Below are 50,789 nucleotides of genomic sequence, written 5' to 3'. Positions count from 1 at the left end.
CCTTACATTTGCTCAAATTTTCAATTGTACCACGTTTGAGTTTGAAAAACTATTAGAAACATGACTCAGTGTACAACTATTTTTATGAGAAGTTCAACGGTTTCCATCATTCCACGCAACAATTATTACTTAAACCCATTCCATCATTAATTATTACTAAAACATGACAAGGGCAAAATTGGAAAGTTGTACATTTTTTAACATAACTTCAATGTAATCAATTCATTTTCTTAATTGGTGTGTTTTTTTTTTCCCTACATTTGAGACCAGAGGGAGTAGGCTAAAATATGATTTTTGGTCCCTGCAAATATGCCTTATTTTGGTTTTAGTCCTTTGTAAAAAAAAATTGTTGTTTTTAGTCCATACAAAATATTTTATTTCTAAAAATAGTCCCCCTCCAGGGACTATTTTCAAAAGTAAAATATTCTACAGGACCTTTTTAAAAATCAAAAGATTTTGCAGGGATTATTTTTCTAATAAATGGGTTCAGTCATCTTGTGTCACGTGTGCAAATCATCACAAAAGTGGGGTCAGGGACCAAAACCAAAACGAGCCATATTTGCAGCAACCAAAAACAAAAACAAAAAATTACAGGAACTAAAACCAAAACTAGGCATATTTGAAGAGACCAAAACCATATTTTAGCCTAGATAATATATTTGATTAATTAAAGAAACGTAACATAAGGTTTAACTAATACAATTAAAATTAAACAACATAAGTAGTAGAAGATATATGTGTCATTGAACGATTATGCATTTTTAGGGTGTGTTTGGATTGGAAGAGAAATAGTAAAGAAAGAAATAGGTAAGAGAGAGTTTGAGAAGAGAGAAATATGTGAGAAATAAAGTAGATTTGAGAGGTTGTTTGGTATAAGAGAATAAGAGAAAAGAAATAGGGAAGAGAGAAGTGTATTTTTATAGAAAAGTAAGAAAAGAGATATTATATTTTCTTTGAAAAAGACAAATATACCCTTGATTAAATTTAGTTAATTTTTAAATTAAAGTGAACCCATACACTATTTAGTTTTTATTTTTGTTTGTTTAATTTAAAATAAATACAATTTAAACGTCAGATTTTAATACATTTTTAAAATGTCAGGTTCTTTATTTTCTTTTATAAAAAAACAACACTTTTTTAGCTAATATGGAAATTAAAAAAACGGACTCACACTCGGTCACTCACAAGGCAAGCATAATTATCACTTTATCAGGCATATGATGAGTGGCAAAAGTGACTTTTTATCTGTGTCTCATTTTTTTATATTAATTAGTGACAAGTATTTATTCCATTTTTTTTTATGTATCAATGACAGATAATTGTTATAAAATTACCCCAATTTTTTTACACTTATTTTTTCTAAGATAATAAAGGAATATTTATTACTTCTAAGATTATTTTATTTTATTTTATATTTTTTATGGATTCTTTAAACAATATCTTTAAGAAACTTAATAACATATGTCCCTTTATAGAATACTTAGATAATATAGATGTTGTTGAGAGAGAAGAAAAATCACAAAATCACTTTTTATAAGACGTTTTGTGATGACAAACTTCTCCTCAAAAGCATGTTGTTTAAGATTAATGTCTATGAATCTTGGTTGTCTGGGGTTGCATCGGTTATGAACTGTAAGCATGGTCGTCTACCTTTTTTCTTTTTAGGGTTGTTTATTGGTGGTGACTCTAGGAAGCTTAATTTTTGGTATCCTCTGATTGATTGTATCTAAAGGTTTTCGCGGTGGAAGAGTCATAATCTCTCTATGGGGGGTCGTCTAATTCTTCTTAAGTTTGTCTTATCCTCTATTTCGGTCAACTTTCTTTCCTTCTTCAAGACTCCCTCAAGTATTATATTTTTTCTTGAATCTATTCTTAATGCCTTTTATGGGGAAGGATTTTAGGAAAATAGCTTGAATTAAATGGAAATTATCTTGTTTGAAAGAGAGAAAACGACGGTTTAGGGATTAGGAGGTTGAAGAAGTTTAACGTAGCATTACTTGGTAAATGGTGTTGGAGGAGACAGTGAGTTTATGGTATAGGGTTTTGTGTGCTCGGTATGGGGAGGAAGTGGGGAGATTGAGTCTTGGGGTTGGACGTGGATATGTTTTGTGGCAGACTGTGAATAACATTAGAGGGGGTTGGATTGGTAGATGGAGGTTGGTTGCTCCAAAATATTGGTTGCATGGTAGGTGATTGGTCATAAGGTATGTTATGGGTCTTCTACTCAATTTTGGAGAGATCATTGTCTTGATGGAATTTCTTTTAACGTTATATTTATTAGGTTGTATGAATTAGTGGAGAAAGAAATGGCAATTGTAGCAGAGATGGATGCTTCGGGCTGGGGAGAAAATGGTGAGGTGTGGAAGTGACGTATGAGGTTGTTTGCTTGGGGAGGAGGAGTTGGTGCGGGAGTGTTGTGAGCAGTTAACCTCAAGTGTTTTTCAGGTGGCAACAGGGGATCGATGGGTTTGGAAATTACAGACATTTCACTGTTATATGGTCAGTAGTGCCTATAACAACTTGACTGAAGTGGAAGACAACATTTATCCCACTAACTCTCATCTTTTATGGTTAAATGTTGTTCCGCTTAAAATTTCTATTTTTGGTTGGCGTTTGATTCTTAACCGTGTTCTGATAAAGGATAATTTAGCCATGTGGTGGATTCTTGCTCTTAACGATAAAAATTGTTCGAAAAATTATGGTTTGGATGAAGACGGATATCATGTGTTTGTTAAATGTGATTTTTTGGTAGACTTTGGCCTATCATTTCTAGCTGGCTAGGGGGTTAAGGGGTTAGGGGGATTTTTTGTTTGTCCCTTAATATTATTTGACTTTATGTTGTTTGGGTCATTTGGAAATAGCAAAACAAATGCATTTTTCAGCATAAAGAGGAGCATCCGCAGACGTTAACCGAAAGAGTTAAACTTCAATCTTTTTGGTGGTTGAAGTTGAAATATGTTGCTTTCGATTTCGATTAGCGCTTTTGGAGGCTTAATCATATTCCTTGCTCATCTGCAGTACTTTAGTCTGTTTTTTCTTTCGCTTTGCTATCAGACTTGTCGTATTGTAACTCTGCTTTTTTAATAAGTCGTTTCCAATACATCTTGTACTCGAATGACTTGTTATAATTGATTAATATATCATTTTGGCCACTTTAAAAAAACCACTAATCAAAATAATAAATATATATCATTTTGTATCCAATTGCTATCTAAAACTTTGAAACAAATGTGCTAGGCGCATTTGTTATCTTTTTCTTAATTTGTCAAAAATTTACCTTGCATGCAGATTGTATCTCAAATTTATTTCACTTTTTTTTTTTAAAAAATATACTTTAAAAAGAGTCATTCTATTCCTTACACATATTGGGGGTATCTTTTTTAAGATAACATAATATTTTTATTTTAATAAATATTAATCGTTAGATTGAAACATTGGACTTTAATTCCATAAAATAAAATAAAAAATGGAATCTAAAATTTCGGCTCGTACATTGGGAAAAATCTCTCCCTAGTAGAAATTATGTAGGAACCATAGTGAAAGGGATATGGGAAAAAGCTTAGATGTTTGGGGTAGCGTGAGTTTTCAATTTACTGGCAGGGATGGTAATAGATCGGTGCTTGTGAATAATAAGAGTATGGATTGAAGAGGTGCCTATAGAAATTATGTGAATAATAATAGAGTATGTATTGAAGAGGTGCCTATAGAAATTAGGATAAATTACATCAGAGGTCATTTAAGTTTGAGGTTTGTAATAAATTGGTCCTTTAAGTTGTTTTGGTCACTCATAAGTCCTTTTAAGTTTGAGTTTTGTAACAGATTGATCCTTTAAATTATTTTGGTCACAAACAAGTCCTTTAAGTTTGTAAACGTTTTCGATTTAGTCCTTCCATTAACCAAATAATGATGTGGTAGAAGGACTAAATCTAAACCGTTTACAAACTTAAAGGACTAAATGTGACCAAAATAACTTAAAGACCAATCTGTTACAAAACTCAAACTTAAAAGACTTATGTGTGACCAAAATAACTTAGAAAATTGCTTTTTTGACATGAGAAACTTCATATTGACACAAGTAAATTACGTTAGGGCCCCTGGCGGTAGTTAACTACCGTTGAGAAAACCGCCGGTAGTTAACTGCCGCTGGTCCCAGCGGCAGTTAACTACCGCTGCATTCTGTATCTTAAGAACGCATAAAACTTCCATGGTTACAAGTTCAAAACAACACAAAACCAACTTCACCCCAACTTCATCCCAACTTCAATTGCTCGGATTTGAGCCAAATTTCTTCAAGTAATTAACAAGTAAGTTATTTTCTTCCTATTTACATGCAATGTAGGTTGTTTAGGGTGTTAGTTTTCATAATTTTAGCAAAACTTTAGTGTTTAGGTTAGGTTTTTGAAATTGCAAATTATGTTAGAATTTGATGTTATAATGTAGAGTTTTTGCTGGCATTGTTGTTTAGAGTAGGTTTAGGTACAATGTAGTTCAATTTGACGTTGAATTAACACTAATTGTGCAAGTATTTTGAAATGCACATAAGGTGTTTGATGAAATGCCTAAGTGATAAAATCTTGCTTTTTTTGTGTAATATTTTTGCAAATATATTCAATTTTATAATGTATATGTTATAATGATTATAAGTTTGCATTTTTGTTTTTTTTTTTTTGGCAAGTTTGATTAGTTTGGACATAATGATATAATAATCGTATATTTGTGTAATGCATATATGTTATGATGTTTATAAGTTTGTTTTTTTGGCATTTTTTGGCAAGTTTGAGGAATGACGTAATGTGGTATGTTACATAAAGTTTGATGAATGTGTTATATTAAATTTTATGAATGCCTAAGTTTAATTTATCATATATGCTTAAGTTTAATTTGTGATAATGTAAGGGTTAGAACATTACTCCATAATTTTGGCATAATGATAACCATAATGTGATAATATAGTTAGATTAGATTTGATGAATGCATAAGTTAGATTAGGATAATGTAGTTAGATTAGGTTTGATGAATGCATAAGTTAGATGTCCCTCAGGTGCCTACGCAATTGCTGACCACTGTGTTGATGGACACTCAGGCGTGGTTATTCACTGCTTGGGGAGATGGGTGTGAAAGACCATGACATCATGCGCCTGGCTACATGGCTTGGTATGCCAAAGTCTCTCACCCTCGTATTCTCCCACCTGATGAAGGATCTCCTCCCAGGCCGGCGAACGTGGAGCACAGATCATACAGGAGGAGCATGCTAGGGAGATGCCTGACACACTGACGATCATCCGGGATGTGGTGCATATAGCTGATGATATTGTGGTCAGGCAAGCCGAGATGACTAAAGAGGAGATTGTCCAGGAGGTGATGCGGATAGCCGGTACTGGTCGCCCTGCCCTTACGTATCAGATTGCCAGGCGGCGCAGGGGGCCGAGGCATGCTAGGCAGTAGGGTTGATTGTGATTAGGCTTTTTTTTATGTACTTTTTGACTGTGATGTATAATTATGACATGTTCCGTACATTTTGGTATTTCTATGACATTTTCCGACATACCTTTATATTATTTCTTGCGTTTTAATTTTATCTGTTAAATATTATTTTGTACGTACATTTTAATTTCCCGACATATCTTGACTGTTTACTTTAATTTGCAATTAGATGCAAAAACAGGAAAAATTCTCCTGGATAACCTGGTCTAGTTTACTGGTATGAACGACAGTTAACTGCCGCTGATGCCAGCGGTTGTTAACTGCCGCTGGATCCAGCGGTTGTTGACTGCCGGCGCTTTACCCAACGATTGTTCACTTCCACTAGGGGCATTTTAGTATTTTACTTGTGTCAATATGAAGTTTTCATTGTCATAAAAGCAATTTTCAATAACTTAAAGGACTGTTACAAACTTCAAACTTAAAGGACTCATGGTGTAATTTAGCCTAGAAATTATGGCCCATTATGTGATTAACCTTTTTCTTTTGGTGGCCGTGCATATATTATACGTTGTCCTGGCAACTGAGCTAAGCTCCCGAGGACGATTAACCTTGTTCTTTACTAATTAATGAATTTCCTTTGGTTTAAGAAAAATGAAAATTTAGGTAGGACCTTAGAATTTAAACTCGTATAATTCTTGAAGTTATTCTTTTCCGACTCCCGTGTGCCTTCTAAAAATCCAAAAATGCCCCGCAATTCATTTTTTATACAGTTGAATTATGGCTTACTATATTTTTTTTTTATTTGGGCTTTTACATGTTTACATTATAGGATCCAAACAGCAAAACACATTCGAATTTTAGAATCCAAACACTTTCTTTACATGTTTTAAACTCATTTTGTGCCAAATATTTATGAAATTGCATCTCGACACAAGAGGAGTTCGAAACATGTAAATGAGTGTTCATATTCTAAAATACAAATGTGTTTTATCATTTGGATTCTAGAATTAAAACATCTAAAATCATGAGATTTTGAATTTTCCCCCTTTTGAAATGGCAAGGAATGTGATTTGAATTGTAGAATCCAAAAATTGCGGAGCATTTCATGTTTCCAAGGCCTCACATGAGAGAAATGGGTGTACGAAAAGAATTTCAGTAATTCTCGGACCTTTGGGCCCGATTTGAAAAAATATCATTTGAATTAGGTCTAGCAAAAAATATTTTGGGAATTTCTTTTCCCACCCTCCTCACTTCTCACGCACCCGCAAATATTTCAAAAATACCTCTATTCTGTTTTATAATCTGACTCTTTTTTCAAGGTTTTTGGATTATAGAACCCGAAACATTCCTATATATATGCTAAACTCGGAACCTTCCCTCATTTCAATGGTTTCTCTTTTTTGCCTTAAAACTTCTCTCTCACCATCCAAAATATGAAACTCCAGCATTTTGTGATTCTTGAAGTTTTTTTCTCCAAATTATTGTATGATTAAAGTTTTTTCTGGTCTTATAATCTCAAATCCTTCAAAAAGGAGTCATGATTATAAAATCACAATGAGGGTATTTTCGAAATACTGAAAGGTGCGCAAGAAGAGAGAAGGATGAGAGAAGAAATAGTCAAATATGTTTTGAATTTTCTCATCTCAAGGTCTCAAGTTCGATTATCTCTAGTGCCAATTTCGATGGGCAAGTCCTTACAGAGCTTTGCTCTGGCCCCCATATGTGGGCGGTGGGATTGATCCCTTCAAATTAGTTGGTCATTGGATCAGATATTAAATTTTCAAAAAAAAAAAAAAAAAAAAAAAAATTGGGTTGAATTGTATGGCTACAACTTGCAGGTAACCTAAATAACTTGCTCAAATTTTTGTTTGCGCAAAATATCCTTCAATGTAAAACTTATGTTAGTACTACAATTTTGTTTTAAAAGTGGGTTTTAAAATTCACATGTAAAAATGAAACATTTTATAGAAGTAGTCTTTTAACTTTTTTTTTATTTTTTATCTTGTTTACTAATTAATTAAAAATATTATATGTTGGGTTGCCCTATCAAGCTCGAATCTTGATAAGTGTCAAATTTCAGTTATTTCCATTAGTACTTATTGACTTGTTTTACAAAGTTATTTATCAAGAAACCCCTAATTTATTGTAAATGTACATATTATTATGATTATAGGCCAGATTGTTACTATTATCTATTTTCCATTATTTTTTTTTGTAGGTTTTTGACAAGATTACATCAAAGCAAATAATTTCAGCACAAGTACATTTTTTGGGAAAGCACTAGTAGAGTGAAGGCGAGCAATTCCAAAGAGTTTCAAGGAGAAAAGTGATAGAACGTTTGTAAGGAGAGCAACACTTCGTCCAACGAACTAAGGCGATTTAATGACTATTTGAAGATCAACTGACTTTTCCCTCCAAATGAAGAAACCTTGAATTCTTTGTTCTGTCCATTTCGTTGGCCAACTATAGCTCGTTAAGCGAAATTAACAAGACTTGTAAATTTTTATCTTAGTTTCTTTTGTTTATTTATGTATTTAAAACGGATTTCCATGTTGAATGTTGGTATAGTTTGTTTGAATCCTTTGTATGCGAGGTAAAACAACGGTCGATTCTACGATCAAGGAAAAGGGAAGAAGCAAGTTGATCTTTAACATTTGCCAAAGCATTCTTCTTCATAAGCAAACACCAACATGAGGATCACTAAGATAATCCGACTCCAGCAACAGTTACTAAAAGCATCAGTCCGAGGCATGACAATGGGGCGGGGTGGGGACGGTTTTTACCTCCCCATCCCCATATCCTATTATCATATACTTACCCGTTACCATACTCATACCCAACGAGGATGAGAAATCGAACCCCATCCCCGTCCCCAATAGGTTCGAGGATCCCATCCCCGTACCCGTAGTGAATTATTTTTTAATATTTTTTTTTTTCAACGCCAGTGACAATTTTGTAAAGCATTATGTTCCCTTTAACATTTCTTTAACATAATGATTTGGTTGCTCCTTTAAAAATCAAAGGCAATTTTTATAACATGGGGATTATTAAACTAAATAACATAACATGATCTAAGGTTGTGTTTCTATTTATATAAAAAGGGGTAAAGAAATATTTTTTATTTTTATTTTTATATTTGGGACGGGTATGGGTTCGGGGTGGGTACATATAACCCCGTTACCCGTCCTATACCCGTGTTTTGAAATCGGAGAAAACCCAAATCCAGTCAAAATGGGGAAAACCCGTCAAATCGAGGTGGGTTTGGGCGGGTACCCATGGGGACAGGTATTGTTGCCATGTCTAAGTCCGAGGAGGTTGGCTAGGTCAGCAAAGCAAGGAATAATCAACACTAGATAGGAGATCAAGACATGAGTTATTCTGCTTCTGCACGCGAATCCATTCATCGGAATGTATCATGAAGATTCTCTGACAATGTACATTATTCACAAAACTTACTTTGACCTTATTTTTTAACTAATGTATTGATGCAAATGTTAACATATAAGATGTTGTTCAATTTATTGATTTAACTAAATACTATAACTAACTTTTATATCTAATAATTATGGACATGTCTCCGTCAAAATAAACATAAATACAATTTTAAGGATTCAGGTTCACCATAACTAATATACTACTACTACCAACAAAAGATACATAAATGACATTGCACTGCTACGAACCACTGATACAGCCACAAGTATAGAACACGACACTGACACGTTAATAACAACACTTGCAATAACTTGAGAATACGTAATAATTGAATGTAAACACATGTATCGGACACACCTTCAATTCGAAGTGTTGATGCTACATATGCATTGTACTAAAGCTGTAGATAAGAAGCAGTCATGGGCTGAAAAATTGGATCATCCTTCAAAGCATCTACTAATTCAGGCCACAATATAGCTGAAACAGTCCATGAACCATCACCCTTGCCACTTTGCCTTTGATTCATATAACCAACACCAACCCTTTCAATTGAGGTATACACTGTCCCTAACAATGGACTTCCAAATCCCAAATCAACTTCACTAACAGGAAACCTTTGTCCTGAAGAAACCACCAAGACAGGTCCATCATCCTGTCCTAACACCGCCTTTGCAAGCATCAAACCTGGCCTATGAAACTCAATCCAATCAATCAAATCCAAATAATGTTCCTCATTACTAACCTTTGAAATTGCATCATGAACTATTTCACCAATGTCTGATAATGAACCTTCCTTCAATTCTTGAATCCTTGCCTCACCGAAAGCCAAAGACAATACATTACCGATGTAATTCGACATTGAATTTTTGCTTACACTCATTCTTTCTCTTCCATCTACTAACCAACCCATCTTGCATTTTTTATAAAGTTTTTGATCAACTGTGTTTATCATTTTCTTCCATACATAGGCAGAGAAAGCTTCAATCTTTGTTCTCTTGATACCATTAACAGAAGCAAGCCTCTGCAGCATATTAATACTCGAAGCATCGATATGATAAAGACGTTTAAGTGAAATATTTTTACTCATTTTCATATTTTGTATCTCTTCCATGGTGCATTTGATAAAAATTTGATCCAAATAAGGTTGGTATATGAGGGGCGAACGCGCGCAAAGGTTTCTTTTATGGTTCGGTATGCATGATAACGGTTTATTTTGCGCTATTTCACACCAAGATGAAATGAATTTACCAAATGAAGTTGCATCACCTAATGCATGATCAAAAGTAAATGCTATTGAAATTCCACCACAAGTAAATTCTGTTACCTGAATTTGTAAAGGGAAATCTAGTTCAATTGAGACTATCTTTTCTTCAAGAGTTTCATTGAGATTATAAAAATCTAAATTTCTTAGTGGAACATTTACTTGAGCTTCAATGACTAATGAACCATTGTTGTCACAAATGATTTGAGGTTCGTCGGTTTTATGATTTTGAACAATGTGGCCAGCAAAGGGATAGTAATGATTAAGTATTTGTGCTAGAGAAGTTTTAAGATTGTTAACAAAAGATTTGAAGTTACCTAGTTTTGGTTTTTTGTAGAAATACAAGTATGTAACTGGAAAACGACCAGAAAGTAGATCAAGATTTGAGAGATTAATCACTGAAAATGGCTTTGGAAAATGATTGAGAGCTTTTACAACACTTTTCTTAATGAACTTTACTTCAAATTTTTCATATTCTTGGGATGCAATATCATTGAGAATATGTGACATTTTTCAAAGGAAGATTGTGTTTGTCTTGAGGCTTATGTTTAAAATGTTCATGAGCATATGCTTATATAATGTGTTTTTAGTGCATGATGATGAAAACTTACACCATTGCTTGAGATATTTTCTGTTTACACTTTATGAAGAGTAATGATGTCAGGTCTCATGATTAAAAGCTGATCTCATGACAGCACTCTTTTGTTCGAAAGCTGGTGCTTATTTCCACTAATTCACTTCCAAAGATTCGAATCATAACATACAAGAAAACTAAATCTTTGGTCAAGTTTGGTAGGCAAAGGAATTTTGGAATCCAAATAATCAATGTTATGCAGTAAAGTGGATCAAGCAAACAAGAAACTCTTGCTACCATCAATCATACTATGCACTTATGCAGTACGTGTTCAATATGTTTAGACACCTAAAATAAAAAAACTTAGTGTGACCTTTTTTGGTGTGAATCAGGTATCTTTTGTATGCAACTACAAAGGTTAATCTATCGAACCGGGTAGAACCACAAATAAATTTTATTGTGAGACCTTTAAAAATAAATTACACAAAATAAAATTAAAAATCAATTCTTATAAATCATATAGCCTCACCACTATGACCTCATGATTCCTCTCATTGCCATGTGAATTTTGTTCATCCATTTGTCATTTTGCATATACACACTCATACAAAGAAAACTAGAAATCGTTCATTGATCATGTCTCGTGCACTAGCAGTGCTAGTCCAACATATTTAGAAATCAAAAGTAAATTTTTATAGTGTGACTTTTTAATATAAATAAAAGTACATAAGACTTGTAAAAATAAAATAAAGAATGGTTAATAGTGTTTTACTCTCTGTAATATAGGTCATTTCCTTTTTTACTTCTTGTAAAATATTTTTTTTTTGGATTTCGTCCTTGTAATTTGAAGTTTTTTGGTTTGGACCTTCATGAATTTTTACCGTACAAAATCGAAGATATGGCAGGGGGTAAATCGAAATTTTCTCAAATTACAAGGGGGTAAATCTAAATTTGCTCAAAATACAGGGGGTGAAATTTTCCATGAAGGTCTAAAATCAAAAAATCTTCAAATTACAAAGATGAAATTCAAAAAAAAAAATTTACAGGAGAAAAACCAGAAATGATCTATATTACATGGGTTAAAACAATGTTAATATCAAATTTTGTTGAGTCAAAGTTTTGAACTTTGGCTAGGGAGGATATGTGGCTCCTATCTTGATCAACTAAGTTAACCGAAGATCTATAACTAATTTATCGTATTATATATTTGTAACCAAAATGATATTTAGGCCCTTTTTTACTTACAATTTTGAGGTCTTTAAGTCCTAGCTTGGGTCATTTGGCTCTTAGGTTTGCCTTGTGATCAACCATCACTTTCACTTCTATTGGTCTTAATTGTCACAACAATAAAAAAAAATTATTTAGTGAAATGCATGTGATTTTTTTTTTTTTAATTCGATATCATCTGCACGCAACTATATAGATTAATACTCTAGTTGATAGGACAATAATAGGTGGTAAAATTATTTCTTTAGAAATTTAACATGGTGTATTACAAGATTGGATTCAAACCCAAAACATCTAATTAAAACCAAAATATATCATTTTGGAAGCTTGCTTTTTTGACATCCATTGTTTTCTAAAAACACATGGAAATGACCAAAAACCTAACTACCGCCGGTTTTCTACGGCTAAAGTGTTTTTGGTAATTTTAATGTGTTTCTAGAAAACAATGATGTTAAAAAAGCAATTCTCTCACTTTTGAGCCAACGTTGATTCATGACACGGACTATATGTTTATGTTGGCTTCAACGTTTCCCATGTGTTTGGGGAACAAAGATTCCATAATGCACCACCTACTCCTAGTGGGTGTCCAAGTTCAAAGCATTAGCCATTAGTAGCATCTTGTCAAGCTAAGGAAGGAACACTTTTTCATCAACGGTTCCACTTTCTTTCTTTCTTTACACATACTTTTTAGCTTTACGCATGCCAATATATAGCACTATCAACGGTCGTTCCAATTTACTTCATTAGGCTCAAGAACAGAAAATGATTAGTAACTAACGATGCCAAATTAAATTGGATTTTGTTATGAGTAAATAGGCAATTATCTCTTAAAATTAAAATTGTAAGTTTCGTCAATTATCCTTTTAAAATTAACAAAACTTCGATTACCCTCTGAAATTGCACAATGTAAATCAATTTACCCCTTCCGCTAAATTTTTCTGTTAGTCAACATGACATTTTGCAAATACCCCACTGAAATTTTACACTTATGTGCAAAATATGTAACGCCCTATTTATTTATTACATTATTTTATTAAGTTTAAGAGTCTATTTTTAGTGATTATGTGATTTAAAAGATTATGTGGTGTGTCGTTATTTTATTAAGTAGTGTTATTTTATTATTTAATAGAATAAGATTTGAAAATAAAATAAGATTAAGTTGTGGGGGCTGTTTTGAGAATTTAGAGAGTTTAGTGGAATAAGTGGAAATAAGATAAAGAGGACTGAGGGAATAAATAGGAGAAAACCTAAGTCAGAATAGTTTTCACGTGAAACAAAATGTTTTGGAGAAAAGGGGAGAAAACAAGCCTTTGGGAGAAAAACCAAGAGAAAGCTAGGAGAAGAGCCAAGTGAAGAACCGGAGAGATCGTAGAGCTTCGTTCATCTGAATTAAGGTAAGGGTGAGACTAACATTCAGTAATCATAGTGTATAAATTCTGAATTTGTGATTTAACATGTTGTTGTTCTTAGGTTGGATAATTGGGAATTAGGTTTTGAGAATTGTAACTAGTTGTTAATTAATTAGAAAATTCATAGAATTTGTGTACAGATGGTGTTCTGATTATAGGTTAATCATAGACTAAGTTTCCAATCAGTATTGGGGTTTGGGTTTATGGAAATTTGGATTTTTCGTTTGAAAAATCGGCGTCTAAACGTTTTGCAAATAAGTAATTATATGAGGTTCTGGAAATCGATTTTTGGGTGGTTGAAACTTGAATTTTTCTATAGATTATGATAGAGCTAAGTGTCAGGAGCGTGTAGGCGAAAAGGGCATCGAAAATGGGTTAACGGTTTGGATTTTACGCGTGAAAACGTGAAGATTAGAAAATCTGATGTTGTCTGTCGGGCAGAAATCGGGCTACGATTTTGACCAGGTTTTGGGGTGTTTCAACACGAAAAGAATCGTACTACGATGGGGAAAAATCGGGCTACGATCTTGCCTGGTCAGGAACTTTTAAAATGCATTTTTCTTCGCTCCAATTGCTTCCAAACTTCTTCCTAAGTGTAGGGACTTTATCCTAACCATCTAGAGATGTTTTTAGGTAAGAAATAACCTTGTATAAAGGGGCTAATGAGTTCATGAGTTGGCCTTTGGGGTAGAAATGAATGAACTTGATTGTGTGAGCATGATCGTGATCAATTGTATATTTTCTGAAATTGTTGGATTGACTATAATGATTTGTTGATGACTGTGATGTATGTTTACATTTAATTAAATCATACATGTTGTTGAATTGTGGAGTTGAAAGTCATATCATATATATGCATTGTTGAGTTGTATGAATATATACACAAGTGGAGTCCATTGCATAATCATAAAAGTGGGAGAGCTTCGGCTCTGGAACGCCTTGTCGTTCAAATTGGTGGAGCACTAGTTGCTCAAAGTGGTGTTTAGTGGTGAGGACTTATGTCCTGAAAATGAATGCTTTAACCATTCTACAGCGGTGAGGGCTACGACACTGAATATGGTACCACATGCATGCGCATTGTTGAGGAGTCTTAGTGGAGTCGTTGAGTAGTTGCATGAGTCGTTGTTGTTGGTTGAAATTGTCAGTGTTGATGATGTTGTTAATTATGAAATATATATGTATATTGAAGCATTGTTGATGTTTAGGGTGTTAGATTTAATTGATGAATTATATATCTATTATTGATGAAATTAAGATGATTAATGATGTTGTTAATGATGTGGTATATTTGCAAATGCATTATGTGGAGTTATATATGATGTTTAAGTTGTGTTGATTATCATTTGATATTGTTATATCTTGAGATGTCTATGTGCTACCTATGATGCTGTTGAATCTTAACTAAGATGTAAATGTTGGACTAAGTTGTAAGCGTTGTTGAGTTGTACGTTGTCGAATAAGTCATAAGTATGTTATGCAAATTGCCGATGTTGTCATCATCGTCCGTGTTGTTGTTGAAGTCGTAGTTGTAGCTGTTGTTGGTGAATGATTATGTCAGGTGTTGTGTAAGAGGTGGTGTACTCTTACTTTGTTGTTGTTTTATAAGAGGTGGTGTACTCTTACGTTGTTGTGTTATGAGAGGTGGTGTACTCTCACGTTGTTGATTAAGCTGTTGTTGTTGTTGTTGTTGGGGGAGTTGTTGTCGTTGTTGTAGAATCTTGTCGTTGTCGTCGTTGTTGGTTGAATTAGTAAGTGTTACTAAAGTTAAAGAAGTAAGAATATTATTATGATGATTTGTTGCTGTTTACATTATTATAAGATGATGATTATGTTGTGTTAACTATGTTATTATGAGGTGATGATTATGTGGTTATATGATGAATGTACATGATGTGATGAATATGATATTAATGTTGACTAGAAGTTGATTGATGATTTAATGAAGTACTATACGAAGAATTATTATTATAAATTGGTGAAGTTTAAGTTGTTAAATACGGTTGATGATTTATATATCTATTATTATTGTTTGTGAATCTCACCCCTTCTGCTTGGAAATGTTGCCCTTCGTATGGGTAACTTGCAGGTGATGCAGAGTAGTTGCTGTTAGTTGTGGTACACATGAGTCTTAGACTGTTTAGACTGGATTTTTATTAAGTTGTTTAAGTTGAGGCCGTCGTGCCAACATGATGTTTTATTAAGATATTTTCCGCTGCATTGAGATTTAATTTTGATATTATGAAATGATTGAAATAATAGTAAAATTGCTATATTTATGTTTGAAAGAAGTGTAGCATTCCGTTTAAGGTGTTTTACTCTGATTTATGCTATAAAAAAAAAAAAAAAAAAAAAAATCAAGTTGGAAAAACAGAGTGTTACAAAATACCCCAAACTTGAAAACAAACATCATACATCCTTTTTACAACATACAAAAGACTAGTTATTTTTTGTGTGGTGTACGGCAGGTTAGTTATAGCAAAATATAAAGCATTTCCTTAAAAAAAATACATATATATATATATATATAAAATGGAGCGGTTATAAAGATGAACATGCGTAGTTGTTTAATTAAAAAAAAATTAATTTAAATTAATAGGGTTAAAGTTGGAAGAAAATATAAAAAGCTACCAGCTATAAGCTAAAAAGCTACTTGAAATAGCTTTTCAAAAAATGCTATAAGCTCATGAAAAAAGCTTGTTACTAAACACGTCATATTTTCATCTAACGAGCTTATAAGCTAATCCAACAAACTATAAGCTAGCTTTTTTGTGTTACCAAACACAGCCTTAGACAAAATGCAAATATACCTTATTTTACATTTTGAACCCCGTGAATTTGTTTTCACCACTGGCTTAAAAAGTTCAAGAACTCAAAAGTTTGAACCACCTAAATCACGGTCCTAAATCCACCAGTGCCTCTAATATGATCATGATACAATGACACACCTCATAAACTAATATGCTACATCAAATTTCATTTGTGTGGTTATTAGTTGCAATGATGTAGGTTTTCTTAATAACATTAAGCAAAATGTTGATAAATTTACCAGCTACTATCTTTGAACCATTTTTTAAAAGGTCCATATCAATTTGTAGACAAATTCTTTGGTGCCATATACCATTGCTCTTATCATATATTGATATATATTTTTCCTTCAAAAAAAATATATATCATATGAAAGAAAATTTGTGATTCAGATTTAGAGAAACGTACCGCAAATAAAATTGAACCACTTAATTTCCAATCCTACTATTGAAAGTTCAATTTCAGAAAGAAACCTTCCACAAGCAAGTTGCGAGCTATTATGCTTCCTTACCATGCAATTACCAACTTGCATGTCACTGAAATTAAAATGAAAATGACAATGCTACCCTGCATGTCCTAATAGGTCCTACCCTTCACGTGCCCAGTACTCATTCTTAATTTAGGGGACCCCATTTTCATATTCATGATATTTTGCAGCCATGGTAGTAACCAATAGCATTAACTCTTGCTAGATCAAAATTCCGTCCTTTCTAGACTCATTGATTCCTTGTTGTTAGAGTATTCACACAATTCTGCCAATTTCAGCCATTCGATCTCAATCGAACGGTACATACTTGATTCAATATTGCAGAATGAATCTAAAACACGAAATTAGATCATCATGGAACATCCAATCTTTTGTAAAAAAAAATAAAAAATAGATCATCCAATCTTAATCACATTGTGGGAATTTACTATAACATTATTGTGTCGCTAAGCAAGCACAATCATCAAATCTCAATCAAATGATTCATATTCTAAATTTCTAACTATAAACCTATTTGGGGTTGGCTTAGTGGTTAACTTAGAATTTTGGAGTGTGCTCATCTCAAGTTTGATCCCCTCTGGTGTCAATTTTTTTGGGCTAAGTCCATACGGAGCTTTGCTCTGGCTTTAAACAGGGCCCCACAAGTAGGTGGTGGGATTTGTCCCCTTGGATTAGTCAGTTCTTGAACCGAATACCGAGTTTTTAAAAAAATATATATTCTGACTATGTATTGATGTGTCAAATGTGAGTTAGAAATCAATTTTACCACTTTTTTATTCGATTTTCTGGACAGGTTATCAAATCATCAACAACTACTTGCCGTTATGCTACTCTGGAGTCTTTGGAAGAGTCGAAACACAAAACTTTGGGAGTCTTCCAATACACCAGCCACAGTTATTATTACTCGAGCAAAGGATACACTCCACGAATGGACTTGTATGCAAAGAGCTAAACCACAGGTACAAAATTCGAACCACATCATCTCTTGGGTTAAACCGCCTCCCGGTGTGATAAAATGCAACGTTGACGCAGCAATTTTCCACCATAATACAATTGTTGGATATGGAATCTGTTTTCGAAATTCGGAGGGGCAACTCTTAATGGCAAAATCTGCATTTTTTCCATCCTCGATGACTGTTTTTGAAGCTGAAGCTACTGCATTGTCGGAGGCGATAAAATTGGCATTCTCTTTGGGATTTCAAACTGTCCGCTTTGAAACAGATTGTATGGCCCTTGCTGATGCCATTCACACTACCTCCACTCACCTCAATGAAGTTGGAGACATTATTTCTCAATGTAGAGGTCTCTTGTTTACAAATACCGACTTTAAAGTGTCATATATTCGGAGGCAAGCTAATAGGGTTGCTCATAGTATAGCTAGAGCTTCCTTATCTCATCCTAGCCCCCATCTTTTTTATAGTGTACCTTCAACTTTGTACTCTTTGTTCTTGAATGAAATGCATTAATTTTGCCTTTGCTCAAAAAAAAAAAAAAAAAAAAAAAATGTGAGTTAGAAATCTCACATTTGATAGAAATAGTAGAAATATCACATGTATTGGGATCAATATATTAGCCAAAGTGAGTTACTCATTCAAAACTCACATCGAGTTTATTGTATAGAAAAATAAAGTTTAGACTTTTATAAATATGAATAGTTAGTTTGAATTTTAAATTCACCACAATAACTGAATTTTGAAAGTTATTAGCGACTTGTGTAGTTGTGTATCTTTAAGAGAGTTTAAAACAATACAATATTTTGTTGTGAGATTGTTGATGTAGGTATTGAGGGCCGAACTCCATTAAATTTGTGAGTTCTCTTTTTTTTTAGTATACTCCGAGTTATCCTAAAATTTTCTCTTAATTTCACATTTCCCAACACTTTGCAAGATAATTTTAAAACAAAAAAATATGATCATGATTTATCCGATCTTGATCCAACCGTCCAAATTTACATCAATATGAAAGTGCAACTCTAGATCCTTTCCCTCTATATTGGCATTCTCTATATAAAGCCACCAATAGTTGCAAAAATCAAGTAGAATTTAAGAGACAAAGAGTGAGTAAGAGAGGGCACACCTTATTCTCCACATATCACACACTCCCTCTCTCCTTCTAAGCACTAACAACCAAACAACATGGCTTCACAACTTGTTAGTGATGTCAAATGCCAAACACTAATGCATTGTGCAGCCTCTTATGGTGAAAGAGGAAGCAAACCAACACCATCTCGTCGCAAAAGCTATGGTTACCGTCGAATAGAGAAGAATAGCATCATCTACCCTGAAGAAAGCAACTTCAAAGAACACAAAAATAAGGGATCATCGCTTGAAAAGGGTACAAAACGTAGCACAAATCTAGCTCAAGCACAAAAGCTTCACAGGTTGGGATTCTCTTACATTGCAACATCTTTTCTTTACATAGTAATTAAGGTTAAAGAATTTTACAATGGTTTCCTTGGAGATGTTGCTAGTGAATCAAGGATGATGGGAATTGATGCACCAATGGCAGAACCATATTTCTCTGTTCCAGTTATTCCAAATTAAATAATAGGAGCAATATCATGCATGATTATAATGTCTAGTATTAGTCCAAAAGTATATATCATATTGTATGTTATAGCTATAATGTTCATATATATTAGTATCAAATTTGAGGTGAACTTTTGTAGTAATTAATTAGCACAGATTTGCTTAAATGTTCCCTACTTTTGAAGTAAAATTACATATTTATGTAATGAAGTAATGAATGTAATATTTAAACAAAATATTAGTAATATTTTGGTGCTATATTATATACATTGATAACTTTTTTATTTTGTTGCCAAAAGCTGGTTCACCTCAATATTGTGGCTGTTTGTGTTTAGCAAATTGCACAACTCAATAAATTGAGGTGTTCAACAATGTGTACAAAGGGAAATTTCCATTTTATATGTTCTACCACTATGAAAACTTGGACATCTAAATTGGTATATTTTCATAAATCCCATTACTAAAGCTTCTCTTTCTGATGCTCAAAGACAATCTATTATGATTGAGAAATGTGTTCCAGAACATGCATAAACGCATTCACATATTCTCAGAGTCAAAATAAAATATTAGCTCATTCAAACTAATGTTTTAAGAACGTATAAAAATGGTTAGTTCGTCGGTTGGTTTAATTTGGTAATATTATAGTTTGGTTTTTTTGAACTAGTTGAACCACGGTTTAACTATAGTCGTTTCAACAGATTTTTTTTTTTTTTTTTATTGTTTGCATTTTTTACTTTTTAATAATTTTATTTACTTATTTATCATACGATTCAATTATGTTGAACTAATTGAGCAAAACCTAAATGTCTCTATGGTTAGATTTTTAGATATTGGTTTCAACTGAAGTTATTGTCATGTTCAATGTGAGATTGTAGCCCACACTTATTCCATTTCTTTGTCAAAATGGAATTTTTGAGATGAAAAAACTCGCAACTTAAATCAACATATGTGTCAAACAGCCTATTCTTGGATGAGTTGTTATCAATTGTCTACAGTCACCATGATTGATTTGTTGGTGAAATAGGCATAATCACTGTAAACCACTTTAATTTTCGAAAAAATTACACTTTCGAGCTTCACAAAATCACAATGCCATCGTGATTTTGCTAAACTCACCGTTAATCTAAACATACGTTAAGGTGCATAGCTTTCAAAGACATGGGAGGTTCTTTACATAACTTACTTACATGAGAATGAAACTGAAAAAAAATAAAATTGAAACTAATGAAACTGCCAAATTAAGGAGAAAGATTAAAAGATACACAATATAACGGTTAAAGACAAAAAAAAAATGTAACTTTTCCTTCAAAAAATTTATCCTCAAATTTACCAATTTCATTATTTATTGAACATTTATTATGGCCACACAAAGAATTTAATTCAAGCACCACTATTGATTCTACTTCATAAAAAAAAAATTAGTTGAAATGTCAAATATTTGATGGTCCTCACAAGGCACCTCATTTAAGGTTTCTGATAACGGCCCTTGGAATAAGGTCATGGTACCTGTAACCCTTAAACCTTTCCCAGGGTATGAGGGAAAAATAATACTCACCTTCTATCTAAGGACTAATTAATATGCAAGGATCTTACCTTTATCCTCTCTATTTTTTCACTGTATTACAATAATTTTAGTGTATAAAAGATATATAAAGCTCATTTGATGTTACATTAACGTGTTTATACTTCAAAATCAAAACCATAATACTCCTAAACCTTTACGTAATACAATGACAAAAGGAAGGATCGATTTAGGTGTTACTCTAAGCCTTTACGTAATGCCTTTTAAAGCAATATGATAGCTTAACGTTTCAATATCAAATACCATTTTAAGATCCAAACATTGTCTAGAGAATTTTGTTCTTGAGCGCATTTATTCATAAGATGGGTTTTGTAAGATATGTCTAGAGAATTCCAACACTGTCTACACACTTCTTCGGAGACTTACTAGTTTTAAGTGTTAACGTTATCACGTAAACCAAATATAAAATATACATAGTACAGTAACTGGCCCGTTGCAACATGCAACTTGCAGTTTTTCGTGGTCCCAAACTTGAAACAAAAGGCTCCAATAACAGTACCTGAATTTGCAAGGGTCCCCACTTCAATGTAATGAAATGATATGATAGTAACAGGACCTAAGAATGATTTAAATAGATATTGACGAGAGCCGTCCAACTTTGAGATAATGCAGTGCAAAATAAGCTATAGAACAGCAACTGCGATCACAGTCAGATACTAGTAAAACATGTAAATATTTCTAGTCTATTTGGTTTACTGTAGGCGCGTGTTCTAAAGCACGTTTTGCGCCAACGCAATAAATTGTTGTTGTGGACTAGCAGGCATTTGCTCTCTCCCGACGTTAATCTAAACACACTAGAAGTTCATGTTTGGATTGCAGCGAAATCGTCCGAATCACAATGAACCACTATGATTTTGACAAGAGCTACGATTTGAAGCTTCAACAAAATCACGGTGTCCCTGTGATTTTGCCAAACCCACCGCCAATCTAAACATACACGAAATCAGTTTTGCACTAACACTACACAGAATAGCAATTCCAGACTGGATTATGTTATTTACAATTCTACAATGTAATAAAGTAGTACTTGGAATTTGATAGCATAGAGAATAAAGATACATATAATATAGCATAGAGGATAAAGATACATATAATCTGACAAGAATTAGCAATGAACATTGATTTTCTGAATCAGATGGATGCTGTTAAACAGCTAGTCGTTATCTTAAAATATTACTAATATCATCAATCTCTGGCTGAGCAGGTAAGTTTACCAGCAAGGACCACATAACATCAAAATATTACTAATAACAAAGAGGATTTATTTACCGTAGACTCGTAAGCATGATAACGACCTGGTAGAACATGTCTGATAAGCGCAATTAATAACTTGGAATATTTTATTTTCTCTATTTTCCTTTGAAATTAGAAAGAGCATTTATTGAATCCAATAATGTGTTTGCTCCCAAAATAATACACAGCAGAGTTTATAGTCTAAAATCAATGAGATATAAGTTACATGAATCAGAGGATAACAAAAATTTTAAACTGTCAAATTTGACAATATAACCATTTTCATTCTTCAAAAAGATTCAGCTGCAAATTTATCAGAGGTAAGAACTAAGAAATGAATCCTAAGAAATTTTCAACAAGGAACAAAATAACCTACACCATTTGCTTTTTGGTGACATTTTGCCTTCTACTCGTCAATATCATGAACATGATAATACTCATAGTGCACTTGATCCCATATTCTTGCTCCTGTGCATCTTATTTCAAGATTGACGAAGGGTTTCATGAAAAACTGAGCTCAAATAGCACTTGCGATGCAATATTTATTCCTTGATGATTTCAAATTCAGCACCAATTGGTAAATGATCACTTGGATGACTCAAGTTTGGAAGTCCACCAACAATATCAGCTGCTTCAGAATCTGGAAGCTCGAGATAGCTAATTGGTTTCATGTGGTCAGAGGGGCAAAATAATATATAATCAAGCGTTCCGGTGAAGCCAGGTGTGTAGTTTGTAAATGGCGGTTCTCCTCTTGTAGAAGCATAGACACTACTTAGAGGAATTGGATGTTCCTCTATACAATCAGTAATCAGTTCTGATGAAGGGTTGCCTGATATGAGATACCGATAAACCTGTAAAACATGAGATCGAGCAGATTAGTAAAACATTGTATGAAATAAGTATGACTCAGCAATATTAATGAACCAATTTAAACAACAAAAGAGCAAGTGTAATGCATATTCCTCATAATATTGTATTATTTATTCTTGTTCTAATTACAAATCTACAAAAGCTGCTCTATGTTATACTCTACAATGTCTATTGATGGGTTAAATTGGTTTAGCCGATGGTAGAAAGATTTATTAGAGTACATGGTGATTTCAAATAATTTAAACTAACGATTCTTGGTTCAGTTTGGCTATCAATTAAAATAAGCATACTATATAGGCATGTCCGCCATTTTTACAAGAAAGGGGTTAAAGTGTACAACATTCAATTATGAGATTTGTGGCCACTATGTATTTTCCCTTTCCCAGCCACTATGTACGCGCTAATCTTCAACCTTTTTTAGATTGAGGATCAACTCATTAGTTGATAATAGGTTCATGCAGCATGAAAGATTTCAGGGCAATAAACTAAGTTCGGAGATAGGAATACCTTAATCTAGAACCAAACATCAAGACAAGAGAATCTAGACAAAATAAGAAATGGGAAACTTAAGATTTTAGAAATGCAACGTACCGGATCTCCTGGCTGAGAGTTGAAGTCACCGGCCACAATCACTTCAGGCTTGCATTCGTATCTATCTGATACCAGTGTTTTAAATTGTGACAAGCGAGATAGAAGATATTTAACTTGTGCAATTTTGACATCAGCCCACTCAGGATCCCTGGTACATAAATTTGTATGTAATTTATATAAATTCTACCACTAAAGTTACACAAACACGTATTCACATGACTCAATCAACATTTAGCCAAAAATTCATTTAAAAGTCAACAAATGAGAAAAACAAACATACACACAAAAGTCACTTCCTTACCAATAAATATGTGTGTTGGCTACAATAAGAAATTGTTGAGAAGGACCATTGAATTTAAATGCAGCCAGAATTCCAACACAATCACGCTTTAGTCTCACATGAGGATCATTAGGATCTCCACGATCTACTGTACCCGATGTAGGTCCTGCATCAGAAAACCAATTAATGAAGAAGCAAAATGCTCAGAAGTCTGTACAAGTAACAGAAAATTCTCATTTTCTGTTCTAAAACAATCAATGCAGGAACATCAATGAAGCAACAGAAAGTATAATCTCAAGAGTACAATCTCAAGAGTCAAGATATGAAAATACTTTTTATTAAGAATAGAATTACACACACACACACACACACACACACACATACACATATACAGAGAGACAGACGGACACAGAATAATTTTATTTCAATTTGCATTTACCAGCTTTGGTCGCATCATCCTTTTGTTTATCTGGCTGGGTTGTCTGGACATTGTTTTGTTCATCACCATTTGAAGAGTTCTCATCTTGAATTGTCTTTACAAGATCATTGTATTCAATTTTTTCCTCCAAGAGCAACTCTGCACTAAACAGCACAAGGTATGGATAAATTTTATAAAGATTATAGGTATCAAACGAAAAAAAGACCACAAATAACCTCAAAAAGATGAGAAGGCAAAGAGAGAGGACGGATAAAGAGAACCATAGTTGCCGGAATACCAAATAACTGATAACAAGCAAGAGTATCATTATTGCTTAATTCAATTACCCCATAATTACTTCCGGGTTTTTGTTATTCATGAATCAGTGTATCTATTAAACAAATTTTTCAAAGGAACAATATCATATAAGTGCTTCTATGATCACAAGAGTAATATTCAAATCCTTCCAAGCTTAAAACTTACACTCTACTAATATGCTGACACAAGAGAAAGGGATTTCAATTTTTAAAATCAATAATTGGGCCCTTGGATTAGCAAAGTAATCGTAGTTAATCTAATTCAAAAAGCATATATTCCGGTACAATATCCAAGCTAAGGTGTGCTTCAACCCCACAAAAGTCAAAACCGACTTGTAAGGTGATCATTGTCCAAGCGAGAAAAGAACTAATTAGATCGTATCTTTAGTCAGTGTGGCACTCTTAACATATTACCCTTCAGATTGGACATCCATAGCGTGGATCAATGAGGGTGGAATGACACAGATTTGAACACATCCCTTCAAGACCACGACAGAACATCTAAAGTGTGGACAAATGCGGATGGAATAACAGAGAACTTGACCGAATAATAAATCTAGGATAGACTAAGATACCATTTTAGATTTTGGATCTGAGGGATAACTTAACTTCATCAAAATCGACTTGTAAGACAAGGACTGCTCAATAGTTTTAGATCACAATCGCGGATGCATTGTGATCCTTGATATAGTGAAAAAATTCCAGTAAAATATAACCGATAGAACCACAAATGGAGATATCATAACACTGATGTCCACGTCATTTTCAAAACATTGATCGTAGGCTCCTATCTAGCACCAATTATAGCTCCAATAACTATAGGCATAATCTCTACTAGTACATCATAAACATGTCAATGTAAAACTAAAAGCTAGCTAGTTGAGTTTTGCAAAAATGTTGTACATACCGGTCATGCTTGTAAAATATGCCACACCCATCACGCTTTTTCTCTCCACTTCTCTTCATATAAATAGAAGAATATCCCAGCTCCTGCATCTTTCCTTTGTAAAAGCTATCAAACTCGTCAACTTCCTGAAAAAAATCACCATAACAAAGAACATTATTCAAAAGAAAGTACTCAAATAATCAAAACTCAAGGCAAAAGTTTGAAATTAAATAAAAGAAAAAACCTGTAGGCAGAAAAAATCAGCTCCCAAGTTCTTGAGAACATCTAAAATCGAGTTTGAACGATATTTCCATCTACAGAAAGCAAAATCAATTATTACAGTTAAAATTCAATCTACATATGCAAAAAATTGTTACGCTATCAGTATTCAAATTCAAAATTAAGATGAAAAGTATGTTACTTGAGAGACGAAGGAGGTGAGTATGGGAAAAAAGAGCTCTTCACATAAACCTACAATACATAGGAAAGTATTAGAAAATAATGTTATAGCAAATACATGGTAACGGTATCTATATACATACTAGATTTGAAACCTTTTGTCCAATATAGCACTGACACTTCATATTGAAGGTGTATTAAGTTTCTGACTTGTATCAATGTCAGACACCAACACGACACTAACATATATAATTAACTATTACTAGTGTGCATGCGTGTGAGTCTCACTTCCTAAAAATGTCTTCGTAGGTTACTCCCTCCACTGTTTTTTTTTATAAGAGACAAACGAGTTAACAAAAGTTGATATATCTGAATCATAATAAACACAAAATACATTAAGTTTTGTTGATGTACCGGAGGGAGTATTTTAGTTGGTAAATGATAATCGTAGCATAAAACAAGATTTGAGAAATTAGCATACCTGAGCCAAAATGTTATAGGAGACAAGGCTGAATCTCAAGCCTGAATTAAATATAAAAAAAAAAAAATGAAGAAATTCGGCAATGATAAAATTCTTAGAAATCTGAATGACATAGAAAATTCTTTATCGCATCAAAAAGTATCCATGCTTCATTATAAACACGAAAAAAGTATGAGAGGAATGTGTTACTTACCATCAGGTTTAGTTCGGGAATGTATATCGACGCCTTCAACTGAAATGAATTTGGGATATGACATTGGTGTTGGTGATGTGCTCATTTTCCTCGCAACACTAAAGTAATTGAGTTGAATAAACAAAACACCTTGAATATTATATACTAGTTGATTGCATTTTAATGAATAAATACCTAGTTGCAGAGAGTGAATGAGGAAGCGAAGCAAGAGCTTTTAGCATAGCCGAAACTGACAGCGCCGTTTTTCTACCATTTGCTCATTTCGTTGACATTGTGTCAGATCTAGAAGGATTCATCCTCAGGCTCAGACTTCAATTGGACCAGGCCAAATTATACCCAACTTAAACATCAATTAATTTTGCTTCGGAATTGCTCTCTAGACACCTAGTGATTCTCACATACACCTCAAACTGACAAAAAATACAATTAAATTATTTCACTTTTAGGCTTTTAGCAATGAGTTCAAGAGAAAATCTCCGAGAGCATAGCTTAGTTGGTATGGATATTGCCTTTTATATGTAGGGACCGATGTTCGAACTCCAAACACTCAACTTATTCACAGTTAAATTGTGTGAGCTCTAGCCACTAGGCTACTTAACCAAAAACAAAAGAGAGAAAAGACGCATAAACTCAAGTTTATGTGTAAATTTTGGGCACTACTTGCACAAATACTCATTCGTCCCATAAAATTAACATTCATGTATTCCTTCATACGTTAATTTTTTCCTTCGTTCATTCCATCATTCATACACTCATTCATAAAATTAGACACAAACAGTCATTCGTTCAAGCATTCATACCATAAGATTAACATTCTAAATTGACCAAGTATCTAAGTCATTCATTCATTCTAAACCGAAAAATAATTGTTTATGTAATAACATACCAACATTCATCATTTATATGAAACAAAACTAAAAACAAAATGCAACAAAAATCATCGGAAAGTCCTCCTTTCCTTCTTGGACTTGATACAGAGTGGTCGACATTGTTTCATTTGCAACACGCTGAAGACAGACATATAGGTCGTCATATAAAGTACCGTTTTTCATACCATCCACAACAATGGTCCTAACAATCTTTAATCAATTCAATGTGTCCAGGGCATCCCTGGCATGCTCCTCCTCAATCACAACCACATTTTCCGACCTAGGTGAATCTTCATTGATCGGGGGCACTACCTTCGGATGACTCCACCACCAAACCACTTACTTGTAGGTTTTTACAGGAAATGTGGCAACAAATCTAGTTTATATGACTTAAATTTGTTGGGAATCAAGAAATAGTAGAATCTTGTGTAATTATTACTTATATACATGTTTGATTTATGTTTTCAAGATAAAATTTCTCATAATAAATTTCTTAAACAATATTCTTAGGTCACTTGTTATTATAACCTTTTTATATTTAAGTTTTTTTTATTAGTACCAGGAAAATATCAAACCAAAAACAAAATTACATATGATGTCAATGATAAAACTCCTAACATTTTTAACATTTAAAGGTCATACTAACTAGTGTTTCAGAGACATTAGTCTCTAGTATCTCTACGCACATAGACACTCCTTAGCATTTTTAACATTTAAATCATGAATTCCCTCAATTTAGATTGATGTGAGAGGCTGATGCAATTACACCACATTCTCTTAACCAATAGCTCTTGCGGGACCAATGAGGCCGTAGTATGCTACTAGGCCATTTTCAACCAACGACTTAAAACCAATAAAGCACTTCAATTCTTAAATTTATTGGTTCCACTTCGACTTGCGTATCAATTCAAATTAAGAGACTTAAAAATAGCAATTTTATTTTATGAGTGGAAACTAGCTACAACAACTAATCATTGTGGTATGATCATTTTCAAACATCAAAGTTCATGCAATTCAAGAGTCTTATTTCTATACGATATGTTGATTGGTTGACGTATATCTGCCATTATTTTTTTGCATTAAATTAAAAGGGTCAATTCCAGAATCATTTCATGTTTCTAGACGGCTTCTAAACGTAATCAAGTTTTAACCACCATGTATATATCCATATTCCATACCCACTTACTAGCACATCAATATTATCCATTCAGATAAGATTGTGTTAATTAACAATGACTAGTGGTTTTTTGGTATCGATCATATAAAAATTACTTTATTATTTCATAAATTTAAAGAATAAATTATTGGTCCTTATGATTTTATAAATCAATAAAGTTAAAATAAAACTGTCTCATAATTATTTGGTAGGTGTTTTGGACCTGTCAGAAGATCAACCACACAATGACATGTGACCTAAACTTATACCACTCTAAAATTCTAAGCTTGGATAAACACGTCAGCTTGAATGTACCGTACCATACGGAAGTACGCTGTCGTGTGATGATCACTCTACACGTATTTATCATCTAATACATGAGAAAAATTAGTTAGAAGTGTGATATGGGCACCACACCAATTAATTTCCCTAATTAGCTAGCTCTTTTGATGTTAACATATGTTAAGATGATTAGATGCAAAAGCAAACAATTAAGTGTACAACAACATGACAGGTGTAGTTGTTGACTTAATTTCTTCTTCAGTTAGTTAAACCAAACTGATCCTAACAAATGAAGTTGTGACATTTTAACTCCTCAAACACAGATAGCTAGCTAGCTAGGTTCTTATTGGTCAATATGGTACTCCGAATTTGGTTTCTAGCTAACTTTATTTCTGTAAGTGAGAGGCCTAAGATTTTATCCAAATAGTAACACTAACGTCCTTTTCACATTATGAAATTCCAGTTGTTCTTTGTTAATTTCACTTCCATATCACATGCTATGTGCAATGCATTTAATTTTTTCAGCTGCCTTATGTTTAGTTTATCATTTTTCTGTTAGGTGTAGGCAAATAATCATCATTAAAATTATTGTAATATGGTCTCTTAAATATATTTTTATATGATAGAAAGTTGCATTGACATTTGATACGTAGAGTAGCATATTTGATAGAGCGGAAATGATAAATCTCGTTAAGCTATATTCGTCAAAAACTAACAAATGATATTTTAACGTAGAAAAAGGAACTTTGTTAATCTCTTCTCCTCAACTAACAATTGATATTTTATGTGGTAATAGTAGAATTATATTGTTGCTTCATGCTTATTACTAGATTAATCTTGGGTTAAATTATATTTGAGTTTCGCTTAGTTCTTTAAATTACAAACATTAGATGCTTTGACCCTTTAATTTTTTTTCTTACATTCAATTTTGATCCCTTAAATTGTATTACGTTCATATGTTGATCAATTAAGTTTCAAGCATATAAGATATTTCAATCCCTTAAGTTACAAGTGATAAATAAGTTAATTTTCTCTATCAATCTCTTAGTATTTGTAACTTAATTGATCAAAAGTGTTTAAAGTTAATGACTTAGTGGACCAAAGTCTATAACATTTGTAACTTAACAACCAAATTGAACAAGAAAAAAGTACAAAGAGACTAAGGTGTGTAACATTTGTAACTTAATAGAACAAAATTAAACCAAAAAAAATAAAAAACAAAGGATCGAGAACTTGCTGCCCAATTTTCAATGGGAACAAAATAGAGGTAGTATTTTTTTTATGAGAACATATATAACATGCTATAATATTTTTTTTGTGTTTGACATTGATTTTATTTTATTATAACATGATCGTGATATATTGGTTGCTCTTGATAGAAAAATGTTGTAATGCCCCCTTCCCCATTATGTTGAAGCAAGGAAAAATGTATATTTTGAACGACATATTAATATATCTGTTCATAGGAATAACTTGTTACTAACATAGTATAATGTAACATGATTTGCAAAACATTCAATATCTGTCTGGTTTGTTGACCTCACCAATTGTTCACATTTGTCATAAAAAGAAGAATTATTGGCTTAATTTCAAGTCAATAATTTAGAATCATCCACTAATAGTGCACTATTAATTTTTTTTGAAGGGTAGTGAACTATTAAACTCTTGACCTTGAAATATTTATTGGACTATTAGGGACGTGTTAACATATGGGATTTAAGTTTAAAAAGTAATTTTGAGTTTGGCAGTTGGCACAATATATAATAGTGACATAAAAATGTGACATTTTAAAAAGCACCGCACACCGTCAATTGCGTATGCCAGTTGTATAGATACACCATAAATAAACAACTTCCAAAACATTTCTCAAAAGAAAAAATATTAAAAAGATACAAAATTCTCCAGCCACCACAACTTTCCATTGCAATCATGAGATTCATATTCCATAAGCCAAGTCTTGTTCATACATGGTTGAAAACCTAACTAATGTACTCCTAGTATGTAGCATGTTTGTCTACTGCTCTTTTTAGTTTTACAATGTCATTTATGCTTAGAGAAAGCTGAGATAAACGTGAAGACTGAGTATTCACTCACATACACACAAATTTTAGCATTGCAACTAGGCGATCGACTAGGATCTATTATGACCTAGATACCAAGATCATATTTTTTGGTTAACTTTTGAATTGTTAGGTAAAGGAGATCTAGTAATCTAGAGTTTAGCCGTGAGGTAAATATAACCTAACCAAAAATTGTTTCACATAGTAATCGAATTTATGTTATTCCGTATAATTCGTCCTTTGTGAAAGTCATTAAGAGTCCAATCACTTGATTAGATCAAATTTATTTTAGGGTCATGCTAAGGGCGCAAGTTCAAAAGGTAAAATAGAATTAAAATGAATTTTTTATTGAAAAAATAAATGTTTAAACTTTTAAAACATTGAATAAACAATTTCAAAAAAAAAAAAAAACATTTATATTTTTTAATTCATAGCTTGTGCCCAACACAAGTTAGCATTTCACTCAAAGATTGACTTTCTCAACGAGATTACAAATTTAGAAAATGAGTCTTATAATTAATTACTTATTATTTCTTTAAAGAATTGAATGTAAAGTGTTTAAATACATTAACGTGAAAAGTGATTTGAACTTTATATTACAAGTAAATAACAATTATACTCCTAGAAATAAAAACTACAAATTCTAACTTCATCAATTTTAGATGCAAAACATTAACATATCAAAAACAATTTTGGCCTGCTTAAAAATGGAATGAAGCATACACACAAAAAAACAATGGTCCAAACTAACTTTATAAAGAGTAAAAAAACTCAAATAAAGCTGCGTAGTGTATTCACTCTGTCACTAACTAAACTATTGTGTGCTCTAAAAAAAAGCATACTATAAATAAATAAACAACACATCGTATGGTTTCTGTGACTGTCGGTTCTTGGGTTCTCTGCACAAACTGAACAACAATACCAATTCTTTAACATATATTGGAATATCAACAGCCACTTCTCATTCCACCACTCACTTTCTTCATCAACCATTCTTTATTCATTCATTCATTTGTTAGTTACATTACATAGATATATACATATACATTTTGTTTCTTATAGTAGTTTCTTTCTCCATTTTACAAGTCATCACACTCACCTCAACAAACTTCATTTCAGGTACACTTTCTTTGTGGGGTTCTAATAAAGTTTCGATTTTTACCTTTAAAATCTTCACATTGTTATTGGGTCTTAATTAGATCAATCATTCATTTTCTCCATTGTTTGGTGATATTTTTACAAGTAATATTGATATGTGAAAATGCAAGTTTTTGGATTTGATTTTTTCATTTTTGAATGTGGAAAATGGAAATCAATGGGTCATTTGGGTTAGCTTGATTGGTTTAAACAATTTTGTTGTAGTTTATGTATTTATTGAATTTGGACTGAATTTTGAGTTACCCTTTTGATGAAGCAATTCATTGGTCCTAAGATCATGATGTAAAGTTTAAATATTCCATATTACTTTTGAAAAAAATAAAGTTTTCATCAATATTGGTTGATTGATAAGGACATTTAATTCTATATATATTTTTTCATATTCTCTTTTCACTTTTTATCTGCTTATCTTTCAATGCAAGAATACAAAATGGATAGTTTTTTCCCTCCCTATTAAGGCTATTCACTAGCCTTATTCCTTGAGTTACAAAGGGAGACTCATAGGTTTATTGTTTCATATTTGTTTGATTTGTGCAGAATGAAGAACACAAGATTAAGCCAATGGTTAAAGTTAAATATTCTGGTGTTTGTACTGGTATTGCTGAAGGTAGAAGCTGGTTATGTACCAATCACTTTACTCAAGAGCGCGGTATCAAAAGGAGCCGGTTAGGAGTTTTTTTCCTTACTTTTCTGTGTGTCTGATCATATAAGTGCTTATGTATAAGCTATTTCTATGACAAGATTAAATCAAGTTAAACTATTTTTCGCATAACCTGTTTTTATAAGCTATCCTGAAGAGCTGATGGAAATAATCTGAAAACAGCCTATGAACTTGTCGTAAGCTGTTTCCATAAAATCTCACAAGTGCATATACTAGTAGATAAGCTAAAATAAATCAATCCAAACAGGACTTTGATTGTGCTATTCAACTCATGTGTACTATTTTTATTGATGTTTATGATAATTGAGAAATTGAAAATTTAAATTTTGTGCAGTTTGTTTGGATGGTAGTCCACCAGCTTACCATTTAGATAAAGGATTTGGAACAGGAATTAACAGTTGGTTAGTTCAATTTGAGGTTTGTCCTTTTCTACAAATTTCCATCAATAATAGTGTTTTAACTTTTTTTCAATGACAAATCATTGATACTTCTATTTTATTGGCTATGAATTTCAATTTCGACTTTTGATTTTGTTAGGGAGGGGGATGGTGCAACAATGTCACTACTTGCCTTTCTCGCAAGACGTATCGGTTAGGTTCATCTAAGCAAATGGCTAATCAAATTGCCTTTTCAGGAATTTTAAATAACAGGAGACAGTTTAATCCAGGTATTTTGTGCTAGTAAATGGATCTTGTTTCTCTTCATCAATCCAAATATTTGTTCTAATGATTGTTGTGAATTGTAGATTTCTACAATTGGAACAGAATCAAGGTTAGATATTGTGACGGTTCGTCTTTTACCGGTGATGTCGAAGCAGTCAATCCAGTAAGTTTTAACAAAATTCAAAGAAATTTCAAAATCTAAAGTCTTTCCTTCTTTGGAGTTTTAATAATATGATGATGTGTAAATCAGGTAACTAAGTTGCATTTCAGAGGAGCAAGAATTTTTAATGCTGTCATGGAGGATTTGCTAGCAAAAGGAATGAAAAATGCGAAAAATGTACGACAACATTAATATTTGCCACTTTTTTTCTTCATTATTTTGTTATTCACTCACCAGAACTTGTAACTACAACAGGCTATTATCTCAGGATGTTCAGCTGGTGGATTGGCTTCAATTCTGCATTGTGATCGCTTTCGTGCTCTTTTACCGAGAGGAGCTAAAGTGAAATGCCTCTCAGATGCCGGTTACTTTATCAACGCGTAAGCAGTGCATATAATATGCTTCTGAATTTACATTTTCCTAATCTTTTGAAGTTCCTTAAATAATTGTATTTGATTCAATATGTTTCTGTTAACAGAAGGGATGTATCTGGAGCACATCATGTTGAACAGTACTTCACTCAAGTTGTTACAACACATGTAATCTTCCTAACTCTGATCATTTCCCAAATTAATGGAACCTGGATATGTTTTCGACCTTTTCATTTGAATGATACTTTCTGAAGCTTTATTTCGAGTGAGATCCAAAATATTCTAGTTTGATTTTTTTCCGTCTTTTCTTTCTAATAGGGCTCTGCAAAGAATTTGCCTAGATCATGCACTTCAAGACTCAGTCCAAGGCTGGTAAGTTTGTGAGCTATAGTTCTATCTTCCTACATTTGCAATTCCTTTTTTGGTGCTGTTATTTATACTTGTGATTTCTGAACTATTTTGCAGTGCTTTTTCCCTCAATATGTTATATCACAAATCGCTACACCAATCTTCCTTGTGAATGCGGCATACGACTCATGGCAGGTTAGATTACTCTGTTGCTCAATATAAATGAGTTTATTTGACTAGTTATTGTTGTTTTTGCTATAACCTTTAAATAACATGAGATATAAGGCTTTTCCCTGATCTTCAAGAAATTGCACTGCTTTGATTCAGATTAAGAACATTTTAGCACCGGGAGCTGCTGATCCTCGTGGACACTGGCACAGCTGCAAGTTAGATATAAACAACTGCTCTTCTAATCAACTAGATCTAATGCAAGGTCAATATTCTACTCTTAATTTTTTTTCTTTCATAACTGCAAGATATTACATTACAGAATTTATCTAACTTCACTTTTACCATGACTTGATTTTCAGGCTTTAGAACACAATTTTTAAGGGCATTGACTGCTGTAGGAAACTCTACATCCAAAGGAATGTTCATAGACTCTTGCTATGCTCACTGCCAAACTGAAATGCAAGGAACATGGTTTAGTAGTGACTCTCCATCGTTGGCCAAGACAGTAAGAAGCTGAACTATTCTTTTTTCCGTAATCTTTTTCCACGGCTGCAGAGTCGTTAGATTCAGATCCAAATCATCCAACTGTACATAGATCCAACGGCTCTGCAGCCGCGACAAAGAATCCAAGCTTATAACTATTTTGTGTGCTTTTGATTTCCTTCATGTATCTCATGTAGTTGAATAACTGACTTTACACATTGCATAACATCTTGCAGAGCATTGCAAAAGCCGTAGCAGACTGGTTTTATGAAAGAAAGCTATTCCATAAGATAGATTGTCCTTACCCTTGCAATCCGAGTTGTAAGAACCGCGTTTTTGAACCACAGGAAAACCCAGGAGTATAGATTCATTTCATCAAAATCAATCCATATATACATAGCATTTATATATTTCATTATTCTTACAAAACCACAATTATTGGTTTTAACCAGTGATTGAATAAGAAAAAGTATATGATTTTTTTTAGAAATTTATAAAGCTATCAATATAAGGAAAATTTCGCCACTGCACTAAACTTGTGTGCTGGGCGCCGCCATCATTCATTGTTTAATGCCTAAGATACTATATTCTTAATAAAAGTATATAGTATATTTTTTTTACCCTATGTTTCTGCTACTTGATTTGTAATTATAAGAGATTTACATGTTGTGTGAATGTTAGAAAAATGTCACCACCAAAGGAACTTCATCAAGTGCATCAGCTATAAAGCCCAGTTTTCCAAAACTATCAAACAAGGTGAGTTTAACTCCAACATTATTCTTCGTAGAATAATAAAACCATTCATTTCTAATGTACAAATGTAACACAGCAAATCAATGCGTTTAAGTTGAAGTGAAATTTCATGCTATTTTCTATGTTTGACATTGGACAACAATAGTAAAACAGAAACCGGTTACCCAAGAACGCTTAGATGAGATGATACGGATCTCTTCGCTTAACCAAGGTCCTAAGTTCAAATCCAGCCTTAGGCATGAAGCAGCATTAAAACTCTAAAGGAGAATGTGCCGCCCATTTGGGTCCCACAAAATTTGAGGGATTAGTGTTCGTAGTTGCGCGTGGAGGATATCTGATTTACCAAAAAATATAAACCGGTTGATTCCAAATATGGTTAAATAGCATTGCGTCCAATCCAAGTTCTTCACGGAATGAATTGCTAGTATAAATCAATGAGCAAAGAGAATCAGACAAGTAGATATGAACAAATAAATTATAAAGAGATAATGCTATGATATTTCTTTTTAATTTCATTTCATTTTTAGTTGAGAGACGGAACATTAATGTGTCTGTCTGTCTACTTTAGTTTTGACTAAAAGATTGAAGTGAGATGAGAATATGGAATATAGAGAGTTGGTGGGGTACCAAAATTCCAAATTAATGTGGTTTAAAGGAAAATTAAAACAAAAAAAGGTTAATTAAATAAATGATCCTTATAAATATTCATAATTTTATTTTTAATCGATTAAAAAAAACTTTTTAATCATTGTAAAATTTTTTAGTGTCCGATAAAACTTTTTTTATTCATAATTTTGTCTACATTTTTTATCTCTTAAAATGGTAAAGAAAAAAGTGTGATTTTTTGTGAAGGGTTAAAAACGAAATTATAAATATTTATAAGGATATTTGATTAGCTTAAAAATTCAGCTTAGACAAGATTTGGGTATTATTTAAACACATTGAGCGGGAACATTTCTTCTTCTTTGCGATTCTCCGATCTCCTGCGCAGCCGCGACAGTCACTGCAAACCGAACTCACCTTCATCTAAATGTCGCCATTTACATCCTTTCCCAAACTCGGTTTCTGTGCAGAGCAAGATAGCTACTGGCAGAAAACCAGAGCAAAATGGCTTCATGAAGAATAAGCTAACCCTAACCACTTCCATGAGTACATTAACGAAACCAGAAAAGAATACGAAACATTATTCCCATAGATAGAACTGTAGCTGTACCTGAGCACTTCAATTTCAAGAGAATTAATGCGGAAGATAATGAGTTTTTGATTTCTCCGAAGAGGAGGTAAGAAAGGCGGTCTGGGATTGTGATAGTTCAGACTCAGAAAATCCTGGTCCTGATGGAGTTAATTTCACGTTTGTTAAGGAGTTTTGGGAGCTTATTAAAGTGGATTTCTTGAGGGTAGTGATGGAATTTCATACTAATGGAAAACTTGTTAAAGGTAATGATTGTTCGTTTGTAATGCTTGTTCCTAAGAAATATAATCCAATGAATGTGTCTGATTTTAGATGTGTTTCGTTAAATGGGTGTATTTATAAGGTGATATCAAAAGTTTTGGCAAATAGGTTGGAGCATGTTATTAGCAAAGTTATATCGGAACCTCAGTCTGTCATTGTAGGTGGGAGACGGTTTTGGATGGGGTTAGTATTGCGAATGAGATAGTGGATGAGGCGAAAAGAATGAAAAAAGAGGTGGTGATGTTTAAAGTGAATTTTGGAGGAAAGGCTTATGAATCTATTGAATTGGAAGTATCTGGATTATGTCATGGAGAAAATGGGATTTCATGGTAGATGGAGGGAATGGATCTTAGAATGTTTGAAGGCTGCCTCGGTCTCAGCCCTAAGGAACGGTAGTCCTATAGAAGAATTTGAGATCGGTTGTGGGTTAAGACGAGAGGATCCATTGTCACCATTTCTTTTCCTCATAGCAATATAATCTTTTAATTTGATGACGAGGAAGATGGTGGAGTTTGGATTATTCTCAGATTTCAGATTTGAAGGGAGTGATGAGCAAATTTCTCACTTACAACATGAAGAATATTATTGGCATAAAAGCAATCCTTTATGGAATGACATTTTTGATGGGTCTGAGATGCCATTTTTACAAAAGTCCGCTGGTTGGGATAAATATATCTCCTACCTGGCTTGAAGATGCAGCTTCGAGGCTGCATTGTGAAATTGGTAGTCTTCCTTTTACATATCTTTGATTGCCAATAGGGGAAAATCCAAGGAAAAGTTCAACGTGGCAAACCATGTTAGATGCCGTGAGAAATAGGTTGTCAGATTGGAAGAATAAACTCCTTTCCGTTGGAGGCCGTGTTGTAATCATCAAATCACTCTTGTCAGCGCTGCTAGTTTACTTCGTCTCTTCAAGGCTCCGTCAGGTATTATCTCTAACCTTGAATCTATCTTTAAACATTTTTTATGGGGGGAGTGAGGAAGCTAGGAAAATATATTGGGTCAAATGAGATAAAGTTTGTCTAACAAAATAAGAGGGAGGACTTGAAGTTAAAACTTGAGGGAATTCAATTTAGCAGGGAGTGAGGGGCTTTGGTACAAAGAGTTAGATAATAAATATGGTGTAAGTGAAGGTATTATCAAGGAAGACATCAGAGGTAGTTCATCATGGGGGAAAGATGTCAGTCGGGTGGACAAAAGGGTGCGGGATTTCCAAAATCAATGGTTTTCATCTAAATTTAGAAAGGAGATTGACAATGGTATGGAGACTAGTTTTTGGAACAGTTATTGGAGTGATGGGGGGTTCTGAAAATCGTTTTAGTCAACATTTTAGTGTCACTTGATAAATCGAGCGAGTTGGGGGAAGTAAATATAGTGGTGGAGGGTGTGAGGTGTTGGGAATGGAGGTAGAGTAGAGAGTTGACTCAACAGAAATTGGTTTCATTGAATGAGTTGATGGAGATAACAGAAAAGGTGGAGTTAAAGGTGAACGGACAAGGTAAGCGGTCATGGGCGGAATGTCAAAACTTATTCGGTAAGATATGCTTGTAAGGTGCTTATGTCAGGAATAACAAATATGGCCAAACTACGCATGAGCTTCGCACAAGTACATACCTTCCAATGTTTCATTGCTTGCTTGGAGGATACTTCAAAACAAAGTTGCTACAAAGGACAATTTAAGTGTCCGGTGTTTGCTAGTGTATGATATGCAATTTGCAAGTGAATTGGTGTTAGCTATGTTTTGCATAATGAAGGGATGATCAGCTCGATCAATTGGCTGGATTGATCAGTGGAGGGAAAGTGTTTGAATACAGAGCTATAGTGGCATGGTTCGTTTGTATTTGTGTAATTTGGAAGGCAAATGGAAAAGTTTTTCACAATAATGAAGTGAGGGTGAAAAAATTAGTAGAAGTAAAAAATTTATCATGGAACTGGCTGAAAATTAAAGCCAATAACCTCAATTACACTATCTCGTAACGGTGTCTGAATCTAGGGGCTTGTCTATGCATAGTCTATAATTTTTTAGATGCAAAATAGATCTTGTCCTGGTTGAGGAAGGTGAGGTATGACCAAAGTGATGTATTGATGCATTGCATGGGTAATGGATTCCATTTGATCTGTGTGCAATTGTTGTATTCTTCTGGTATGCACTATTTGATGGGATAGTAGAGGAATGAGGAAGAACATTAATTGTGGGGATAGAAGAGGAACTAGTGAAACATTTTTTTCTGTCAAATGCAATGCTGAATTTTTGTTTTAAGTGTTAGGCAATGGTGGAGGCTAGGGGGATTAAGGCGCTTTTTTAATTTTCTCTGAGAAAACTATTGTTTTACTGTCACTATTTGTTGGTAGTGGAAGTGGGAGAATTGTTAAGGGGAGATGCACTGTTCATGCTCTTATTTTGGGTGTAATATTTGTTCACTTAACATGTCCTGTGCTAGTGAGTATTAACCTTAGTACAAACGCGTATGATGTGTCTGAAATTCAAAGTTAAAGCCATGCAACAAGTCTTCATGAACTTCGAATCAGAAGTATCAGATATATATGATGTGGCTTTCGGTTGTGATTCATAATGAAACAAAATTTTCATAATTAAACAACACCTAAAAAGATCTTGATGACTGAATTTACTTATTTTTCAACTACATTATATTACTCAATAGCATCATGAATTATGATCTTGATCTCAAATCATTTTTCATTTTTAATTCCTTATCAGGCACAATGGATTGAGCTTTTGTGCATTAGAACCAGTTGGCTTCTACAAACGCTGGCTATTCTGGTAAGCATATCAATGTTAAAGCTGTTAACTTTTATGTTTAATTTTTAAATGCTGCAAATGATTGACTTTCATATGATTCTTGCTTCTTGTAGATCATCCTGTAAAAGCTACATTTGCTGATTTTGACCCAACTGCCGGACCATTTTGCCATACATGTATGATTTGTGAGTTATGATTGATGTCAACTTTGTTTTTACTGTTTGTTTTGTTGAACAAATTTTTCCTCATTTTCCAAGGCAAATCGGATCTCAGTTAGGGTCTGTTTGAATTGACTTATTTCAGCTTATCAATTGACATAAGTACTTGTGAGACTGTTTAGGAGTGCCTAGCAAGTTTGTTATAAGTATGTTTTCATTTGAAGTAAATTGGGTTATAAAAGTTTTGTGATTCTGTGATATCTTTGAAAACTTGTTTCTTGGTCTATCAATGATAGAAGAAGTTGACTTATTTCTTCTTGAAACTTTTCAAATGCTGTCTGCTAAACCTTAGGTTGACTTATTTGAAGAATTTGAAGAACTAATATTGCTCTTTTGGTTTTTTCTGTTATTTTAGAAATGATGGATTTCTCAAATGAATGCTGAGCAGAAAGAAAGAAAAAGTCAATGCCATTAAATCGAATCACTTTATACTTCATATAGACTTGCATAGTTGCATATACTCCAGAAAGAGAGCTTCATTGTTAGGTCCAATCAGTGTAAGCTTCTTACCTGCAATTTCTTAATTCACATGTCAAAACCTTAAACAGTGTAAAACTTGAAACGAATGGTGGTGACTGGCTTCGAGCAAGGTGCGCAAAGCCTACAGGTATAGGTGCAATATAATGCTAACAGCACAATGGCATACATCATGTTGCTGTGTAATTCGAGCTTTTTGAAGTCTTTCTTCCTTTGTTGTAATTTTAAACATGTCTTTAGTGTAAAGAAAAGTATTAACAAGGATACTAGAACTTATAGACTGCTTATGTAACTCTACTGTTTCCCTTTCAATATTCATCTCAGTTCAACATGTATAAATTTCGATTGGTCTGCGGGCATCTAGTGTTATTGTAGCTGCTGATCAGTTCGTTTGGCAGTTACCAATGTAGTGTATTCCAAAAAGGGAGTTGGCGTGTCTAGAAATAAAAGGGATCAATTATAAGACTTAGGTCCAGTGCCTACTGCTAATGAATTATACAACACAACTATAAGGCTTAGGTCCATTGCCTACTGCTAATGAATTACTACTACACAACGTATTCAAATCTAGTGTCACTTTAATCATTCATTTGTTGACTGTGATGTAAGACTAAATTATCAAATTCTTTGACCAACTAAGATTTAGGTAGCAGAAAGCCGGAAAAAATTAAGACTCTCATAAGTTACAATATAGTGAACCAATATCCGAATACCGATTGAAAGAAGTATTTATAATTACCTCGTCCAATATGATTACCTTTCACATTTTGTATCCGGCATGCATCGAATACGATTAACCAAAATAAAATAAAATAAAATAGAATTGATAAAAAAAAATAGTAACATTATTTCTAGCTTCTTACTATAATATTAATATTATTGTTCAGACAAACTTGGGTTAAGTGGCTCAATTATGATCACATTTAAACCTCGTTACACGAGCAATTAAACAAGATCCAACAAAATTTAAAATTTTCAAATTTTATAACACTATGCACATTTTGAGTTACCCAAGTGATTTCCTTCACAACTACTCCCATCCCCATACAAGAAGTCTAATAATCTAGACGTTACCAATGTTTCACACTATTCAATAAAGCATAGTACTAACTCATAGTAATACATACATAGCCACATCATGAATTTTGACGCAATGCTGGAGGTGGCAAATGGTTTGAAAACCAAAGAAAACCCATGCTGTCCATAAGCGTGCAATGGCTATGCCAAATATGTTACCCTAGCTTTTGGTACCCTTTTATTCCTTTTTGCACTAGTATTGTTTAACTGTTCTTGTTACGTCTTTTTGCAACAGCATAAAATATTGGTATCATTTCAAATTGGGTTATACTAATAATTATATTAACGTTTCCTTCATGTATAACTAGACATCTTTTAAAAGGTCATTTAACATCTTTTTTTTAAGTATTTCATCATGTACATATTTTCAATACTAATTACTCTAAACATCTTGAGAGCAGGTAGGATGGAAATTAAATTTTGAGAGATTATCATGGGCCTACGAATCACGAATTAGTTGGCAACCAACTTAAAACGTTTATGAGCTATGCTTCTTTGAATTGGAATCATATTTAGCATCTCAAAAGATTTTGTAACCTTTCTTAGTTATGATAATCTTCTAATAAACCTTTTGGTGTAAAGCTTCTTGTTGAACTTATATATATATTTTTTAATAAAATACAATCGTTGTCCAACTAACCAACTACTTAAAATCTGTTATAATAGCCATACACAAATTTCATATTTTAAATCGAGTAATGTAAAAACATTTAGACTTGATACGGATGGTGCCTTAAAGAAGGTGCAAATGCGGGTCCGGAGAAGTGTTTAGAGGTGAAGATGGTGATTGGATTTGTGGATATCCCAAAGGTTTGGGAGTGTGTTTGAAGGTTTGATATTGGCGTGTATCCATGGTTTCATATTTGACTCATCAATGGTCTCAAACCTCCTATCTAAACAGGGAGGTTCAACAACTAGGTGGAGTTTAATGCAAAACATTTGCGGCTTACTTATTTTGAAATTGGAGATTCGTATTTGTCATTCAAGGCCAACTATTGTGCATATACATTGGCAAACATATAGCTTGTGAATGGGCTTTACTTTGATTTTATATCAGCGATTCCATATGCAGATTAGTTCGTTATTTTTAGTCGATATTATCAATTATGCGAGTTGTCATATTCGAGTTTTGTGGATGAAAGAAAACGTGGTTGAGAAGAGAAACTTCATTAAGAGTGATTATCTATATATTTCAACAAATTGATCATTGACAAAAGAAACTAATAAGTACATCACACTAATAACATTCTTAAAAATAAAACCCAAAAGAATTGATACTGAGGCTCTTCTTAAGGGGAAAAAAACGTAAAATGACTTATTTGGGATGTCAAACTAATTGTAGGAAATTTGCATGTTTTGGGATTAATCGAATAGAATGTCCAAAAAATCTTATTTGCAAAGATTTCTTCAAACGTCTACTAAAAATTCTAATTATAGCTATGTTATATATTTATTTTTCAAAAAAAAGGACATTTAGAGGTTGGCAATGACACCAGCAGGTCAACTCAACCCCACCACCTCTTGAAATTTATCCAAAAAACCTAAGAGGCAAATATATATTTTTAGATATATAATTAAAATTGAAGAGTGAAAAGATATATAATTGAAATAACAATTATTTTTTTTTTAAAAAAGAATTGAAATAACAATTATTATATTACTATTTAAAAAATTAAATTAACTAATATGTTCCCAATCCAAGTTATCCAACTATAAGAGAGGTAAAGAAAAGTTTTGTAAATGTTTATGAAAATTAAAATCCAAGTTATCCAACTATAATTTTCTTTTTTAAACCAAAAAAATATAATTTTCTTGATATTCTCATCACCAATAAACACTATTCTTTATTTTTAATTTTCATAAGCATTTTCAAACTCTTTTACCCTCTCTTTTTCTTTTTCCAATTTCTCTCTTCCTTCCATATTCTCCACCCTTTTTCCTTTTTTCATTTCTTATCCTCACACATTTTTTTCCATCTTACCAAAAAAAGAACCTCGTTATCCCATTTACCTAAGACTTGCTTTGTCTTACCCTCTCACACGCTCCTATAATCTTTTACTACAAATCTCTTTATATTCTTTTACTTCCACTCTTCATTTAACACAACACACACTTCACTTTAAAGTCTTCAAAAAATGCACCAAAACACCACACAAAAATGCTACTTTACTTTACCACCATTACAGATCTGAAACTCCATGAATCTTCAAAACAACAGATTTTGATTTCTGGGTTTTGTTCTTTGGCCTATTGGGTCATAGAAAAACCATTCTTTTTTTAAAATTTCTAAAATAAAAAAAATGGGGTCTAGTAGTAGCAAAACCAGTTCTTCTTGTAGCTCTTCATCTTCTTCTTGCAGTTTAAGAAAAGGTCGATCCAAACGGTATAAAGGTTTTCCTTCTTATTGTCTTGGAACTACTTCTGGATCTCGTGACAGTGATAATGATGACCAGGTAAATTTTGTTTTCTTGTTTTCAAATCCAATGTATCTTCTTTTTGTTATTTTCCGTTTTTTTTGGAAAAAAAATGTTGTATTTTTTTTTTAGTTCATCTTTGAAATTATTATTTTTGTGATTGGATTTTGGATTGTAAGATGAAGATTGTTACTATTAGGATTATATTGATAAGGATTGAAACATGTTTTTTTTGTTTCTTTGTACTGTTAGTTGAATTAGATTTTTAAGAACAAGCATTGTCAAGATTTTTATGCTATTTATCTTTTATTAGAAAAAAAATATATGATTTTATTTAATTTTTATATTCCATGATTGAATTTTCAGTTAATTTAGATTTTTACGCTATTTATCTTTTATTGTAAAAAAATTATATGATTTTATTTAATTTTTTTATTCCATGATTGAATTTTGAGTTGTTTATGAATGTATTTGATTTAAAATGTAATAATCAATGTCACTGCTTCCACCACATTAGAGTTGGTTATTATGAGCCTAGCTCAAATGACAATGCCGATATTGATAGGTTGGACACCATTCCGAGTTTGAATCTGAGAGCTCACAATTGTGTGTGAGTTTCAGGTGGTACTTGCAGCTTCCACCACAGATCAAATAAGAAGTTGTTTATTATGAATTTATTGCATTAACTACTGTTTTGTGTGTCTATTCATTCATAATTAAAAACTATGATGTGGAAATGAAATTTGTTGGTTGGTTTTGTTTTGGTTATCCTTTTACATCTACCATTTTTGTGGTTGTTTCTTTCCTTGCAATTTACGTCTGAACGATTACCAATAAATCATTTCTTAATAGAGTAAATAAGTAATTTTATAAGCATCTAGAAAGATGGACTATTTGCATAAAAAATAAAATAAAATAAAAGATGTGATATTTAAACCTATGATAACTATAGTATGTTGATTTCTTCCTATGATTCACAAGTTTTTGATATTTTGTTGTATCATGACATTTTTGGCACCGTGTCTCTATCAGTCTTTCCTATTGTCAGCCTCATTGTCCTATCTAGTTTTTTTTTTTTAATTATTTGTTTGATATACTTTTTCAAGTTATGAAATGTCTTTCTCTTTTTGTTTTGTTCATAATGTATTAGTAACTTATTTGGTTATTGGTCAAAGTTTTGTGGTAATTGCCTAACTCTAGATTGCAACACATGCTTTAGGTTTGTGATCAGAATAAAGTAAATGGAAGTGATGTTACATACACCAGTAGCAATGAAATTGACTCGGATGAAGTGAAATCAGAGTCTTTTAGAAAAGTTAAACCTGAAGAAATACCCTGTATGCCTTCTAACATTGATCTTGATGAGTGGAGTCGCACCGAATCCAGAACCGCTAGCAGCTCTGCACATGGTTCTTCAACTCAATCCACTAATCCTGCAAGTCGTTTCCTTTCTCGTTTTAGCATCATTCCGGGTAATATAAGCTTCAGACTTAGCAGAACCACCAGTTTAGGGTCATCTCGACCTTGTCCTGTTTCATCGGCAAGTCTTTCGATATTTAACAATGAAGACGAGCTTAGTCTGCATCCACGGCCTCATGACTTGCTTAATGCGTCTTTTGTTAATCAAGTCCCTATAGAGAATCATGAAAATGCTTCTAATAATTTAAGTTCAAATGTCCCGACATTCGGTTTGGATCGCAACTTGTCGAGTCCAATGCTGTCTCCTATCCAAGATATGGTTAGAGATGGATATGCTACGCGAGACATGCCTGGTGTGAACATGTTTTCTCCAAGAATTCATACTGAGACAGGAAATGCTGAGACTAGACAAATAGATAGACGAAATGGAGCCCGAGAACCTGTTGATCGCAATGTTCGTTTCAGCCGAACTTTAAGTGTCGGAAGGCTTCGTGATAGAGTTCACCGCCGATCAGGATTGGCTGACTTCAACTTTTGCCCTCTGACACAAGAGAGAGAACTGAGAGATGCTAGTGAGGATAATGGGAGACAAGTAGGGGAGAGGGGTACAAGAGTGTCACCATCTGATCGCAATGCTTTAAATTCTCATACTACATCCGGATATCCTTTACCAAACATGTCTAGCTCTCCGTTTACCACCCAAGACTATGAGGTCGAGGCTTCAAGATCAAGAGAAACTAGATATCAGGATCTACTGGAACATAGGTCTAATTTCCTCGAACGGAGAAGAAGAATACGATCTCAGGTTTGTGGTTTTTTCTGAACTTTTGGTAACAGCTAACGATTAAATAATTTGTCTAGTATAACCTTATAATTGAAAAACAAGTTTTGGCCAAGATAGGTTTGATATTGGCATAAATAATTGAATTATGAGATTTTGATTATAAAAAAAAGAACCACTACGATTTGGAGTAACTTCGATGGAAACATCTGTAATGACTCTTTCTCAATGTCCTGGATTTATTCGAAGTTAATGATTGTCATTTCGAATGGCTTAGGTTCGTGCTCTTCAGCGGTTGGGTAGCCGGTTCGAAAATCTTTCTGGACATGACAGATCATGTATCTTGTCTGGTCAACATAGAAACGGTCGTTGTACATGCAGATTAACTAGTCGCGATAACAATTCAAATTCAAACGATGATACAAATGCTAGAGCTAGCATATCAAGAATTGTTATGCTAGCTGAAGCCTTATTTGAGGTAAATTTAATATACTCTTATTAGCCATTTTTGAGATTATTCATTGTATATTTATATAACTTGATTGGTATATACTTTTATTAGGTTCTGGATGAAATTCATCAGCAATCAGTGGTTTTATCTTCCCGCCCTTCTGTATCTTCTATCGGATCTGTTCCTGCACCTGCTGAAGTTGTCGAATCCTTACCTGTCAAATTATACACAAAGTTGCAAAAACATCAAGAAGAACCTGTACAGTAAGTGTTCTTTAATTTAGTACACATTGTTTCTCTTTCATTTGATGTCATTTGAGTTACATGTATGATAAAATTTAAATTGCACACAACGGTTCCAAAACAAAAATAGAAAGAACGCAAACAATAAAAAATAATTTTTAGTCTTGTCTTAGGAGACCATTACCTTGATCATAATGTGCATTTTTGTGTGTTATCACATTTGAATAGTTTGTGCCAATTGGTTATGGTTATTCTAATTTCACAGATGCTATATATGCCTTGTGGAGTACGAAGATGGAGACAGCATGCGAGTACTTCCTTGTCATCATGAATTTCATACAACATGTATAGACAAGTGGCTGAAAGAGGTTCACAGGTATGTCGTATTAGGAATTATGGATCTTCTTCTGGTTAACGTTAACAATACAGCTATAAACTTCAAATTCATATTAAAAAAGTTGTTTCTGCTTCTTGCATATAGCCCTGCCAATTTAGTGTAGTATCTGCATGTGATGGATATAAAAAAACAAATTATACCAAACCAACAAAAAATTGTATTTAACAGTCCATGAGTTGTCGGTCCGGTGATAAAAGTTTGAACTTGTATTTCTATGGATGGAATTCAAATATCCTGATAGACCAATGACCAATATTGTTACTTTAATAAATAATCATTTCCCTAACTCTAACTTTCTTAAAAAAAATACAGAATTTTACAGAAACTATAGCAAGCATGCTGTTAAGGCTCCATCATAAATCTTATACAGGAGCTTTATAGCAATAACTCTTGCCAATTCATTTCATATGAATGCCTTTATGTGGTCCCTCCTATAATAAATGTTGAAATTCATCTTCAAATTCATCTTTACATGCTTTCTTTAAAAAAAATCATCTAAACATGCTCTGATTTTTTCATGCCACTATCCTTTAATTTGTGCAATAAATAATTATGTTAGTAACTTTACATTACATGGAACTGACTCCACATGTGATGGAAATTTGTATTGGAAATGTGCATCTTTAACTTTTTGTATATTATTATTATTCCACAGGGTATGCCCACTATGTCGAGGAGACATTTGTATATCAGATTCACTACCAACAGAGAACTAAAGTTGCAAATTGTTAATCACAATACACACTTATGTAACTATGTGTATCAGAATCAGCTCAACCTTGTATTCTCATTGTTGTCAATGATTATTTGATCCAATTTCTCAATAATAAACATCAAACATTGATAGCATACACTGAAGAAAAATCTTCCTCTAATTGACACAGTGAAGATGGCTCTTGATTCACTGATGTAACTGCGTGATACTGATACAGTTACATGTAGTTAATAATAGAGAAATATCAACTATTAGTTTGATATCAGATGGCTCAAATTTCACGTCAACTAAATCAATTTTAAATAATCTGTGCATGTTTGGCATCAATATCAGAGTAGGTTTGTAAGAATCACAGCGAGTCACTTTGATTTTACAAAAGCTACTCGGTGCATGTTTGGTATCGGGTGAGTCTCTTGAAATCACGGTGAGCCACCATGTTTAGGCAAAAGTTGCAAAGAGCTCACCATGATACCAAACAGCACAAAATGTAGTTTTTACATATTACGATGGCTTACTTGGATTATGACAATCTACCATGATATCAAACATACACTCTTCACGCAACTGTTGAGGAATTCGGTTCTCGAAAAAGATGGGATGAATTGCAGCCTATTGTCTGTTCCTTATGAGTAATTCTGCCAACATGTTGCACTAAAAAAAGGCCCTTATTGACAGACTTTTGTTTTCTCCACATTTGTGAAACTTACATGATTACACAAAAGGAGGGAGAAAAGCCAGTCAAATCAGTTATCTTTTTCTCTTCATGAAAACTAGGGAAATTGTTGATTTTAACAAAGCATCTTTGACTCCAAAAAAAAAAAAACAAAGCATCTTTGACCAAGTGCTTGAAATTGTTGATTTTAACCAAGTGCACGCGTGTAACATACTTTCACTTTTCAGAGGAAAAAAGGGAAAAAGGTAAAGAAACATTTGAAGTGTAGTGTGAGAGTAGATAAGGAAGTGTCTAGTAGATTGTGGGAGTGGTAATTTCCTATTGTCTCCTAACTAAAAAAAGAACAAATAACTGGTTTGTACAACCTGGTCTGCCTCGTTTTGTTCTTTGTTGTCTTGTTAAAGTTGATCTCATGTAAAATCTCTCCATTCAGTGCTGCTGCCACAGCTTGGTATATGTTTGGTGGTACACCAAAAATTTTGTGATTTAAAAAATAAAATTAAAATAGTTTATAACAAGAGAAAATAAAAATAAAATAAAATAAAATTGTTGTTGTAATGTCTAAGATGGTCATTGTCAATTTGGACAAAACAAGAGAAAATAAATGTGTTTACTATTGAGTAATCTTAAAGTACAATTTTGTATAACGCCTAGCCTACTTATGTTTAATTTCAATTTTAGATGAGTTATTGGTCATGTTGAGTATGGCTCATAGGAACGCTCAAGACCTTATTTTATTAAAAATGAGTGTTAGTACACACTTCCCAAAACACATATTTCAATATACGTTTTTTTATTGGTTAAAATTTATATTGGCCAATATGGTCTATGAAATCTACATAATTTGATGGAATTTATATGAATTTAAAATAGAAGTGTCAGATTATGTGTGGTATTTTGAGGGAAGATTGTGTGTTAGAGAGTGCATTTCTATTTTCTAACATTATTTTTTTTAGTAAATATGAGACTCTTAACACACTCTCCTCATATCTAAAATTTGATATATGGAGTGCGACTCAAATGATACGACGACACAAAATTTGATAATCTCATGTAGCACATTTAATTGTGGATAGATAAAAAGTTAAAATTGACCAGATATATGAAAGATATATATACATAAGTAAAAAAAGGTTAATTGCATTTTTGTTCTTTTTTTCAATAGCGAATGTTTGGTCTTCTATTTCTTGTTGCAATTTTGGTTCTAACCATTTTTTTTTGCATTAAATAATTATTTTTAACATAAAAAAATAATAATTTTAAGTTAATGAGTTACATTAAAGATGAATTATTTGGGTGAACAATTCTTGATCGTTATACTTACTTAGCTTGTGTTTGGTTGCGTATTTTGATAAAATTGATTTTTGTTAAAACTGATGCTCACTAAAAGTCATTAGTGAACACTAAATTCTTGTTATGTAAACGTTATTGGGAGTTTTATTTATGTAAAGTGAGTCAAACTATAAATTTGTGTGAAAAACAAATGTAAAATCCAAAGTTGTAAGATTCTAGTGTCTATGCACTTTCCTTTTTCAAAGCTCCGTCAGGTATAATCTCTTCTATTGAATCTTTGTTAAATAAATTTTTTTGGGGGGGTTGTGAGGATAAAAGAAAGATTTCTTGGGTTGGTTGGAGTTCTTTGTGTTTGAGGAGGGAGTATGGAGGGTTGGGTGTGAGGAGGTTGAGAGAGTTTAACATTGCTTTGTTGGGGAAATGGTGTTGGCGGCTGTTAGTTGATAGGGGAGGTTTGTGGAGTAGGGTGTTGTTGGCTAGGTATGGAGTGGCGGATGGTGGTTTGGAGGATGGGGGCCGGAGTTGCTCTTTGTAACGCTCTATTTCTATTAAAGCAATTAAACATGCGAATAATACATTTATTCAAGAAATAGAGGCTACGCCACATTCAAAATTCAAAAATCAATAAACATGTATATAAACCTCAACAGTCGCAGCGGAATATAAACCAGAGTAAATTCAAATATACATGTTATGAATAAATAAATTACATCAACATAGATGCATCTCAAAAATCCCAACAAACGGGTCATCTCCAAACATAACAAAAACCAAGATAACCTAATCTAGACCGACACAACGAAGCCTAGATAAGAGCCAACTAAACATCTAAACGCCGATATCGGAGAAAGCTCCAGATATCCACCAAGCACAAGAACTCACCA

General features: G+C 33.1%; 6 protein-coding genes and 1 long non-coding RNA gene across 10 annotated transcripts; 5 read left to right on the top strand and 2 right to left on the bottom strand.

Annotated features, from left to right (window-relative positions):
* Positions 1-8,989: 8,989 nt before the first annotated feature.
* Positions 8,990-10,729, bottom strand: LOC11407895 (coniferyl alcohol acyltransferase). Its single transcript, XM_003612502.4, has one exon. The coding sequence runs from the start codon at positions 10,628-10,630 to the stop codon at positions 9,254-9,256; it is 1,377 nt and encodes a 458-aa protein (XP_003612550.1). The 5' UTR covers positions 10,631-10,729; the 3' UTR covers positions 8,990-9,253.
* A 6,717-nt stretch (positions 10,730-17,446) lies between these two features.
* LOC112422021 (uncharacterized) lies at positions 17,447-18,088 on the top strand. The gene has a single exon (XM_024784721.1). The coding sequence runs from the start codon at positions 17,447-17,449 to the stop codon at positions 18,086-18,088; it is 642 nt and encodes a 213-aa protein (XP_024640489.1).
* A 555-nt stretch (positions 18,089-18,643) lies between these two features.
* On the top strand, positions 18,644-19,278 carry LOC11426319 (uncharacterized). Its single transcript, XM_003612500.3, has one exon. The coding sequence runs from the start codon at positions 18,758-18,760 to the stop codon at positions 19,163-19,165; it is 408 nt and encodes a 135-aa protein (XP_003612548.1). The 5' UTR covers positions 18,644-18,757; the 3' UTR covers positions 19,166-19,278.
* Positions 19,279-22,097: 2,819 nt separating this feature from the next.
* On the bottom strand, positions 22,098-26,771 carry LOC11416580 (carbon catabolite repressor protein 4 homolog 4). The gene is made up of 10 exons (XM_003612498.4): positions 26,575-26,771; positions 26,401-26,498; positions 26,208-26,248; positions 25,749-25,798; positions 25,572-25,641; positions 25,349-25,473; positions 24,146-24,288; positions 23,728-23,872; positions 23,427-23,574; positions 22,098-22,816 (listed from the first exon to the last, which is right to left on the bottom strand). Exons 1-10 carry the CDS (start codon positions 26,619-26,621, stop codon positions 22,508-22,510), a joined length of 1,176 nt encoding a protein of 391 aa, XP_003612546.1. The 5' UTR covers positions 26,622-26,771; the 3' UTR covers positions 22,098-22,507.
* A 4,710-nt stretch (positions 26,772-31,481) lies between these two features.
* LOC112422214 (pectin acetylesterase 8) lies at positions 31,482-35,525 on the top strand. 3 transcript variants are annotated; one of them, XM_024785125.2, is made up of 13 exons: positions 31,482-31,886; positions 32,463-32,590; positions 32,921-33,003; positions 33,124-33,253; positions 33,332-33,411; positions 33,499-33,585; positions 33,664-33,788; positions 33,887-33,947; positions 34,098-34,151; positions 34,245-34,322; positions 34,455-34,560; positions 34,658-34,803; positions 35,018-35,404. In XM_024785125.2, exons 2-13 carry the CDS (start codon positions 32,464-32,466, stop codon positions 35,144-35,146), a joined length of 1,206 nt encoding a protein of 401 aa, XP_024640893.1. In that variant the 5' UTR covers positions 31,482-31,886; position 32,463; the 3' UTR covers positions 35,147-35,404. The 3 variants fall into 3 exon arrangements, with proteins under 3 accessions (XP_024640893.1, XP_024640894.1, XP_039690388.1); XM_024785126.2 differs by lacking the exon at positions 31,482-31,886 and adding an exon at positions 35,463-35,525 and having other exon boundaries at positions 32,314-32,590; positions 35,018-35,102; XM_039834454.1 differs by lacking the exon at positions 31,482-31,886 and having other exon boundaries at positions 32,315-32,590.
* Positions 35,526-36,359: 834 nt separating this feature from the next.
* Positions 36,360-40,782, top strand: LOC120580573 (uncharacterized). 2 transcript variants are annotated; one of them, XR_005646317.1, is made up of 5 exons: positions 36,360-36,971; positions 37,070-37,913; positions 39,707-39,769; positions 39,862-39,924; positions 40,322-40,782. It is a non-coding gene; the product is annotated as an uncharacterized lncRNA (long non-coding RNA). The 2 variants fall into 2 exon arrangements; XR_005646316.1 differs by having other exon boundaries at positions 36,377-37,913.
* Positions 40,783-43,493: 2,711 nt separating this feature from the next.
* LOC11416579 (E3 ubiquitin-protein ligase MBR1) lies at positions 43,494-48,215 on the top strand. Its single transcript, XM_003612496.4, has 6 exons — positions 43,494-43,973; positions 45,154-46,158; positions 46,412-46,612; positions 46,697-46,848; positions 47,093-47,203; positions 47,880-48,215. The coding sequence occupies exons 1-6, from the start codon at positions 43,821-43,823 to the stop codon at positions 47,938-47,940; spliced, it is 1,683 nt and encodes a 560-aa protein (XP_003612544.1). The 5' UTR covers positions 43,494-43,820; the 3' UTR covers positions 47,941-48,215.
* The last annotated feature ends 2,574 nt before the right edge of the window (positions 48,216-50,789 follow it).

The sequence above is a fragment of the Medicago truncatula genome, chromosome 5 (assembly GCF_003473485.1).
Source record: "Medicago truncatula cultivar Jemalong A17 chromosome 5, MtrunA17r5.0-ANR, whole genome shotgun sequence".
NCBI lineage: Eukaryota > Viridiplantae > Streptophyta > Magnoliopsida > Fabales > Fabaceae > Medicago > Medicago truncatula.
The sequence above is the reverse complement of the archived record's forward strand: the minus strand, read 5'-3'. Positions and strand labels throughout refer to the sequence as shown.

Excerpts from the sequence above, each read along its gene's own strand:
- LOC11407895 (XM_003612502.4), bottom strand. The coding sequence starts at position 10,630 with ATGTCACATATTCTCAATGATATTGCATCCCAAGAATATGAAAAATTT.
- LOC112422021 (XM_024784721.1), top strand. The coding sequence starts at position 17,447 with ATGCTACTCTGGAGTCTTTGGAAGAGTCGAAACACAAAACTTTGGGAG.
- LOC11426319 (XM_003612500.3), top strand. The coding sequence starts at position 18,758 with ATGGCTTCACAACTTGTTAGTGATGTCAAATGCCAAACACTAATGCAT.
- LOC11416580 (XM_003612498.4), bottom strand. The coding sequence starts at position 26,621 with ATGCTAAAAGCTCTTGCTTCGCTTCCTCATTCACTCTCTGCAACTAG. Across the intron at positions 25,799-26,207 it reads CCTATAACATTTTGGCTCAG|GTTTATGTGAAGAGCTCTTT; the intron begins GTATGCTAATTT and ends TATGTATTGTAG. Across the intron at positions 23,873-24,145 it reads GGATGATGCGACCAAAGCTG|GACCTACATCGGGTACAGTA; the intron begins GTAAATGCAAAT and ends TTTCTGATGCAG.
- LOC112422214 (XM_024785125.2), top strand. The coding sequence starts at position 32,464 with ATGAAGAACACAAGATTAAGCCAATGGTTAAAGTTAAATATTCTGGTG. Across the intron at positions 33,004-33,123 it reads GTTGGTTAGTTCAATTTGAG|GGAGGGGGATGGTGCAACAA; the intron begins GTTTGTCCTTTT and ends TGATTTTGTTAG. Across the intron at positions 33,789-33,886 it reads GCCGGTTACTTTATCAACGC|AAGGGATGTATCTGGAGCAC; the intron begins GTAAGCAGTGCA and ends TTCTGTTAACAG.
- LOC11416579 (XM_003612496.4), top strand. The coding sequence starts at position 43,821 with ATGGGGTCTAGTAGTAGCAAAACCAGTTCTTCTTGTAGCTCTTCATCT. Across the intron at positions 43,974-45,153 it reads ACAGTGATAATGATGACCAG|GTTTGTGATCAGAATAAAGT; the intron begins GTAAATTTTGTT and ends CACATGCTTTAG. Across the intron at positions 47,204-47,879 it reads TGGCTGAAAGAGGTTCACAG|GGTATGCCCACTATGTCGAG; the intron begins GTATGTCGTATT and ends ATTATTCCACAG.